The 60,948-nt window shown below is 34.8% G+C and overlaps 3 protein-coding genes across 4 annotated transcripts; 1 reads left to right on the top strand and 2 right to left on the bottom strand.

Annotated features, from left to right (window-relative positions):
• Window positions 1–8,185: 8,185 nt before the first annotated feature.
• Window positions 8,186–12,870, bottom strand: LOC123530433 (periostin-like). Its single transcript, XM_053521508.1, has 6 exons — window positions 12,093–12,870; window positions 11,522–11,745; window positions 10,735–10,924; window positions 10,048–10,149; window positions 9,386–9,493; window positions 8,186–8,965 (listed from the first exon to the last, which is right to left on the bottom strand). Exons 1-6 carry the CDS (start codon window positions 12,241–12,243, stop codon window positions 8,865–8,867), a joined length of 876 nt encoding a protein of 291 aa, XP_053377483.1. The 5' UTR covers window positions 12,244–12,870; the 3' UTR covers window positions 8,186–8,864.
• Window positions 12,871–13,003: 133 nt separating this feature from the next.
• Window positions 13,004–29,641, bottom strand: LOC123528970 (uncharacterized). Its single transcript, XM_045309088.2, has 6 exons — window positions 29,502–29,641; window positions 17,267–17,431; window positions 16,424–16,563; window positions 14,430–14,607; window positions 13,733–13,786; window positions 13,004–13,483 (listed from the first exon to the last, which is right to left on the bottom strand). Exons 2-6 carry the CDS (start codon window positions 17,427–17,429, stop codon window positions 13,419–13,421), a joined length of 600 nt encoding a protein of 199 aa, XP_045165023.1. The 5' UTR covers window positions 17,430–17,431; window positions 29,502–29,641; the 3' UTR covers window positions 13,004–13,418.
• A 25-nt stretch (window positions 29,642–29,666) lies between these two features.
• Window positions 29,667–37,333, top strand: LOC123530615 (complement C1q tumor necrosis factor-related protein 4-like). Of its 2 annotated transcripts, none has more exons than XM_053521509.1 (5): window positions 29,667–29,809; window positions 33,057–33,201; window positions 34,261–34,364; window positions 35,237–35,456; window positions 37,141–37,333. In XM_053521509.1, exons 1-5 carry the CDS (start codon window positions 29,777–29,779, stop codon window positions 37,236–37,238), a joined length of 600 nt encoding a protein of 199 aa, XP_053377484.1. In that variant the 5' UTR covers window positions 29,667–29,776; the 3' UTR covers window positions 37,239–37,333. The 2 variants fall into 2 exon arrangements, with proteins under 2 accessions (XP_053377484.1, XP_045167330.1); XM_045311395.2 differs by lacking the exon at window positions 29,667–29,809 and adding an exon at window positions 32,262–32,410.
• The last annotated feature ends 23,615 nt before the right edge of the window (window positions 37,334–60,948 follow it).

The raw sequence follows: 60,948 nt of genomic DNA, 5'->3' as shown, positions 1-60,948 counted from the left end.
TGACATACTAAGTATACAAATACAGATATTTTACAACTTATTTCCAGTATGGCCTTCAACTGATATACATTCACACATACACACAGTCATACAGTCAATTTATAATTTAACATTTATACAAAAATACACATATCAGAATTACTTAAATTTTCTCGACAAACACGTCTCAAATTAAAGAAGTCTTAAATAAACGTAATGTAACAATAACTATGTTTTAAAAGAATTACCATGCGTCACAATGATTATACATGACAATTAAGATACATACAAAAAAGAAAGTCTGTCCTATAAGATAATAAATAGTTCCAGATTTGAATAATAAGATAGTATGACTATTATTATTATTGGAATAGAATACAGTAACATCAGTTCAAGAAAATTCTTGTAATTTCAAGTAATTAATTGCTAAAAACTATTGTAACAAGAGAAAATTCTTTAAATTAAGCTTGAAAGTAGTTATATTACTATTATGAAGTTTAATGTAAGAAGGAAGTAAATTCCATATGTGTGCAGCTTTGTAGCTAAATTTTTGTTTCCGGTAGTTCGTTTTAGGTTTAACAATAGAAAGATCCATGTTTTCGATTGAGCGCAGACTGTAATGATCATTATGAACAAAATGTAGTAAATCTGACATGTATATAGGACAATCTCCTCTTTTACTTTTGTACACTAATAATGAAATATGGTATTTGCACCTGTTCTCAAAAGATAGAAGTTTTGAATTTCTTAATACTTCATCAAAGTTGCTACACTTTGATTTTGTAATTATTTTTATAGCGCGTCTCTGCAAAGATGTAATTTTATCAGTGTCCGATTTGTGACAAAGTCCCCAGACATTGCAACAATACTCCATGGTTGACAAAATATATGCATTGTAATACAATAGTTTCATCTCATCTGTTAAGAAAAATGCAATTCTTCTAAGTAGAGTAATTTTTGAGTTTAGTTTATTGGCCACGGTACTAACGTGGGATTGCCAAGACAGAGTTTCATCGATATATACACCTAGAACTTTCTGACACTTCACATTTTCAATGACCGAACCGTCTAAAATTAACTGAAGTTTTTTAGTATGTTTTATTTTGACTCTAGTGCTCAATACCATACATTTTGTTTTTGAAGGATGAAGTGACATGTTATTTATTTTACACCAATTATGGACACTATTTAGGCTATACTGAAGTTCAGACTGAATTTTTGTAATACTGTCGGCGGATTTATGTAGGGTGGAGTCATCGGCATATAGATTAATGTTGGTAGTATTTGAAATTAACGCCATGTCATTGATATATATCAGGAAAAGAAGGGGACCTAGTATGGATCCTTGCGGGACACCTGATTGTACTGTCATTCTTTTGGAATGCAGCTTCTTTACTTCTAGAGTCTGTGTTCGATTAGCTAAATAAGATTTAAATATATCCAATGTTCTGTCTGTAAAATGGTAAAGTTTCAGTTTATAAATCAGTATTTCATGATCCACCATATCAAAAGCTTTCCTTAAGTCAAGAAAGATAGCCCCTACATACTTCCCATTGTCAATGTCTTTTAGCCACGTTTCTATTGAATATGTTAAAGCAGTCTGACAGGAGTGGTTAGGTCTGAATCCTAATTGATTTTTGTATATTATATCTGTTCGTTTAAAGAAGTCCTGTAACTGTGTAGCAATGTGACGTTCGAATATTTTAGATATTGTATTAAGTACGGAAATAGGTCTATAGTTTCCTGGGTCTTGTTTGTTAATAGCTTTGGAACTTGAGGTTTGGTGCACCGTCAACCGGTTTAAACTCTCCAATGGTTTTCTTGCCACTGAGAGTTCAAAAGCAGTGCCAAACTCACTCTTATTTTTTTGTCTGTTATGTCTTCGTTTCCTTATTTGATTTACTTTGGATATCTGTGCACAAATACAACTGATTCCCATTGGTCAGAAGAGCAGTCCGATTCATGCAAAATGATTATTTTGTATGTTCTCATGATAAAAGTATAGCCAACAATCATTTAAAATTACAATGTTTCAAAAATGCCCCTATGGACCATGAAATTACTACAATTCACCGGAGTCAGCTTTTGACTCACTTATAATATTTTTAAACATATTTCATTGCTCACTCAATATTTACCAGAATAAATAACAATTATATAAACAAAAATAAATAAGCAATGGACCGGGCCACAAGTTCTTACAACATCAGAATACGATCCTCCCTAACAGTGCGAGACTTTATATTTTCTTCTTTAAATTCATATTTATAAGTAAGTGCATTTACTATTTGAATCTTCCAGTCTGTTTTATGTATTTTTAACCTGTAAGAACATAAATTTGTTCTCTTCATCTGTATATCCACAACTATCGAAGAGCAAAACGTCTACATTAAGCGAGTAAAAATACGAGTATCGCGAACTTACAGCGCCGTAGCCACACTGAGGCAAACCGAGGCAGTTGCCTCGGTCAGAATTTGAGGAGCAAAAAAAAAAAAGAGTGAAAAGTAGGCCTTTCACACTGATGAAAATTTCAGTTATAAAAGTTCATAAAAGTATATTAATATCACGAGAATATAACATAATATAATCTGCCTCATGACATCATTGAGGCAAGGTGAGTAGAAATCCTAACAGCCATATTGATAGCCTTGTCCATGCCCTCTCCCCAAAGTTTGCTGAGAAGTGAGCTACTCATCAAAGTCGAACCCAATTATTTATTATTATTATCAAATTTAAATCCAAAAACGCACCAGAGGCCACTATTTCATACTGAATTTTCAAAATATTTCAGGGGAAAAGCCCCCTGAAAACGAGGGTGAACCCTCTCCCGTACCTTAAAAATGAGACCAAAAAAGGCACCAGAGGCCACCATTTTATACCTGTATTTCATTTCTTCCATGGGGAGAGCCCCCTGACCCCACTAACTTGAGAGGATTCTCCTACAGTACCTCACATTTAGACCAAACAATGCACCATAGGCCACCATTTCGTATCTGTATTTCAAAATTTTCCAGGAAGAGAACCCACTGACCACCACTAGAATGAAAGGGAACCCCCTCCCATACCTTAAAATTCAGACCAAAAATGCACCAGAGGCTACCATTTGATTTTCATACCTTTATTTTAAAATTTTCTAGTAGGAAACCACTTGACACCGACCCCAACACGGACACAGTCCCCACTCCTTGGTTATAAACTAATAAACTACTAGTATACTGAAAAATAGCATGTTGTATGTCTTTACTGGTGGTTTTCTGATTTTATTGCCTTTCAATTACAAAAATGATTGTATCCGAGACCATATTAGAATAGGTTAAATCCTCAATTAGCCTTGTTATAAATATATTTTTTCTTAAAATATTAACGTAGCTGTGAAATATAGGGCTAAAAGGACGATTTCACTGTGATATAAAACAGTTTGAGAGTGCTTTAGAACACACCAGAGACGTTCTGGGGAAAATCCGGGGGACATGCCCCCGGATCCCCCTAGATTGCCTCGGTTAAAATTTGTGTCTGGCTACGGCACTGACTTAGTAAATTCTCTTAATTTGAAAATAAAAACAGTTGAAGAAAAAAATTTTCTGCGTTCTCCTTTTGATGGTCACATTCCCACAAAGGATCGTTACGAAGACGATTACGAAAAATTTCGCCATTTAGGTTACTACAATAATTACGCATGCATGCATGATATACTGAAACTTGTCTGTCACATATACAATGGAATTTAGAAATGGTATGTGCTTTAAATTTTGTCTTCATTTAGTTCTAAAAATATTAAATTGATTCTAAGTTTCTTATGTCTGGTTCAAGACTATTTCAAAGAGAAGCTGCTGATGGAATACTAGTAAAAGATTAATTGTATGCCTGAGTACAACGAATTAATGTTATATAGTGTAATGGTATATAGTCGTTGCTAGTACAAAAAGGATGGGGATAGAGAAACTGTTGCAGGAAAAACATCTGCTATAATCTGGCAAGTTTCCTTGTCTTGCTTTAGAAACAGTTACAAGTTCTTGAAACGTACATTGTATTTTTGTGACACCCACCCTATTTCATTCATTAGCCGTTCCCTTGAGACTTATCCAATTAAGCCTGTAACAATACGTGCTGCTTCGTACTGAATATTTTCTAAAGCTTGTTTCTCGTCACATCCATCCCATACAACAGATTTTAATTAATTTTGAATTTTAATGATTTCATTGATCAAAAGGCCTTCGAAGCGGATGACATGCTATCAATTATATGATCGTGCCATTTTTCATCAGACCTAAATGTTATTCTTAAGTGTTTTCGACTTTCGACTAAGACAAGACTAACATTATTGAATGTTAATGCGGGTTTACGTTCTGATCCTAATGTAAAAATACTAATTCTGTTTTAGTAGGATTAAATTGCTGAGACCAGTCACTAATTTTCTGCAGATCGGTATTTAAGATGTGTTGCATGAATTTTATGTCTGAAGGAACTATTATCAGCGGAAGAACGAGGTTATTTCAAAAATAAAGGTCAAGGACCAAGCCTTGGGAAACACCGACAGACAGGGCTTTTAGATCAGAGAAAGACGATCCGATAAACACTTTTTGATTACGATTAATAAGGTAACTTTTGGTCGACTGCAAAAGATTCCAATTGATTCAGTTTTGCTTTAGTTGAAAATAAGACCCTCATGCCGTACTCGATCGAAAACCTTTGATCTGCACAGAAAAGCACACATGTAGGTATTTCATCGTCGTAAGGCAGACATATTTGGTGGTAAATATGTGACAATTGATACAAAGTAGAGTGACCTTGTAAGAAACCTGACTGCTTCGAATATATTAAATCGTTTGAATACAGATGGTTGTAGAAATGTTTGAGCATGACTCTCCTACACAACACATCTGATCAGTTAAATAAGCCTGTAATTGAAAGGAGTATATATAGTTCTATTGTCCTTTTGATATAGCGACATGACTGTAGCTGATTTCCATATGTACGGATATTGACATTCAGTAAATGAGGTGAACCAGTGAGCTGACGAAATGAATAAAACCTTAATTGAAATGCCGAGGATTGTCTACAGTTAAACTTGCTCAGTTAGGACTTTAGGTCAAAATATTAGCACTATACTATTGATTGATTGATTTATTTCGGCAAAGGAAAACATATAATGGTTTACAAACATTCTTATAATGTTAAAATTCAAACATATTGAAATATTAAATAAATAAATAAATAAATAAAAATGGATAAATAAATAAATATTAAATAACACAAAATTAAACCATGATATGCATCCAATACCAAGGATAACACAAAAAAGCGCCAGCGCTTGTTTCCATTGTGATCCTTTGGCACTGGTGGCATGACATAGAGAGGCACTATTTAAATTTAACACATATTACAAACATTATTAATATATCACAGAATAATTCTAAATAGAAATATCACAGGTGACATCAATTATTATGAAAATAATATCCTATCGTACAGAAACATATCTCAGGAAAATATATCATCACAGTAATTACTATTTATTTATTTATTATACCCTATATGTATGGGAAATTGAACACTGTAAGCACATCATGGATAGATGGTTAGGAATAAAGATGTTGGTAAAATATTTAGAAATAGTTTTACCTTAGCCGAAGACAACAACAAATTTTAAAAATGTATTACATGTAACTTTAAATTTAAAAATTCAGAAGATATTTAAAAACTGTTCATTAAATGTTTTTTGGAGGCATCCTTAAAAACTGCTAATTTTGTAATGTTTGTGATTTCAGAAGGTAGCCCATTCCATAGTTTGGCTCCTAAAAAACAAAATGATTTTGATCCCGAACCCTTTACCTTAGGAAGACCATAACGCCATTTATTCCTGAAACGGGTATTATATCTATGTAAAGAATCTTGAGCAACAAAATAATCATTCATATACCCAGGGGCCATATTGTTTCTGACTTTAAAAACATGACACAACATCAAATAATTAACCCTTTTATCAACTGGTAACCAATTAAGTCTATTAAAATGTTCAGAACTAATATGGTATCTGGGATCAAGATCAAGTACCAACCGAGCTATTTTATTTTGAGTAACTTGTAATTTATTTTTCAAATTCTGAGTCAAACTGTTGTACCAAACTGAGCTAGCGTAATCAAAGTGACATTGAACCAATGACATAACAAGTAACTTTTTAGTATATTGAGTAAGAAATTCTTTTTTACGATAGAGAAACTTTAATCTAGCATTGGCTTTCTTGATAACAGAATCTGCCATAATACCAAATGATAAATGTTGGTCTGTGGTAACACCAAGATATTTTACAGATTTTGTAGATTCAATTCTAGTGCCATTACAAGAAATATTCAGGGATTACTTTGACCTTAGGTTTTGTTTGGAGCCAAAGACAATGGACTCAGTTTTACCTAAGTGTAACGACAATTTATTATCAATGAGCCATTGACTTACTGATTGTAATTCATCCGTCAAAACCTGTTCAACATAGGAAAAACATTTATGTGAAACTAAAATTGCAGAATCATCAGCATAGAGTAATAACTTGTGTTTAACCACTGCAGACATGTCATTTACATAAATTAAAAAGAGCAAAGGCCCAAGTATTGAACCTTGGGGTACACCACAGGTAATTTCTGCATTAGAAGAATATGTACCAGATACATCTACAAGCTGCTTTCTGACTGAAAGATAGTAGGTGAATCACCTTAAAATGTCATTACCAAGATCAGTTGCTTTTAGTTTCATTAAAAGAATTGAGTGGTCCACTATATCAAAAGCCTTCTGAAGATCTAGCAATAACATACCAACAATATTACCTTTATCATTTTCATTTCTGATAAAATCAGTCAAATGGATAAGACATGTTTCAGTGGAAAAGCCACTTCTGAAACCAGATTGAAATTTATACATTAAATCATGGTCCTTAAAATAAGACTCAACTTGATCATAGACAACCTTTTCAAGGATTTTAGAAACTACATTTAAAATAGAAACAGGTCTGTAATTACCAACTGATAATTTATCATTCTTTTTAAAAAGGGGAACAACTCTAGCAGTCTTAAGATCATCTGGCACAACACCCTGAATTAGAGACAAATTTATAATATGAGTTAGAGGACCAACAATGATAGATGCACCATCTTTAATAAAGCGAGAAGGTATGCCATCTAAACCGGTGGCTTTGTTCGCACCCATAGAACTTAAATATTTAAGAACCTTACCCTCAGAAGCAAGAGAAAAAAACATAGAAATTGTTAACAAAACTGCGACCATACTTGTGTACAGATTTGGGAAGTTTTTCGACAAGTTTACTAGCTACAGTTGTAAAAAAAATTATTGAATGATTCAGCAATGGGTTTCTTTTCAAAGCAAATATTGTCATTGATTTTTAAACATATGTTAGAACTTGAACCCCCAGATCCTTTCTTAGAAGGTAACCCCAGACTTTTAAGTTTTCCATAATGATTTAGAATCATTTTTGTTCTGTTCAGTACTATTAGTAAAATAATCCCTCTTAGCATTGTGAATTAAAAATTGAACTTTATTTCTTAAATACTTAAAAGAGTTAAAATTTTCATCACATTTATCATGCTTAAATTTGTGAAATGCTTTGTTTCTATCATTTATAGCTTGTAAAATATCAGAATTAAGCCATGGTTGTGATCTTTGTTTAAGTCTAGTCTGCTTCACAGGAGCAATATTATCAATTACAGATAAAAACAACTGTTTAAACATATTCCAAGCATCATTCACATTGTCACTTAAAAATATAGGATTCCAATCAACTGATAAAAGACTAGCATGAAAATTGTCTTTGTTATAATTTTTCAAAGATCTTAAAAATACATCATCATGAGAACCAATATATGATTTTGTCTGTTTTCTAGTACAATATACCATGCTGTGGTCACTAAAAGTAGTGTGAATAACACCTGATTGAGAAATCTTTTCACAGTCTGAAACAAGAATTAAATCTAAGGTTGTTGAGCTGGTAGAACAAACTCTAGTTGGTTCGTTAATCAACTGATTAAAATGAAACATATTAATAAAATGTTTAAAATTCTGCAAAAGAGGATGAGATCTAGATGTTGAGCATAAAATATCTGTGTTTAAATCACCAAGTAGAAATGTTTCATACTTTAAAAAGTCACTACAAGAAGAGCACACAGAGTCTAAAATGGAATAAAAGTTCTGTTGAGTAGGGGGTCTGTATAAAACACTAAATAATATTGGCTTAGATTTTGGTAACAACAGTTCGATCCAAGTAGCCTCTAAATCTTCATGTTCAAGGTCAGTTCTATTGTTATACGACAAATCCTTGTGAATATATATACAGACACCACCGCCATGACGATTCCGATCCCTACGTTGAATACAATAATTTGGTATGGAAACTTCAGAATCTGGAACTGAACTGTCAAGCCAGGTTTCAGAAACACCAATACATGCAGCTCTGGTTTGTTTGGCTAATAGTTGGACTTCATGGAGTTAAGGTATTAAACTTCGAACATTTATGTGGATGAAATGTAAACCTCTCTTATGGAATACTTTGAAGTCATCATGTGTGGTGGAAAAATCTGACTCTGCTGAGGGTCCAGGACATGGATGTATGTCACCACATAATAATAAACAGATGGGTATAAAATCGTTCCTACGCTTTGTTGTGCACTAGGAAGGTTCATTCTTTTTATATACAGTTGAAATGACATTAACAAAAGCGTTGTACTGGTCGAATTATTGTTGTCTCAAGAACTCGTGGCCAGTTTTCGCCGTAAAACAGTACAAGAGATACAAATATTTTAAGTGTTTATTACAAAATAACATAATTTATCAAATATATTTGTACAACAGTTAAACAGAAAATAAAACTATGTGTTCTATGTTTATTTTGGTGGCAGTAATACTGTGTCAATTTCATGTATCACACCGTTGCTGGTTGGAATATCTGCCGTTACAACTTTTGCATTATCAACCGTCACGCCATCTGTTAGAAAAGATAAAACCAAGTCTTAATAAGTTTATAATTGTATGTTTCACGTATATAAAATATAAATGAGATTAAAATTACTTTGAAAAAGTAGCAAAAATTAACAATCTTACTTAATTAGTTCACACCAGTATAAAATAAATCATCTGTAGTTTTTGCGGAATGTAATTAACTAGGCTTCAAGTTTAAAGCTCAATAAATTTCATATCTCACAAATGTTGGCGAAATTTTACATATTTCGCCAGTAGTATTTAAAACAATGATTTTAATCATTTAAAACTTGCAGAAACTGCGATTCAATTCTGCTGTGAATCGGAATTCACCTGTGGCATCTACGTTAACCTCCAACAACATTAGTTAAAAGAATCAGTTCATGTTATGGCTACCTCAAAAACAAGAATATTTGAGACGGCTTACCTGCAGTTACTGCAATTGTAACTGATTTTCCCTCCAAGGTCTGAACTGATCCCGACGATAAACCAGCACTGTAGTCACATGCGACAACCACGTGGTACTTCAATACAGCTTAAACATAAAAAACTTTCCGATAATAAACTTCTTCAATGTAGACTAATGTTATTAGATAATGTTTCGTAACGGAAACATTTCGCTACTTTAGAAGGGTAGTATTATTTTTCCTCGATTACGTACACATGTACACTTAATATTATTATAAAAATGTTTAGCAAGAATAAAATTGAAAATTATGCTATCATCAATTATTATTATTATTATTATTATTATTAATATTACATGTATTATGAATGTATTAACGCGACAAACCACATTATAATGATGTCACAAATGACGATGCACCCAACAAAAAATTTGCCATTGTGACGTCTCTTAACCGCTTGTACGTGCATGGAGATTGAAAGTATTTATAGAAAATAAACACTAAATCATGATGAACGAAAACTTATATAACTATACTATTTGACTTTGTAGGCCCAGTAGCTCTTTAATTCGACCAGTACAAAAATGTTTGCATGCTCTAAAACATCATATATTACAGTACCGTAAGTAAAGAAAATTTTAATCCATGGTCTAAATTGCATGTAAGTATTAATTAAACTCACCGACAAGAGCAGTTTGGTTACTAAGGAGATCACTAAGAGCACCTGGTGGAAGTTTGTCAAAGGCAGCATTGTTTGGCGCAAATAGAGTGAATGGACCACTTCCTAGAAAACGACACAAAAAGAAAGCTTTTCAAGGAAATGAAATGAATTTTAATGTAATGTTTTAATGAATCGATATGCGCGGATTACTTTTGATACAATGACTTGTGTATCATAGACAATAAGCATATATTAATTATGTTAATTTATGTAAATTACATGTTGTTTTTATGTTTGTTAAGAAGCTTGAAAGATGACAACGGTAAAATGTATGTTTTGATTAGTTTTCACCACAACAGACATGTTTATTGAATTTTCATAATTAAGACTATCTTATTTACATGTACGTGCCCGTCAACAACTGCATACCGTGGATTTGATCAGAATACTCTAAACATCGACATGAATTTTCAGTATTGTGTTAGGTCTCATAAGGCGACTTTCCAGTTTCAACGGTGACCCCGTGCACCCACTGAACCATTATTTCAGACACAGACAGACACCTTGGTTCAAATATCGGCATTTTACAAGCCATTAGATGGCTTATTCAATATCCACAGCTTAGTTCCAAAGCCAAAGCGGCGAGCTAAGAGTTATGTGTTAGAGTTAAGAAGGTTGCCAACAGTAGTAATAACAAAAACTACGGACCAGCCAATGGGCCAGCCAGTTGTCCCTGAGCTACAGCATAAAGAAGTGTGCTGAGGTTTGGTGTTGCTGCTACTGTTTTTGGGATATCTTCACTCGGCAATGGGAACATAACTTTGTCAATCACGTGAATAACACCATTTGTAGCATTTTGATCCACCATCACGACTTCAGCTCCATCTACTGTCACAACCTAGAAATATATGAACATGATACATAGTGAATGAAGAATCTCATATACAGCTCAGACTACACAAACCGGTGTGTCCTAATTGGTCCAAGTTGACATTAAAACAATGGAGAAATTTCAAAATAAATGAAATCAAATTCTGCTAGATACAACTATGATAAACATTTTTATGCATCGTGCATTATCTTATTGCACCATTTTACTACCCGGACAAAAACAACTTTGACTTTACGAAACCATTTAGTAGCGTTTCAATGCATGGCACACAAAATACAAATTAATGAAAAGTCAAAGAATCTAGTACTGACTTTACCTTTCCATTACACTCGATTAAACCGAGTTTGCTATTATTTTGCTTGGTTGCATTCTTAATTGCTTTCAAAGGATCTTATTATAGACAACAGCAATTTTTAAGTGCCGTGTGGCGGCCGTAAAAAGTCTAGCCGTATTTTGATTCAGTGTTGTTGTTCAATGTTGCATATTTTCTGGTGCTTTGGGATCATGGAGTCCATTCAATATCCGTGTATATCTTGGAGTAATGTAATAATATGTTAAATAATAATGATACTATGTAACAAAAAAAACAAAAACGTTACGCACTTGCTTCGACTCTTTCTGGTAGATGTTCACTCTTATACTTAATGTAGAATCCAGTGACTGAACCATCATGTTGTTAGACAGTTGGCTTGAGTATGCTTTACCACTAGCGACATGAAACTCCAGCACTTTCTTCAGAAGGTCTTTGTCTTTAGTCAACTTATCTTTAACTGCAGCGGGAAGAGCTTCAAATGCTGCATTGGTTGGTCCAAAAACTGTAAACGGTCCTGTAAACAAAGAAATTCCATTAAAACTAAAGGTTACTGAACTATTACTAACAATTTGCGCATACCTATTAGATGCTAATTTCATGCTTTTTAGTCATTAGAATTGTTTCAGGCACATGTTCTTTTGAATTAAAGGCTTTTACGTATAAACTTTCAACTGTTAAAGCTATACACGGATCTGAAGATGTTCTCATGGTGACTGAACTACAAAAGTACCATTAGGCCTACATGATTTCCACAGCTGGTTCTATTGACAACACTAATTATGCTGGCTTAAATTAACACCTGAAGAAGAACAATATAAATCATTTGAAACATGAAAGCGAACATGTAATCGCAAAACTTACCATTCCCTTTTAAAGCACTCTCTAAACCGGCTGCCTTCACATACGAAACTAATGTTGTGGCGCCTAGTTCTTCCGCAAGCTCGACGATATTTTTGCTTTGGGCAAGACAATCCGCCGCATAAAGTACGAAAATAACAAGCGCAAATTTCATTTTGTTCAAGGTACCGCTTAACGATCGAATGAGAGAGACACTCTGTTGTTTGCTTTTATACGCAACTCGTTAATAAGTCACGTTTCCAAGTTTCCGATACTGGACGTTTTAGATTTTGGATAAAGGAATAGCCTTCATTTTAGAGTTATGCAAGTGTATCGTAAGAACCTATAATCATGTAAGGCTGTAACGTGACCAGATGCGATTTATCTGTACTAGTAGACACGTGTTAGGACAACAGACCATATTAACAGTGTTTATAGAGATAAAAATATTTCTTATTTGCTGATAGCAATCACAAACAAAATGAAATAAAATGAAATAGAATATTATGTTGATGTATTTCAACACGCACACCTCTTGTTGAAACTGTGCTTGAGCTTATACAGCAAGAATAATCTTATAATGAGACCAAGGACAATCCTAAGTAAATACTACACAAGGCCATGCGGAAATACGACAACCAAACCATTTGACTCAATTGAACACGGTGGACCATTTTCACATAATATTCCTATCTTTCACTCCTATCTTTCATATAATTGGCTTTGTAATTGAATGATTTTAACCTAAAATCTTATATTTCACGTTGTTTCCATAGTTTTGTTATTCTATTTTTTTTCTTTTAGATTTGTCCGCCTTGATTAAATTTTTAACTGAGCAGCGGTGGGGTGAGGGTGATTTAATCTTACTGTAGAAGGAATGTCACTTCTTAGCTCATTGGGCATTCCTTTTAAGAAACATGACTACAAACTCGGCATCGAAAAAAAACACAATTTTATTTACTTTCCCTTTTGAAACAGAAGATATTAATATTACTTTGTTTGCGAAAATTCATCCTGGCTTAAACAATAGACAGACACGTTAGAACCATAAATAGATACAGTCTGAAAGAAAAAAACAAAAAATCGCGTATTTCTGGAATGTAAGTAAACTTGCAATATTTTGATAACTTTGTGACAATAAAACTCTTTATTATTAAAACAGAATTCTACATAAGCTGGTATAAGGGGGAGTAGTTTAGAGAAGGAATGATAAGTACAAACTGACATTTTGTTGTTGTTATTTTCTCTCTGCTATGAAGACAGTAATTTGAAACCGAAGATTTAACTCCCCCTTTATCGTCTTTGTTAAAATCATTGTAATTTTAGATAGATGCAAGAGGTGTTTGTATATTATGGTGATGTTACTACTGTGTTGCCATTCTTCGAAATTGAGCTCAGTTCTGCCGCCATTTGTACTGAAACCATAAAAAGTATAGTGTGAAGTTATATTGGGGCAGATCACGGCTAATACTCAAATAGAAAAGTAAGAAAAATGTCAGTTTGATAAAATGTAAAAAGCCATTTTAAAGAATAAAAAAAATGAACATACATGACCTATAACCTTTAGATAATACTGTCTATCATCCTTTTTGACCAACAAAATGAATAGACTTATAGTACAGATCTGATATTTCATTAGAAAAAATGTATTTGAACACAATTACCTGTGAAAACTATTGGCCCTCCTTGGAACTCATCTATGTCTATGAATCCATCCTCTAGAAGCAGAGAAAATGTAATGAATAAATTGTGATAAGTAAGTTACCATCTAAATACAGAATTACATTGCGTTGAGTCCGAAGGGTTAAGCACACCTTAAACAGTCCAGTATATTTTTACTCGGATGGTGACTAGATAATCACAAAAGTTTACATTTGCATGTTTGCTTTTTTTTCTTCCTTTCACATTGAATTACTAATATTTCATACATTGCTGAATTAATCTCTAACGTCACAAGGGCAACTATATGGCTTATGGTAGCCAGTACTGTTTTGTGACCTCTGGAGCGTTTTGCCTTGGGAGTTATAATTTGTTTTTGAACTTAGCCACTTTAACTGTACGTAGGTACACCAAAGTAAACACAGTTGAACTGTAAAGATATTTGCAGAAAAAAACCGTTTAGATGTTAAAAAGCATTAAACCGACTATAGCAATGATGACGAAAAATAAGAAATATCTTTTAGACTGTATACATGGTTCTTTGTTTCACTTGCATATTACATACAGATAAATACCACATAACAGGAAAACTTAAATATGAGTGACTTTCAAACATCACGTCCAAACAGATATGATTATGCAACTGGGTTGGCCTACAAGTAATAACTTTATGCAATAAAAGTATTATTCTGGCAAACTCACTGTTGAAGTCTGAAAAGTGAAGTAGGTCCCTGGCTTCATCAGCTGGAATGCCCTCAGCTCTGGCGAACTCTTCAACTGAGATCTTTTTATCTTGGTTTTTGTCATACATAGCAAAATCGTACTCACTGGGCACAACTTCGTAGCGTGTATTACCGATGAATGGATTGTCAACCCATGTCTTGAAAAGAAACCATACAGGCTGTCAGTCCGTCAGTTACTTAGTCAGTGAAACATTATCATTTTTAAATTATTATATTTTAAATACGTAAACCACATTATAAGCATATCTTAAATGTGAAAAAAAATGATGCAACAAAAAAAATAGAATTTTAAGCAATAAAATTTGACTATATTATACTGGCATATCTTTGTTGATGTAAATGAGATATCTGTTATATCTTTGCACCATAAACCTTTTTATTTCTTAAAGACTCCTCTTTAAACCTTATGTCATTTAGGAGTTTCGTGACAACAGCGGAATCACAGTATTTATTCATGTCAAACAACATAAGTTTTCCCTTTGCATTTAGACTGTGTTGACTGCAAGTCAATTTGACATGTTTGTTGACATTTCGATCGTTCATCAAAGGAACAAAATAGACTTTTATCGAATTTATCCCAATCATTCTTTTCATCTCTACATCTTAAGATATCGTCTATAACAAAAATCGTTGTTCATCTACTGGCATGGCAGACCTGTTTCAGACACTTTGTCTCATAAGGGAACAGAACAGAAGTAATATGTTGTATTCGCACATACAACACACAAATCTATATAATAAGGCTGGTCAAATTTTATCTCGTGTATAAACGTAGAACGCAGCAAATCAAAACAAAAGCAGACATTCTTTTAGATTACTGAGACCATAAATATCTAAAATGAAATGCCATCAGGGACAAACGCTTTAGATACTACAGACAATAGTACGTACGCTGTTATATTTTCAAAAATAGGTAAAACTATACAGTTTATATTGAAATATGTTGCGGATTAATAATATTTCCATAGAGGTATTGTTCAAAACATGTACGTAATTAAGTTAATTCAGTATAGTATAAAGTTAATTGAATAGTCATATATGCATAAATATTCAGTGTAGAGAAGAAAATAGTCTTGGCTGGTAGTTTGTCCTTTATAGCTGAGGATCACCATCACTGCCTTCAACAATGTTAGAGGGGACCTTGACCTAGTACGTCAGCGTAATAGTCTCAATTATAGGTCTGCACTTAATGGTTCAAGAACGTTTACCATTGCTTTGCCGATTGTGATAGAAGCCATAGTTCTGTTGAGGAACTCGTGCTAAATAGATTAGTCAGAGCATGAAGTAACTTACAGCCTGGTCAACATTTCCTTTAAACAAAACTAAGAAATTTTATTTATCACACCGTTTGGGATGAACATTCTTTAACTTCCTAAATATTCATTGTATCATAAGTGTGAGCTTTTCAAACCTATTATTCTTTGTTATTAATTAACGTTGTAGGTTATTAGGTGACGTCATAGGTTGATGTAATTACCAATGTATAGTCGTACGGTTAATGATAAGTATTTAAACAAAGTTGGACGCTTCCCAATAAATTAGTTTTAGTTATCTCTATGCTGTTGAATTATTTCTGACGGTTAGGACAAACATATATATTTAATTGCTAACTTACCTGTTTACGCAGTGATCTTATATTCAAGCCTTGTAAACTGTTGCTATTTCTAAATAATGGCTGATATTTTGCGTCTGACTTATGGCCCCTGTCATAATCTATATCTACGACCCAGTGATTAATATATTAAAAGATCGTCGTTTATTAAAATGATCAAGTGGTAAGTACACGGATATTAAAACTGTATATATATCTTTGCGTCACATAGATATTTGTGCAGTACATTTATAAACACGATAATTTGTCCATTATTTTTTTAAAAGGTAATATGCTTTGAAACACAAATAAGGAGGTACATATAAAATATTTTACAGATTTCCATATCATTTCAAGTTTACCTTTTCTTTACACACATTTCCACACTTGTAATGACAGTCTGTAAAGTTTCTTTCCGAACCTTCTACTTTCTGACACCATTTTGGGCATAGGATCTCACACACATTCAGAGTACCCGGTGCAGGTTCTGGTGTGGTACTTGCTGAAGAATATAAAATCAAAACAATTATGTCATTGATAAGTTTCAGATCGTTCCCCTGTCCTCGGGTCTCCTCTTGCTGAAAATATAGAGACAGTCCAGTCATTACAAGATAATCATACACAGAAAAAATAGCAGAACCTCTAGAAATCGAGACTTTGGCCTGAATATCCAGTTACTTTGTAAATCTATTAAAGTTTTGTTAAGAATGTGTTTGCAGAATAAAGGCAGTCACCCTTTATTGTCATATACGTGTCGCGTCGCAATGTATAAGAACAATACAATTATAACACCTGAAATTTAGCTCGATTTGAAAGTACAACGGGCTTAATAAGCGGAGTTCTGTATTACAAAGTATTGATGTTATCCATGATCCCAATGGACCAGAAAATATAACAATAGTGAGTCCATTTACGTAGGGACATTTTACAGATACCACACGGGATACACAAGACTGCTGTTCTGATAGTTGAATTGTCCGAGAAAAAAAGTGCTTGTTTCCATGAGATAAAAAGGAAGAGCACAGTGGTGATTCTGGTCGGGTTCAAAGTCACGGCATCGCCGTTACCAGACCGACACCCTAAAACGCACTCTCTAAAGCAAACACATAAGATGCGTACTTTTTACTGACTAGACAGCCAAAGCAGCGAGAAAACTATTAGCAATTTAACATTTAACACAATGCAAAAGTAATAAGTTTTCATACCTGTATCGCTAGCAGCTTGTTGCGCTTTTATTTCATTGACAATCCCGTTTACACTGTCTAAAAGTGTTGTAGGTTGCTGGCCATTGCTTGTGCCAATGCTTGCTCCATATACATGAGCTGATATGGCAATGGTCAATATAACTGTGAGGCTTCTTTCCAACATATCTGTAACGTGCAACAACATTTCATCACAAATTATATGCATACATTTTATATCGTGTAGAAACAACTAGAGGCCTGCTTATGACCATAAGGTCCATTTATTCGTTACATTAAGCATTTTGCACACCATCTGCATGCACTTTTTAACTTTGACCACTTTTTTCTAACACAACATTTAAGTTCCTTATCATCAAATGTTTTATACTATTTTTCTCCAGTTTTTCAATCTTTATAGACGGTTATCCCAACTTTAGTCGTACCGTACATGTGCTTTTTGACCGTTATAGTTAATTTGCCTTGTCATTTGATATCAAAATTAAGACACATGATTGTTAGAATAAAGTGAAAGAATTTCCAGGCATTATGAAACGACCAGATCATAAGTGATATATCTAGTTATCTATTATTTATCTACTGGTGAAAGTATTGACAAAAAAAAAAAAAAAAAAAAAAAAAAAACAATAATGTTTTCTGAATATTTTGCATTTTCGCAAGAACATTTAATTTTTAACCGCATATAATTAAAACAACCCTTAAATTCACAAAAAAGCAATTATTTTATATTAACAATGGAAAATGTCCACTGTTTATACATCAAAGAGTAAATGTCATAAAATGATCGATGAAGTTCAGAATTGCATAAAGATGTTAACATAAGATTGATCATCTGAAATAAATTTTAATTGAAATAATTGTAGTTTGATCTTATACATTCTAATTCGGAGATTCTGAGTGTGTCTGACTGTATGGTTATTGATCTGTTGATATGCCTGTGTGGCATAATAACAAACAGAAAAGAAGGCAATAGATCTATATACTTTTACGAATGAAACTTTAGAAATATGTTTTAGAAAGTATACAAACGTATATGACTTTTTAAAATTATTTTCAATCTGTAACACCAAGAACACAAAAGTTTTATTGTATTTTATAGCTGTTAAAATTTTATTCAAGTGTGCGACCTTTTGGATCTATCACCATGTCAGAATAAATTGTAATAATAAGTCTATATTCCATAATAGGACTCTGGACTGTCTTGATTAAGTTAATTAACGGGACAGTGTATTTAAATAAAGTGGTGAGTTTAATTACATTCCATCGATATTAAACTTTAACACTGACTGGGTAGTACAGTTAGAGCGGTTGTAACACCGTCCGACTACGAAACCAGGGATAGTGAGTTCGAGCCCACGTTCTTCCAAATAAAAAAAAAACTAACGTTGGGATAAGAGTCTCATGTATGGTTGCTTTACGTCAGGCACGCTACAGAACAAGGGAATCGTCTGGAATTAGAGCGTTTTCTGTATCTTGTACTATCCTCCCATTAAAATTACTAACAATCATCTGAAAGACTGGTTAACTTACAATCAACAAAAATCATTTGTTTTGAATGAATGATGATGGAAGAATATGTGTCTACCAGGTATGGAGCTGCAGGAATGAGTGCACGAATAAAGAAGAAAGCAGGCTGAGACGGAGGACAATATCGGGAAACATGAAGAAATACAAAAAAGAGGTAACAGCATTTAGTGGAAGAGTGACGCTGAATAATAGATGAGGACAGGCGGCGGCATGACGATGGTCACGCGGAGAAAAAAAGCACCCGTATGTCCAGGTACAGACTGAAAAGAATCGATGAGGTCATGGACAGTCAGATTGAGATCAGCCATGACAGGATAGCTAGGAAATAAAAGGATAAAATACCGCTATTACGATAAGAGTCAAAGCAGATATACTGGCAGTTGCTACAATTGAGGACATGGAGATTGGTTTAAACAGATATGAGAGCAAAGGCTCATATAGGAAAGGTGCATGATCGAGGGCAAGGAAGGTACCATGATTGCAGAAGGGGGGGTGAGGATTGTGATGTAGTGACGAAAAGGGATGCGCAGGCTGGTCTGGATTCATGCTGGTCGCAAATGCACTATGTTAATTTTCTCATTGTGCGGTTCGAATGACAATCGTATGCCTCTCATCAAAAGAACTTTCATTTCGTCGTTCAATATGCATCCGATGACTCATTATTTCAAGAATAATTTTGCAAATCAGAAATGTTCGCATTTCACCTACCTTGCTCCTTCGTTTGCATATTACATTGTTTAAACTAAATATTACACAACATTTACTGAGAGTTAAAGTACAATACTTTCTTTTGAGTTGATCTCTTGAAAGAGATCGCGTTGATTTTTGCTCAAAAAATTATTCATGAATTCTTTTATCAGCACATATAACCTTAGTGTTGTATGACTGGTGTGCACATTGGGAAGGAGTTTCATATCTTGATAATTATAATATTCATTTAACTTCCAAATCGGAGAGCATTCCTGTAGATATTGAATTATTATATATCATTATAATTAATGTCAGGTTTTACATCGATTTTATACGATGATTTGTGATATAGTTCGTGTAAGAATTGAACAATAATTGTTTATTATTCATCTCTTACAGCTCCTCCTGGAATGGCAATGAGTCTGTTAGTGCTTTTTAAATGGAATATAGTCTACCATAAGTAAGCCTGAGGAACCGTTGCTTCATTTCTAATGTAGACGGAATTTATAAAAAAGTATTTTTATCAAAAGAAATGCCGTTATAGTTACAAAATGATATACTACTTTTAAATCTCAGACAGCTCAGATCGTTGTATGCTGCTTTCTCCTTGATTTGAGCCTCTTAAATCTTTTAGGGTTGTGCATATTTTTGCAAACCTGTTCAATTAAATATTTTTTGTTTGTTACAAAAATACTTGCATTTAACAATGGGCAATAAGAATTAAAATTTTATCATCTTTTATATGTACTTTTTTGCACGAGACTGAAGGATGTCAAACTCCACATCATTTTAAAACTTTCTCATCGATTCGAGCCCTTTGTTTGGAAGGTCATTAAGTGTTAATGTTTGCATATTCTATTTCCATAAAGCAAATTTCCATCAAGATTGACTTCTTGTTCACTCGTTACAACAGTCGAAATATGCTCAGGTTGATTTTAATTTGGTCTCACAATATTACCCACTATGTAATTTCCTTTAGAAATAAGCAATTTTTGATGCAAAATATTAAAACAGGTATTTACTCAATTTTTCAGTGGTTTCATGACAAATATTTTCCAAGGCATTTTAAAATGTAAATGACAAAAGTTTCTGATGGAAGAACATGCTACACGAGCATGAATTTTACTAAAACACAAGGGCTCGAATCGATGAGAAAGCTCAAATCGACGAGAAACAGGCATATATTGATTTATATGCGAAGTGAAATCAACTCGTCCGCAAAAATAAGTGATTAACTGTTGCTGTTTTTGGTCGAGGTTTTTTTATATGTAACACGCATGTTTTAGTTTTATTATATGTAACACGTGTGTTTTAGTTTTAAATACTTAAATTCGTAAACCACTTTTTTAAAATTCTATCTAATTTATGTAAAAACAATTTTAGCATATATTTGTTCTTCCAAAAATGTATACAATGTACATTAAAATTTAAACACACTTAAGTGTTTTTATTGATCACACAGGTTACACTTTTATGGTAAATAATTAGAGCACATTTTAACGTGTCAAGTCATTTGAGCCTTGCCATGAGAAAACCAACATAGTGGGTGTGCGACCAGCATGGATCCAGACCAGCCTGCGCATCCGCGCAGTCTGGTCAGGATCCATGCTGTTCGCTTTTAAAGCCTATTGGAATAGGAGAAACTGTTAGCGAACAGCATGGATCCTGACCAGACTGCGCGGATGCGCAGGCTGGTCTGGATCCATGCTGGTCGCAAACCCACTATGTTGATTTTCTCATGGCACGGCTCATTTTATTTGACAATTTTATAGTTACGATACAGATTTATAATATGAAAAACCAGCAACAAAAGCATTTCTTTTGTGAGCAGAAATAGTTTTATACATAAATTAGTATCTTCAGTATTTGAATGATGAAGCAATTTGACACATGTATATTCTGAAAATATATTTCTTCCCTGAAATGGTAGTCATTATAAATGTGTTTATTTTCTCCTTATTATAGAAGTTGAGCCTGCATGAACTTCATTTAATTCGATGGTCTCTGTTAAGTTAAAGTTCAAAGCTTGTGTTCCAATGTTTTGCCTCATGAAGTTCAACTGTAAACGTGTAAATCAGGGGCTAGGAGAAGCTAGGCCGAAGAACGATAACATACTTTTTTGCCTTTATTATTACAAGCATTTCATAAACATGATTCTAAAGGGGTGATCAATCTGGACACTTTTTACTATACCTTCATTGAAGCGAAACTTGAAAATTTTAAAGACACATGAGCATAAATATGTATTCTTGCTGTAAAATATTCGGAAATGTCAGTTATTGTTATTATTATCATACCAGATTTATATAGCACCCTTTTCATGATAAACACGTTCCTTTCGCTTTACATAATAGCACAAACGCAGCTAAACAGGGCACAAAATTCATCCTTTACTAGTACAGACAGAGAGTGATCTGGCCAGAGGGACAGAGTGAAATAAAGCCCCCAGAACACAGAGAGAGAAATTCTCTTTAGATAAGGGTTGCACGGTCAACTTAGTCTAGCTCTTTGCGAATAGGCAGTATGGTTCTTTAACGTGTCCGGTGTATAGCACTGATACACGCAAAACCGTCTTTCCTGGGAAGAACCAGTAAGGCCTCTTAGTTAGGTGGGAGACACTCATGAGCATCTCAGAAATTTCTAGTGCATGGACCGGGATTCGAACCCGGTTTTTATCAATCACTTAACTTTCTCCAGGTACATATTGTCATATTTATTGAAAGCACTCGAGTATCAGTACACTGACAACTTGATTCGACCATGCTCAGTTAATACAGGAGCTCGGCAATTGTTATCAAAACAATTGTGAGCAGTGACACATTTTCTAGTGATTTTTTTTCCTGTGTATTTGTTCTTAAATTGGATACCAGCATGAAAAAAGATATTTGTTATAAGCTAACTATGACACTGTATGCATTTATTCAGTTTGTAGACACTTTTGTTAGACTTTTGTACGATGTCTTGGAGACACCTGGGTCCTATTGTGAAAATTTCAGTTGTTTTTATACTCCCAATATAATATCACATTATAGTGGTATCTTTAAAATGTGTCAGCTGAAAATTGTAATTCCATAATAAGTTTTCACAATAGGACCCAGGTGTGCCGCAGGTGGAAACGATATTGCCTTGGGTATTTCTTTATTTCTATAATACAAGGTTGTAAACCTTATTCGACTAGAATAGACAAAAGGCTAAATTTGTGGTAAGTCCCACCTTTTAACTGATTTAAGTCATTACTGAATACTTATATAGCTATCTGTCAAACAGCCCCACTGACGATGATTGGAATGGTGCCAAAATCAACTTTGTGTGTCAAACAGCACTCTTGTGTGTCAAGCAGCACCCTTGATGATGGTTGCAAATGTCAAACAGCACTCTTGATGACGACTGCATTGGTATCAAACAGCATCCTTGGCGATGACTGCAATGGTGTCAAAAGCACCTTTGTGTGTCAAGCAGCACTCTTGGGTGTCAAACAGTACCCATGTCGATGATTGCAAGTGTCAAACAGCAACTTTGGCAATTGTTGCATTGGTGTCAAAGAGCATCCTTGATGGTTGCAATGCTGTCAAACAGCAAATTTTAAGATTGTTGCAAGTGTCAAACATCAACTTCGGCAATGGTTGCACTTGGGTTGTGTCAGAAAGCATCCTACAAGATGCTTGTAAAGGTACCAAACGGCACCCTTGACGATGGTTGCAAGTGTCAAACAGCAACTTTTGTAATAGTTGCATTGGTGCCGAGGAGCACATTTGACGATGGTTGCAAAGGTATCAAACAGCACCCTTGACGATGGTTTTCGTGACAGTGAACCATTCTGTGTAGCTTTTATTCAATACATAATTTTTACTACAGCAATATTTGTATTGCTTTATATATACCTTTCTACACTATAGAATATGCTCAAACACTCGACAAATTATGTTCCTACACCATATTAATCATATTCATACATTTTCTTGATTATGTTCCTAGAGTCTATAAATTATTTCGAAGACGAAAGTATCTTTAAAGGACTGGAATGTCTTTATGTCTTTAAACTGTTTACGGAATAACTCTAGGCATGAGGAAATAGAAAAATATACCACATATAATATATCGTGCAAGTGGAAAACCAAAGGTCGTCCAACACGACATAAACGCATAAATGTTGCAGGCTCGGTTTGATTGAGCCTGTTCATGGACGGTAGTGGAAGTGCAAGCTGCCGTCCACGCCCTCTAGCCCCGGGTTGAGCAGAACTCAACATTTATACATGTTATAAGTACCAGAATGTAATTTAGAGACATCCGCGACGGTGCACATGGCACCTTCAAAGATGCACAGAGTGCAATTCCATGAAAAGCGGCGTATGGTCCCCAGATAAAATAATGGCTGTGCCTTAAGCGAGAAAACAATGGACAGAACTAAACATACTTGGAAAAATTTACAGAGAGGATCGTTGCATATCACAGAAACTGCCAAAAGAAAAATTCAAAAAGCAAGCACCATATCCAAGGGGTGGTTAAACAATACCCAAAGCTGGAGTATTGGAACCACCCTGCCCGAAATGATCAAGTTGAAAAATTAAACAATACACTAAAACAGCATAAATGTCGTGCTGAACGAAACGTAAATTTAGATCTCCTGGAATGAGACGCACAAATCTAAAGTCAATGTCTGTTGCAGACCTTGATTTAATTATTTCAAAATCTTGTAGGCACTCAATGCTTTTTTGTCTCACATATTTATCTGTTCAGTCTCTGAAAAACTACACGAGGAAGCGGACAAGTATGTTATTCAAACAGATCCTTGTTACACTATATCATATCTTATTTAAAGTTATACACAACACATTCTCCGTCCACATATTGACACTCATTCTGACCATGACAGACATTTCCTTAAGATATGTTTTATGAATAAAGGTATTGACTTCATCGATGTACCTAGTATATTTCGGGATAAACGATTTATTGATTCTGTGCCTAAATATTTCAGGAACTCTGAAGTTCCGATTATCTGTTTTAAATATAAACTCCTGTAAGAAATATATTAAATTACTATAAAATTGTTTCAGACCTAGATGTACATACAAATACTCCGACTTCCTGTAAATGTAAAAAAAACCTCTAAATTTTGCAATTCATATGCATGCCATGTAATCACTGGTAATTTTGATATCATCAAAGACAAATGTATTCGTAATTTCTTTTTAAAGGGCCTAAATACAGAATTCCTTCAAATATTTACTTTGATGCATGTTATGGTCAGATTGCAGAATCCATCGAAACTTTTTGTGTTAAATGGTGCTGACATGAAAATGCTGACCCCAATGCATTGTCGTCTTGGAAACGTAATAGCTTAAACATTGTCGATTCCTGTATTCAGTTTTATAATACAAATGAGCGTCTACTTCCACCTAAACTAAAGTTTACTTTAAGACATCTTAAAAGGAAATCCAAGAATTTCATTCTAAGTATGTTTTAGTTCCAGCAGACAAGGCGGCTAACAATATTATCATCATTTGGCGCCTACATTATATTAATGTTTTACGAAACGAAGTAAATAGTACTAAAGCTTATATACTTCTGTTGAACAAAATTTGATCACTGATCACATCACTGAAGTCTTTAATTTGAAAGTTCGTATAGATGACCAGCAAATTAAATTTCCAACCATGTACTGGATTCCATAATTACATAAAAATATATAAAGCTCGTTTTACCGCTAATTCAAGCTTTTGTAACACTACAAATATTTCCATGTTATTTACATCATGCCTTACTGCTGTAAAAACCCACGTGTAAAGAAATTGTGACAAAGTATACGAAAACTGGTAAAAGCATATTTTGGTCTGTACAAATTCTGGCGAAATCCTGGATAAATTTAGAATTAATAATTACAAGGTGTCTCCTGTCAGTACATACGATTTTTCTACTTTGTATACCACTTTACCAAATAAATTTATAAATGAAAAACTAACTGCCCTAACTCAAAAGACTTTTGCCAGGGAAAATGCTACTTTTCTCGCTTGCAATTTCGACAAGGCATTTTTTACAAGTTGCATTATGAAAAATTATACTATGTGGATCTGTGACCAAGTTTGTAAAGCCCTTTCCTTTTTATTGAACAATATTTTCGTCAGGTTTTTGAATGCAGATTGGTATTCCCATGGGAGGAAATTGTGCATTCCTTGTCGCAGATGTTTTTATAATTTCATGTTGTGCCTTTCTCCAGATACACAGGCAGACATTATTTCTGCATTTGATAAAACATCACGCTATCTAGATGATATGGTATTATATGGATAATCCGTTTTTTGCTCAGTTGGAGGATACTATTTATCTCCGGGAACTGCAGTTATATAGATACTATTGCTTCATTTCTATATTTACATCTATATTTACATCTCTCTATTTACGACAATTTTATACATACCAAAATTTATGACAAGAGGGATGATTTTAATTTTAGTATTGTAAATTTCCGCCATTTAGATGGGGATTTCCCCAGGCAACATCTTATGGGATATATATTTCTCAGTTAATTCGGTTTGCAAGAGCGTGTAGTCATATTGAGGATTTCAATTAACGTAATCAATGTATTACAAATAAGCTTCTTCAACAGGGCTACCATTATTAAAACTTACGTACATACTTTGCTAAATTTTAATACTAGTATCGTAATTCAGAATTGGTTATAAAATACAACAGCAATTTAAAGACACTTCTTTGACAAGGTATATCAAAACCCGTTTTTACGGAGATGTAGTTTACAAACCTCGTGTTTGGGTCATGGCAGTTTTCCGATTGTATTTAGTGAAGTTATTAAGAGGTTATGACCCAACTGTTTTGAGACACACAGCATGTTTGGTGTTTAGCCATTTTTCAGTTGGACGCTATGCTTTCCTCTTGGATTGTGTCTGACGGAACAGATTGAAGACTCTATGATGGGCAGTTCTTGAATTCCATCGATATCGGGATTGAGCTTTTTTGATTTCTGTCTTTTGGCTTCTTTCGTCGGGCCCTTAAGGGTGTTTCCCTCGTTGCTCTGTCTTTGCAAAGGCAATGAGTACATGCGTTTTAGGTTCTTAAGGATTGCATTTATATATATATATATATAATATATATATATATATGAGCATTTTTAATGTTTTACATAACATGCCTTCTGTGCGTATTTTAGAGTTTCACCTGACGGGGATAACTTTTATTTACACTGTCCGTTGACTTTGGAACACGATGGGGAGGGGGCGGGGGGAGGGAAGAGTGAGGTTATATGCACCGTTAACCGGTCTAAGCTCCCCAGTGGTGGTTTTACCACTGACCATTCCAAGGCGGTGCCCCAGTGTGTTCCTTTTTTTGTTCATTTTGTCCTTGTGCGTTTACTTTGTGTGTGCGTGTGTGCGTGCGTGCGTGTGTGTGTTAGTCTTGTGCGCATCCGCATGCTGGTTTACGTTTGGGGAGTCTGCGTTTTTAGAACGTGGCTTTCCCTGTTGGATAGTCATCCTTGTCTGTATTCTGTAATTATGTGAAGGCAATCAGACTCAGGTTTCACGATTACAATTTTAACTGTATTAAGATTGTAACTTTCTGTACTTTGGTATTCCGAACGCTTATGGAAAAAATGAACATCCGAGAATGAAATACCAACCGCTTTGTTACCGTTTAGTTTACTCAAAACAAGTTGACAAAACATTTTAGTATATTAGAACTAGCTTCGAGAAACAAATGTCGTATAAAAGTAGTTTGAATATCATGAAAATATTTAATGAAACAGAGCGATTCCTAAAAGAATGTAAGAGCGAATAAAAAAGAACCTAAACATACGACAACAAAGGGTAATATTTAATATAACATTCACAATAAATATCATATCAATATATGTAGGGCTGATATTTTGAGCGGGCATCAACAGTTAATTATTAGGCATGTGAATGTCTTCATTGGTATCATTTTTAACATCTTTGGTATAAATATTCTTTTTTACTGATTATTTCAATAAATTATTTATCCCGTTATGTCGATTTCCAATGTTAAACCCTTTTATATTATGTTTTAGGTATGAAAAAAATACATATCGCATTTTTGAGAGGGTAATATAAAGTGTTCACTCTTCGGATTATGAATGTCAACCTCGACTAAAGCTTCGGTCGATATTCATATAAATATGTAGGTTCCTACTGTTTATAGATAACTTACTGACCTAATGAATAAAGTTATTGCTTTTACTCCGCTGTACTTCGTTACTGCAAACTTAATTTCATTACAAGGTCAATAAATATTCCATAAACTATATTAATGAAGAGCTAAAGTTACACATGACGTCCATGTGACGATAACAACTTGACCCCTGCATTATTTTGTCCTGATATGGCTTAGCTATAAGAATTATTTATATTACATTTTCTGTTCAAACTTGTAACACACAGCCAAATGTCAAGTGTATTTGGGCTGGATTCTGCCATTTCGTTATTTTGTATCTTAGTGTCTTTGGAGCGAAGTCTCTATGACCCGAAAGTTGGAAAAATGCTATTTTGTAAGAACGCAGTATAACGAAACTTTATTGACGGACACACGGACAATTCGTTTGCTTCCGTGTTCACGGGTATAAATTAACCACACGAAGGCACTTCAAGTCTACAGTCGTGTCGACCTTTCGTGTCCTGAACACACAGAGACGATAAATCCGTCAGGTTATCGTCCTTTCTTGTCTTCCGATCAACATGCGTAAAATGATTATAGTTTACATGTTACGAATCTTGGCATAATAACTTGTAAATGTCTCCAAACGAAAGATTTAAATATTACAAGGAAAAAAATATGTCGGTAATATTCAATGCTTGAGAGATAAATCATTGTAAACGGCTTCGATATAATGTTTTGCGAGCGGGGGTGGGAGGGGGAGGGGGGGGGGGGGGGGAAGCCTAGACAAAAATTAAGTCATGTTATCTGACATATTGATAAAAGTACAAGATGATGCTGCTATTGGAAATTTCTTCTAAAAACGATTTAAGGTCAGAAGTTTCAGCTATCAAAGATTTTAACTCTCCCAGTGGATCCTCAACATATGTTCTTGTCTCAGGTATTTAGTTACACTACACTTTTACAAAGGCTTATTCTGGAGAATTCATGAAAGATACTGCAAGATAAAGGAGGCGCTCCAATTCGAGAAGCTTCCTCTGGTTCTTAAGCCTTCATTACTGGAACTGTTGCTTAAAGTCTCGTCTGAAATAATCTCATATTTTAGTTGGAGCAGCGGGTATAAAACTAATTACCACTGGTTAAATAGCTCGGCAGCACCTTACAACTCTTCCATAGAGCAGCAGTCTAAAGAAATGACTGTTTAATAGCAAAGAAATGCTTTAAATTGCAGACTTGATATTACTCATTCCTTAATTCCGTAGTTTTAGAAAAAAACTGCTATTAAACAGTCATTTCGTTTTGACTAGTCATAGACATGCATGTTAATATTAATAATCCACGCGTTGGTCAAAATACTATTAAAAGGAATTATTTTTCACACAAATATTGCTAACAAAATAAATGAAAGCATACGAAAAATATGACAACTGAGATCTTTAACAATACTAACTTTCAAAATATGATACATGATGTATTATATCGACAGTGAACAGCTACAGCAGCCGTTTCCGTGATGTCCGCACACTTTTTTAGTTTCTGTCAGTGTTTTATTGATTAACTAGTAATAGCTTAGCACGGTCTTTACGGAAGACCAATGTTTCTTCAGTTATAGAATATAAGAAATAGGTACAAAACTGCTAAAATAAATAACTCATCCTATTTGCCGTGCTCTCCTTGTCTTTTTTAAATACATTTTCCTAAGATGAGCCTAAAATCGGACCATTCCTTTCAAAAACTTTCCGCTACGGAAAGGATAAAGGATACTTTATTTTAACTGCAGTTAACAAATAAAAGTTTTTGTCAACTTCAATAAATTATAAAAGAAATAGTAAAACTTAAATGTTCTATACGGCAAATAAAAGAAAAAGATGACAGATAGAAGAAAGTTTTAATTTACCGTTGTGTGATATATCCAATTAGAGGAATGAAAATAGAGTGATGAACTGATCTTTCTTATTTCCGTGTTGATGAATAGGTTTGAAATATATTTCATGATTCAGTGATTATAAATGAATTAAATATTCATATTGAACAACAATTGCATGCATATAACGTCTTCAACGTGACAAAGCGTTAACGCACGTTTTAACGTAGTGATTTATGCATATCTTTACCGCACTGAAACACTGATTTGATAAATTATATTAAATTGAATGTCAACTACATTAGCTAATGATTCTGGATGAACGTCACTGTCGTAAAAAGGTAAATTTGTTTAATTTTAGTGCTTTTCGTTCACTTATGAGGTCAAATGATGCAGATGAGGCTAATTATTCACTGTATCTGGTTTTATGGTTTAATTTTAGAATAATAAGTGCTTTATGTAAATATGTACATTTAACTGTACTTGGTTAAACAGTAAACAAGTTTTTTCACAAAACAGAGGGGCAGTTCTTGTTGATCGGGGATTTTGTGTCATTAACTTTATTTTATTAAAATGATATGCTGTTTGGAAAACAAGAAGTCCTAGAAATTTGATTATTTGTTCTTTCTTTAGTTTACATGTTTTTTAGACAAACGGTCACAATACACTTACATTTTCTGGATGCAAACCTGAATTTGAAACCGTTGCTGTAGGTGTTCCAAAGGGCGCTGTCTTGGGTCCTATTTTGTTTTTGATTTATGTGAATGATTTACCTTTTATTATAGAACATACTACTGCAGATTTATTTGCAGATGATTTAATTCTTCTACTTCACATGTGTCAATATATAATGTCGCCATGTCACTGAACAATGAACTTTCCAATGTTTATTTGTATCAGAAGTAAATTTAAGTGGATATTTGAGATACTCAGAAGCTATGCCATATATAGTTTTATACATGAGAACTGTTGTTTTTTTTGTTGTTTTTTTTTTAGTTTACTAACGCTTTCGGGAAAGGTCATCCAGTTTAGTTCTAAATACAATGTAACAATGTAGTTTCAAAAGGTAAGGATAGATTTGATTTCTCGGAAGTACAGAGCACCAGAAACACACGCCACACAGCCACAGAGCCACGCAATTGCAAAATAGGCCCACAACAAAAAGCTGTAACGGAAAAATATTATAGACGGGTTGCTTCAAAATTCCAAGAAGTACATTTTAATTTTATGCAAAATATAGAAAAAGAGGAGGAAGGGGTGGGGGGGGGGGGGGGGGGGTAAGGGGAAAGTGGAACTAGGATGGATATTCAAAAGGGAATGCTACGTTCCTTAATCACGATTAATAAACAGACAAGTAAGATATAACAACACACAACACTGTAGGGCACCGCACTAGAAAAAGACGCACAAGCAAACACACGCACACACATAAGCAGGAATAAACAATCGGGCACCGCCTAAGAATTCCGGCAAAATCTTTATCAAGAATAGCTCTAGCAGCCCTCTTTTGAAAACAAATTAATTCATCTTCTAAGACAATTCCACAATTTCCCAAAATTACACAACAGTAGTCAAAATAGGTAAAACGTATGTGTTATAAAAACGATTACACATTTCTAAAGACAGAAAGCGTTTTAAGCGTGACAATAGGTACAAAAGGGAACTGCATTTTTAAGAGCAAGATCATTATGAATATTTCAAGTAGGTGTGCAGTCAATGTTAACACCAAGTAATTTTTCATGAGAACTGTTAGTAATTTCCTCGCCTGATAAACTTACAGCAGTCAAGGATTCTGGAGTACCATTTATATTGTGCCTGGTAGATATATACACAACTTTGGTTTTGCCACATCGATATACATTTTATTTAGTTTTGCTTATTGGTAATTCTGCTCTTTGTAACATGCTTTTTGTGACATATTTTGTGTAATGAACGTATTGTTAAGGGCCTCATGGAAGAATGGCTTGTTCAAATGTGTTCCCTCGTTAAATAAAATCTTTATTATTATTATTATTATTATCATTATTATTATTATTGCTGACCCCTACCAAACCCCCATATATGATGCGAGTGAGATACTAACATTGGATTTAGTATGTAAGCTTTCAAAAGGCAAGATTTCAAATAATTCACTGATACATTAACAAGAGTTCTTTAATCCCTCATCCAGTCAAGGCATTGGTCTTACTATAACAAACATCAAGGCCAAGTTTCATTGTTATAAACATACCTAAACTATTCTTTTTGCATTTCATGATGTCACGGCCAAGAGAGAGGCCCCCCTAACCAGTTTTTCATCTTTTTTTCTTTTTATTTCTCGCGGCCATAACTCGTCGCCTACCCTAAAAAAGTGGATAACTGAGTGGCATAAAAACAGTTATTCACTTTCTGTTTTGAGGTAGCGACATGTTCCCCCTACGCGTCTGTAGGTTTAAAAATACTTACAAAAAAGTTAAAACTGAGGTAAGATGAAGCATGTTAAAGTCGGGATCAAGAAAAGTACATATGGAATTTAAAAGCTAAAGCTTTATGATTATGATATCTTACAATTTCTAAAGTTAATATGTCGACATTAAAACTTATCTCGTTTCGTTCTAAATATGGTAGATGTAATTATTTTCTTATCTTGCATATATTAATGAGGGACTATAAAAGTTCACTGACAAACGTTTCAAATAAAGTTGTTGTTTTGATATTCTGTTGTTATCCTTACTACAAACATATTTTGTAAGTTATACAAGGAAGTCATGGCATTGTTCTCCATGTTCAGTTATATTAAAACTATCAAAACCATGTATGCACAATAACAAGAGTACTTATTGAAACTCCCCTATTCATATTCAGGGTCAGATAGATAACGTCGAGCATTTTTGTGATATCATCCTTGCTAATATTTCATAATGGAAAAAACTGTATTGTTTTTTCTTTGCGTCGTGAGATATGTAAGTACTTTGATATATCATTAACATTAGCGTATTGTTCAGTGTATGAGGGATTTATCATAATTTACTTACTTTTTTCCTACTTTAATGTCCTGAGTAACATCATTTTTTTTGTCATGGTAAAATCTACTTCGAAACACTAGTAGACTACCTTCTGAAAATGTATTTGTTCTAGAAATGTATGCTGCAGACTAAAATAGGTTTCTCCTCCTCCCTTTATATTAGAGTTTATACCGGTATATAGTTTTTAATGAATTCCAATGATATTGTCAACAAATTATATCCATTAATATCATTCCATCCTTTTGATAAGCCTTTAAATCAGAATTTACAAAGTTATCAAATCGACCTGTTAAAACAGCAATGTCTGTATTATGCCATATAGTAAAGACGACAATTTTCAGGCCAGCATTAACCCATTTACATCAGAATTATTTTTTCACTATTTCGCTATTAGGACTATTTTCACTATCTCGCTATTAGGACATTTTCTCACTATTTCGCTATTGTGACTATTTTTTCACTATTTCGCTATTAGGACTATTTTCACTATCTCTCTATTAGGACATTTTCTCACTATTTCGCTATTGTGGCTATTTTTTGACTATTTCGCTATTAGGACATTGTTTCACTATTTCGCTTACAGGTTTATTCTCAAGACTTACCTGTAGATATATCAACATCTCTGTTATCGCTGGTAGCAGAAGAGAGCAATCTTAGAGCACGGCTGCAGGATGAAGCAGACCTACTGGAGAAAGAACTTGCTACCTTGACTACCATTCGACAGAACGGTGAAATTGTTTACCATCTTATTTACACCTCATTATCTTCTTCAAAGTATTTAATTTAACCGCTAAATTTAAATAATGTGAATTTTAATCGTAATGCATTAAACTACATGTAGTAATTATATATGATAGAGAATTACGTCTGCTGATAGGATGCAGATGTGAAATGCAATTCAAGGGGCATTCTTTGGGTTTCAATTTAGGGATAATACAGGTTTTTTTTTGTGTATTAACGTCTGCAGAAGCCCGTGGGAGGTTTTTATGAAAGAAACAAGACGCAGATACCTGATGTCAATCTGCGCAGAAATACATATACGTCCCTGGGAAAGCATTTCAAAAAGAAAAATCGGGTATTAACAGCACGTGAATTGTCTTGTTTGCACACGATTTTTCTCCAGTGAGAAAAGTAGTTTTTATGCAAGAATGACAGTTGTTGTCAATCGTTGTAAAGAAGAAAATAAATAATTTTAAAACCACATATGTCAAGGGTAAACAATTCATTGAAATATGTTTATCTTTATGAAATGCACTTGATTTAATACAATCTATAAGAAGATCACTTGGAAGCATAGACTGCAGCCATGCAAAACGATTTCAGGAATCTGTTTCTTAGAGATGAGTAAACATTCAACACATCGCACGCACACACCTTACCAGCCGTCATCGCCATAAAACACACCGAGTAACAATACGGATAGATTTTGAACGACCGACACGGGCTCTTATTTACAGCTGTCGTTTGATAGCTTATCAAATGTTTTAGGATATTCTACATCATCTTCATCTACATCTACAGTGTACTGCCCAACAATTAATGCTGATTATGTCTGGAAGGCACTTGTTTTGGACAGACCATTTAAAGATGAGCAAGCTCGTTTTGATTAAACGTGCAGTGCACCATGCACACACTGTACTGCAGCTTTATTTCCGTGACATATAGTTAAGTTTTAATATTGTAGACACGTTTGCAAACATCAAAACAACTTTTTCTTAGTTTGAAGGACAAAGATAAACTTATCGTTGATGAATTGTCTGAAGTTTTGAATATCGATTATTTTTCAGCGACTTGCGGTTGCCCGGCAACAGCTGCACCCATTGCGTTTTCTGTCACCCTGAAAAATAACATTGCAACATTGGGGAAAGAGCAAGCCATTGTCTATGATGAGGTATGTGACAATTTTTGAATTCACATTGTACCGTGTTGATAGGTGTAACCGTAATGCGAGTGACGATGCTTGAATTCACATTGTACCGTGATGATAGGTAAACCCGTAAGGAAGGTGACGATGTCTGAATTCACATTGTACCGTGCGAGGTCTGAATTCGCATTACACCGTGATGACAGGTGTAACAATGAGGTAGGTGGCGACGTCTGAATTAACATCGTACCTTGATGATAGGTGTAACCATGAGGTAAATGACGATGTCTGTATTCACATAGTAACGGGATGAAAGGTGTAAACATGAGGTAAATGACGATATCCGAATTAAGATTGTACCGTGATGATAGGTGTAGCCGTAAAGTAAGACGATGTCTGACTTAACATTGTACAGCGATTATAGGTTTACCATGTTTTCCAGCTTCTTCTATCACACTTTCTTATATATTACGCAACAACCTGTATTGTACCAGTCTGCGCTTCATCGGTTTTGCTGTTTTGAGATTTATAGCTTTGTTTACCTGATATGCGTGATAAGGAAAGATATAACTTACGTAAGTAACATTGTCTGAATAGTTTTGTGATTCTAGGGTCTAACAGTAATTATTTGTCATTACATTCCTGCATGACATGATTTCTTTTTTAGCATTAGCTAGTGGAAACGTAATGACACTTGTCAATTTCCGCATTATTACGTCTTCTCGTCACGTGATTCGTAAATGTATCTCAGCACGTAAATGACTAAAGCCGTAGAATGCCGAGATCGCATAGGAAATACGTAATCTGCCGATAGTCACTAGTCTACTAAATGACAATCTAACATGTATGAGACCAGATCTACCTTAATCCATTTTTTATGTACTTACTTTCATTTCAAGATCAACCTAAATATCGGCAACTCCTTTGATGCACGGCATGGGATATTCACAGCTCCAGTTGACGGCCCTTACGAATTCACGTTTGCTACTCTGGTTCCCGGCGGAAAACATACGGGCATGGAAATAGTGAAGAACGGAGAGTCAGTGGCAAAGACGGAGTCAGGAGATAGTAGTTACTACACCATGGGAACCAACGTTGTTGCTCTTGACCTTAAAGCAGGTAAAATTAGTTACTCTATATATTCAAGTCTAACAGTGCTATGATTGTTGTTTACAAGGGATGTTACACAGGAGAGAATAGGTGTGACAACAAGGAGAACACGTGCCGCTAACAGATATATTTGTAAATGGGGGTTCCGCCTCGAAAAGTAAAGGTATAATGTTTTCGTAATACATAAAAACACGTATCAACATAAATGTAAGGGAAGAAATAACGCTTGCATTTTCGTGTTATCCCGAGAGAGTGGATAGTACCCGAGCCCGGTAGGACGATGGTAACTAAATAAACATTTAACTCCTGTTCTAACATAAAAACGGCAAATAAAGCAATAAATACATTGTCCGTCGGCGCCATGAAAGAAGTCGTATATCATTAAATTTGCTTTAAACTTTAAGTTAATTATCTGCGAAGGAGAAGACTTCTATAAGACTTGCCTTCAATTATTATCCTTTCCTGAGTTATTTTATATTCAATTTATGATTATGTGTCAGTGTATATGTCTACTGTTTGGGAAATAAATATGTATAAGTACCTAAACAAAACTGACATTTCCTCGCTCCCATCTCATGAACATTTGATAACAATATATTAATTTTGTTTTTAATATATCTTAAGTATTTCCTGTCTTGGAGAGTCAGTTCCTTAGAGTTCCTATAGTATTCAGTATTGGGCAAAACCTCACATAAAACACACCTTACCACACTGTTTCATCGACTGTTCATCCAAACATTTAGTAAATTGAACTCTCCTCAATACTCATTCATAGTATTTTACACACTTAATGCTTGAATAGCGTGATTATTTCATGATACAAAAGCAATAGACTCGCTCAGGATACGATAGTACCCTTGTCCTACATGGTTCGGGCACCAACTAATCAGATGTTAGAACATTAAAAACATACGATATCCCTACAATGAAAGTCATTTTGTGTGATTTGTGATGTGGTCTAACTGACGAGCTTATTACAAAACTTCGCATCAGTTTAAATCCAATGCTAGTGAAACAGACTGCTTTTCAGTTACAGCAAGGTATTACAGAATACATGCATGCGACCAAGTTTTCCAGTCTTGATTTAAATGAAAAATGTCTAGAAAAAAGTCCACCAATCCAATATCGTGTTGAAGTTGTTTTGAATTGAATTAACCACAAGAATTTATACATTCTAACCAAAATGTATACATAATCTATAATGCATTTTATTGTATTATAAATATTTAAATTACTTTTAAAATCGTAAAATTACTGATGCAGACGTTGTTTTGTTTATAATTTTTCTGTTCATTAAACATTTCAATCTATATTGAAGTTTTTTGATGAGACAGAACGTTTCGTTTCCTGATGCAAATTTATTTACACACTATTTATAAACGACAAAAATTCACGTATACAGTGAGATTTAGCGTACTTTGTCATAAAATTCCCTTCGATTTGGAAAAAACTTTAATTTGAATCAATAAAACATCCTATTTCTAAGCATTATTTGTCATGGACTCAACATTTTTTGTGGTCTCAGAAATTAGCGACAGCACTATATGATAAATATTTTCTTTTGTTAGTATTTAACGATGGCGAAAATCTAATGTTGTGTCTGGCCACAGAATCTCTACAGCGTTACAGAAATCCGTGTTATAGCGGTCGCCTCCTCTGATAACGGGTTGTTGCAACACGTTTGTTATTTCAGGTGACGAGGTTTGGGTACGTCATATAGATCAGAGTGATAGTAATATTATCAACGGACAATCGCATACCTCCTTCAGTGGATACCTTATAGAGGGATAGAATTGGACATGATTGAGGATACATTTTGTGTATACACTGTAGTAATGAATAAAACTTTCGACAACTTAAAACCAAATATGGTACTTAAAAGTAAACAGAGTTGTCTTCGTTACTTTTTTTTTGTTGGGTTTAACGTCGCACCGACACAATTTAAGGTCATATGGCGACTAGTCTTCGTTATATCTTTTTGTTTTTTGTAATTAGGAAATTACACTCTGCCATCAGCGCCGATTTGTAAGTGTTTTGTGTTGCTTCGTGTGATACAGGAACTAATCCATTTCTTTAAAATGTAAAGACTTTTCATCTACATTTTGTTTTCGTTTAAAGTTATGACCAGCATTAAAAAAAAACAAATCCCTAAAAGAATAACAAAAGCATATAGATAATGTTTTTCAGCTGGTCTCAGTAATAACAAAAACTACATACTAGTACTACTTCCGAAAAGATATCGCGTCTTTGTCCGAAGGCGGCTGTTCAACATAATATTTACAAGAATATCTTTTCCACCTTTAGGACTGACGGGCGGAAGTCAGCATTAATAATGGTGCTATCAGCTCTGTTCTTCCTCGTTACAAATTTTATTTTCACAAAGGAGATTCTCTTACGTTCTGCCATGAGGTAGAACTTGCGCAAAGGACTTTCGGAAATCGGCACCTGTGAATACTGATGTCAAAGAAGCTTGGAATTTACCCTTCAAGATTTCCTACTGTTCGGTAAAAATCTGTTGCTTTTGGAAGGTTTTTTTTTTGTCGGAGATGAGAGTTATATGACCTTCTAAATTTCTTGGGTTTTTAGAAGCATAGTATAACGGACCATAATCTTTGATGAATTAGAATATGTTTCTGTTATCAGACTTGTAGGATTCTTAGAGACATTTCATATTAAAGCAATTACCTGATATACTTTTTGTATATTGTCAAAGTATCAGACGCATCAAGGGGCATACGGAGTAAATTATGCCAGATTTTTCTTCAGTTTTGTAGCATCATTAATATCCGTTCCAAAACTTTTTAGTCTATCAAAAGCAGTTGTTCTTGACAATCCTCAGTTTGACTTCAGCATTGATGGTGACTGCTTGTAAACAACAGACTAACATGCTAAAAATTTTACTGACCGAGTTTCAAACGTCTTTGTTCAAATGGTACGTCATGTATACTGTTTTGAGAGGCTGGTTTTTCTTATTGAGATGCAGGGTCCATGATGTGGCTTTGAAGTTCCCGTGGACAGACTGGATTCTCTTGCCTTCGTACTGGTCTGATAAGACAGAAAATACGGCATGTTGTAGAAAACCTGGTCATACCTATGTACGTATTCAGAAGATTATTTCTGTTTTAGAAAAAAAGAGGTTGAATGTAGTTTCATTGGGTAAGATTTAACATTAATCTTGCACCAAATTTTAGAATTGATGAAATATAATGACAGTAAAAGCAATGTTGTTTAGTAATTTGGGTCTCGGAATATTTACAAGAAAATATAAGGGAAATTTTCCTGGTAGCACAGATCAATTGCAAACACAGCCATAGAGCCATACATCGCAAAGTAGGTCCGCAACAAAAAAAAACGGTGACGAAAAAATATATATAAAATCTGTAAAAAGATCATTTGGAAGCAAAGAGTGCAACCAAGAAAAATAATAGCAGACTCGGTTTGATTGAGTCTGTTCATGAGAGGTAATGAATGTTGAATGGATTCCATGATCCCAAAGGTCCAGAAAATATAACAACACTGAATCCAGTACGTGGAGACTTTTTACAGCCGCCACACGACACTTAAAAATTGTTGTTGTGATAGTTAATAAAGTCTGTAAAGAGATCCTTTGGAAGCAAAGAATGCAACCAAGAAGAATAATAGCAGACTCGGTTTGACTGAGGCTGCCCATGAGAGGTAATGAAATGTGCACTACCTCTCGGGCCCCCTAACACCGGCTTAAGCGGAACTCTATTACACATATGATGTTCAATGGACTCCATGATCCCAAAGGACCAGAAAATATCGTCGCCTGATTCTTATAGTGCTCTATCTCCATTTTGAAAAAAATGAGATTTTTACATCATTTTGTTTGTCTCGCCGAGCTCTAAAGTTCTGGAGCAAGAAAACGTAACTTTTGACGTAATAGAGGGAGATCCTGAGCATTACTTTGCTCTTTGTCCTCTGTTCGAATGTAACAGTTACGATTAAAGTACTCTATCTCCAGGACTTAAAGCACTGTAATGTTTAAAATTATTCTGACCAATCATACACATAAACTAACATCATGTGATCATCATTAGACTTTGTAAAGGAGTGTTCTATCTCCAGGTAACTTAATCCAGAATTGCTCTAACTCCATTTTAACCATTAGAATGCACAGTTACATAGTGATCACAACAAAATATGGCGGATAGGCAGTTTGAAATATACTTAGAATGCCTATCTACACGACATGCATAGGCGAGATTGCTTACATAGATTAATTATTTTATCATTTTAATACTTATACAAACACATAGCTTTGTCAAGCTATAGGCAAGAAAATACATGCAAGATTTTTCAATAAACCTGTAGTGATGTGGATTTCGGATAGAAGCTATTTTCATCATTCTGAAGCTGTATCTTGAGAAATACCACTGAATATTATAGATACGCAGTTGCGTAGTGAAAATTGGCAAGCATACACAATTAAATTTGCTAATCTCTTTCGTTGCAATAAGAAGTCTATATCATGCAACGGAAGTTGCTTCATCATTGCTTACTTCATATTCTGTTTAACAATTTAGGTACAGTTTTGCAATTTATTTCGTTATCTAGAGCGCTCTATCTAGAGATAGACCCTAATATTTTCATTGATAGAAATATATTAAATAAAGTCTAGAAATTGATTTCCAAGTCCTTGAAATTAATAAAAATGATTTCACAAATGTGCAATATATGATAGTTTGGCTAATATCAATAACAGAAATTTTAATATTTAATTCAAATCTGTGATCCGCAAAGAATGTTAACTCTTGCCTTGGGCTAGTACTTTAAAGCAGAGATATTTATTAGTTTACTTCCCTTGCAATTACACAATAGAGTAGAAAACGAAAACGGTTTAAAACACAATATTATATATTTTTGCACAACAAAATCGTTTAGGATTTATTAATATGTGTTTGATTTACCCCTGAACCACTGGTTCCTATGATTTTGTCAATTTACTTATGGTAAAAAATAACTTTTAACAAGCCGATAATAAAATGAAATACCAGTAAGTATATTATAGTGCAGATAATACAGTTTTGTTTGTATCAAAATGTCACAATAGAAGCACTTTTGTAATACAGAACACCTGGTAGGATTAGTAAAGGTGCAATTATATTGATCTCTTTTTCCTGTGCCTACTCTATCCTACTATTTGATTACTTATTTTGTAATAATCCTGAACATGTGAAATATTACAATCGTACGCCGTCTATGCTAACGGTTTAAAAAGACAAACTTCTATAATAGAACTATAACACAATAACAAAAATTGAAAAGAAATTGGTGGCTTTCAAGCCTAAAAGAAATTTTGAATAGGATATATATAATACTGCAAACGTAATTTTCATGCATAATGGTTATTAAGTTATTTTCAGACGCCATAGAATATCTGATATAGGCCCCTATCTTATAATTGTACTTAAGTGTATACAATTATCAATTATTCCATGGTCACATTATTGAAGAAAATAAAATCAAATAGAAATCAAATAATTATACTCAATTATTGCCCGGGTATGACACCGGTACAAGTCATCCGAGGTTAGAGACTAATTCAGATAGTTCGTGACATCCAGTTCACAGTGAGATATATATCTTCTTTCTTTATTATTGGTAATTACATAATTTTCAATGGCCTAATAGGTAACTAAATTATATGTATTATATTTCAGAAGACCTTAAACAAGATTCTTAAAATCTATCAGATCAAGATTTCAGTGTAATACAATGTGCTTGGTTTTAGATGTCGTTGAGATATATCAGCCATCACGCTATGTTTTCAACATTTGTTTTATGAATCAGTATGTTAGTACAATGTCTGCCCAGTGCTAATGTTCAACCCTTGTATAAAACTTCTTAAAAGGACTATTAGGCTATAGCCTAATATATGTTATTTCAATGTATATTTCAACACTGGGACGTGGAAATATGTTCCTTACACCCGATAGTTTCTATAATCATGTTTGCTATAACCACTTTGTTTTACATTGAAGGGACATTTTAAATTGTTCCTTATAACCAAAAATTTATCGAAAATTCATTATAACTGTGCTCGTTATATTTGAAGTTAACTGTATACATTAATTTTGCTAGCGTAAAATACGAGATCACAAACATAATTTTGCGTTTTGTGCTTCTCCATCAGGTGATAAGCGAACTGTTTGATCACGACGGCGAAACACGAAATCATGACGGCAAAGCACGAGATCACAAGCGCAAAATCTCGAAATTTTCTTAATTTCGCACTTCGCCATCGTGATCTCTCGCTTCGCCACCGTTATTTCGCTCTTCACGCTTCGCTAACATGCGCAGGTGATACGCGAATGGCGAAGCACGAAATTGTTCAAATCTCCCATTTCGCCGTCGTGGCCTCGCGCTTCTCATATTCATAGAGAAAGCAGAGCGTGAAATCACGAACATTGCTTAATTTCGCACTTTGCAATCATGATCTTGCGCTTCGCCGTCGTCATTTCGCGTGTCACGCTTCTCCATCATGGACAGGCGATACGTGAAGCGCGGAATCACGATGGCAAAGCTTGCGATATGGCAAATTTCCTGTTAACAACTATCGCATATATATATATATATATATATATATATATATATATATATATATATATATATATATATATATATATATATATATATACTTATAGACATATCCCTTGAATGATATATCCAGTCATAATAATATTTTGAAAATGTGTTACCACGAACCATCTGTTTTGAATAAATATTTGCACACATGTAGGCCTACATGACCCACAGTTTACATGTGCAATATAACACGAACATCTAGTAAAACAATACATTTAGTTTAAACATAGTTTATTTCAAACAAAATTGCAATATTTACAATTCATGATACATGGTACATAAGATAATGCCTGAAAAAGGATCAGAGCCGAAAGCAACAGCTTATAAAGGTCTTCTCCTACAGAAACATATTGTTGTAGGTACAGTACGGCAGTGTTTATGATCTTGTCTGAAATATTATCTTTAAGCAATATAATAAATCTTAGCTCTTAGTCAATGAACTATATATAAGAACAATATCAATAAAGGGGTACAAAAGTGAAACAAGCACCCATGGCTAGTGAGTGTATAAGTTTAAAGTGAGATAAGCAGTGAAAGAAAGAGAATGCATTAGAGTATAAAGATTCATTCGGATTGTAAAATGGTGGCAGCCAGTTATATTACATAATCAAGTGCTCATGAAAATCTTCTACTTTCCATGATGTAGTTTTGAACTGCTTGAAATATCTGGAAGTTAATATCATCGCTGAGATTCCTGGTCTCATTCAGTAAGGTGTGAAGTGTTACAGTACAAAAATGGAAACATTTCTCAGAAGACGGACTTGATGTCTCTTAAGGTGACATTAAATGAAATGAGGTACTCTCCGTATGCCACATTGACAAAGAGGTGATGGATGAAGTTTTTTCTAAACATGCTGTAAAGATGATGAGTACGAGCGAGCTTTGATGGACTTCCCATTTCCTTCGCCTACGTAGAAGTATTAGGAACTTTCGATTCGTTCAGTTTAAGCTGCGTCTTGAAGAGGCAGGACGGTGAATTTGTCCCTCTCTCGGAAGTTCATTCCAATCTCTCAGGCCGGCAAAAAAATCTTTATAAAGGGATGTCCTTGTGTGGAATGACTGATCATCGGCATTGCTAGGTTATATCGAAAAGTTTTCAAACGTGGACTAAGGATGAGAGGTAATCAGGGTTAGCCGTTTCATTTTGTACAGTAGAGTTGTTATGGTTTGTCTTCGGCTCCAGGGAGTAAGATTCTCTGTGAGTTCATTGAGAGACAATTGTTGTCCAGAAGATGCGGGCAGCTTCTGCTGAATTTTGTCAAGTTCGGTTTCTATACTGCGTACAGTTGATATAACCATCAGCATTATTAGAGGTCTAATAAAGATATGTATATCCTTCTAATGATCTTTCTGTCAAGCATGAAACTTTAGTTTACGCATGTGTATTTTTTCCAGGCCGCTCTTTAATGAGTTTATATGAGAATGTCAGGAACGTCATCGAAAGATGACTCCAAGATGTTTGTGTACAGTTACTGAAAATAGAGATTATGCATAACAAGTGGTGGTTAAGGGTTTGGATAACTTACGTGAGATGGTCATAGTTTCGATTTGAAGATAAGGTAACTACATGTATGGCGGCCATTTGATATCTATCATGTCGGATTGGAGTATTTCTGCAGCGAGACAGGGTGATCAACATTATATGCAAAGCTCGTATCGTAGCAAAAAGATGAACATTTGAACCCAATTCGTAACGTATATTGTAACACTAAAAATAAAAGGGGGCCAAGAATAGACCCTTGGGGAACTCCTGCGTTCACATTAGACCAGTTTGACTGGTTACCCGGTAAGACAACAGACTGGCGTCTGTTGAAGAGATAATCAGAAAACCAATTCAGTAGCCGACCATCCAATCCAGCATATTTTAACTTGAAGAGTAGACCTTTGTGCCATACTTTGTCAAAAGCTTTGCTTATATCAAAAAATACAGTTCGTACTTCTAGCCCATCATCGAGAGCTTTACAGAAGGTATTGTACAAGTATGTGAGCTGATTCACTGTTTAATCTCCTGGTGTGAAACCAGATTGTAAAGACGAAAGAAAGTTATTATCACGTAGGAAATTGAAAAGATACTGAAATATAATGCGTTCAAATACCTTTTCTATGCAACAAAGCAACGATATCGGTCGATAGTTGTTGGGTAAAGACGGGTCGCCTTTTTTGAATATAGCACAGACGTTAGCGTCTTTCCAAGTTTTAGGTACCTTGCTGCATTGTAGTGAAGAATTAAACAGGGAGCAAAGAGGAAATTTAAGCACAGGTGCAGTTTCGCGCAATATACGGTTGCTAATTCCATCGGGTCCGGCAGCCTTGTTGATATTAAGGGACTACGTCTTGAGGGATAATAATAATAGAGTCAAGTTTGTTTCTTGGTTCTGGATAGTAAAAGTTAGGAAGGTCCTTATTGGAATCGTCAATCGAAGCCTGGTTGCAGAAGAAGTCATTCAATAGATCAGTTTTAGACTTAGAGTCAAAGACTAGTTCATGAGTGGCTGGGTTTATAAGGGGAGGAACAGTTTGTTTGTCAGATGGAGAAATGAAGTATTTAATAAGTTTCCACCAATCTTTAGCAGGAGTAGAATCAGATTTAAGCGAATCAGCCATTTTTAGGAAGTGATTTTGTTTAGCAGTGCGGATAAGTGATACTATTTCATTACGTATTGTTCTGAATTTATTCCAATGAACAGGGTTTTGAGAATGCTTAGCTCTGCGGTAGTACTTCTTACGTTTCAGAATTTGCTTTTTTATTTGTGTTGTGATCCATGGTTTATCATTAGGTTTAACATATATAATTCTTGATGGTATGCACTCCTTTGAAAGTTCAAGTATTTTGTTTGTAACAAGTGAAGTATAAGTGTCAATATCATCATTCTTTAGTTGGTCCCAGTTTATGTCGCTGATTTTACGTCTGAGTGAGGTGTAGTCTCCCCGGTCGTATAGCCAAACAAACCGTTTAAAGGACTTGACATGAGGTTTAGAGAAGTTAAATAGTGAATAAATAGGACAATGGAACCGTTGGTTTTGATCTAGAACTGGTTCTCCAACACCAGAGGTAATAACTTTGTGGCTACATGAAACAAGAAAGAGGTCCAGTATAGAAGAAGAGGACTCAGTAAAATGAGTTGGTTCGACAATGAGTTGCTCTAGGTTATACTGCTGACAAATAGAATGGAGTTTTCGATGCATGTGTGGATTTGATTCATTAAAGTTAAAGTCGCCAGTGACAATGATGTCGGATATGCCTGTATCTACTGCCAACCCGAGCGAGTCTTCGATTAGATTTGTATGATATATGTCTGCGTTTGGAGGACGATAAAATACAGCGAACAAGATATGTTTAGAATGAGAAGGAATCAGTTCGATCCAGATACACTCCAAGCCCCTGGGTTCGAGATCTAGCCTCTTTTTGTAGTGCAATGTTTACTTCAAGTAAACAATTACACCACCGTAGCCATTTTCAGTTCTATCTTTCCTCTCTGGAGTGTGAAAGTTTTGAAGTACAATATCATTATCAGAGATATTTTGATTTAACCATGTTTCTGTGAAGGCAAGAACATCAAACATACCAAACTCAGCTTCTAGAACATCAAACTTGTTCAGTAGACTTTGAACATTGTATTGTAAAACTGAGAAGCACCTAGTGCTTGTTATAATTTCTGATAGTGTGTTAGACATGGAGGAAACTATAGAAGAAGAGCTGTTAGAGGTTGTTAGCAGTGGGCCTGGATTCGGATGAACATCGCCATCTGCAGCTAAAAGGAGACACAGCCAAGATGTGCACAACAACCCTGTGAACACAAGAATAACATGTCTAGTAAAAGATAGATTTTGAGTAAATTTAAGTTCAGAGAGCATTCGCTTAGCCGGGTATTTAATGTTGTGTTTTGCTCGGAACTTTAACTGAGTGATCAGAGAATATGTGTGTATTATGTTCTGTGAGGTATGTTGGTGGAGTACTGTGAGTATAATAATGTATAGGAAAACAGAGAGTTTCAGTGAGCGGGAATACGTTTGCACAACCGCGGGGAAAACATTGTTAGGCATTATGTTATTCCTGACAAGAACAGCAAGAACAGATTGACAACGATCATGCAAGCGCATATGAAAGTAACCAGTGTCAAGCGCCCACCATATAAACTTGTCCGAATGTAAAGTGTAGTCAGAAAAAAATAGAGAAGTAGATAGTGTACTTGTTTAGAATAACAGAAAAGTACAATAAGAGAAAAAATAGAATCCATACTGATATTATGTAAGCAAAATATATATAATTAGAAATATGATATAAACTGATACGTCGGTTACATGTTCAAATTACTCATATATTTACCAGGCAAAAAAAATGACTGTAAAATGAATAAAGGTACACGGCACTGAATTAGTTTATAGTAAAATGTTCGACAAATGTAGTATACGCTATTTCGTACGTAATTGTGATTTTAGAGGTCATTCATTAGTAATATACATGTATGAAATTACTTTAGCTAATAGGTGATGAATAGGAGGAGTCAGCAATGTGCATAGAATAGAAGAGAGGTTACTCGTAATAATTGTGATTTTAGAGATCATTCAAAAATTAATATACATGTATGAAATTAATGACAGAATTGAAGATACTCATCGCTTGTCTTACACGCACACGCATGTAATATAACCATGTACACATGCACACATATAATCATACCCGCCTGTACATCAAAAATATATATATACATTTACACTTACTCATATACACGTACATACGTGTACAACATACATGTACATACAAATACATGCATATGCACCCATACAAACTCATATACACTCTACCATATATGAAATTAATGCTATGTACACTATGGCTTTAAGCAGGAAAACATCTAAATATTCTGATGATACAATTCGTATTCAGTTTATCTCAGCAGGAAGTCAATATTAATTGAATGTGGAACTGACCATTGAAATCTGGACACATCGGAGGTGAATTAAATGTTATGAAAACAAATTTACAGTTTACCCGATTTTAAGACACAAGTACGACAATATCATGAATGTCTTAACTACTATAAAAAATATAATGATTTTAAATATTTTTAGCTGTTGTAGTAATCAAGCGTACATTCAATACAAATTCATGCAGTGAAAAAAATAAACTTCAAAAATGGACCAATGAGAATAATTTAGTCAATAACCTTGTATGTACTACTGAGTGGCTACCGGTACCGAACATATTTACAATTAGTTTGGTATCTATAGTTGAAAGTACACGTTCACACAATGTGACATCGAGACAATTAGTATATTATATGGTATACCTACGTTAAGATGCATGTTTAGGATTTTGATCAGGTATTTGTTTATAAATAACACATAGAAAAGAGATTTGAATATGAACAATACATTTTATATAAAAGAAATGTATTGTTCATATAAAAGAAATGAGAAAGGATAAATTATTCTTGCAATATTTATGCTTCAAATATACGCTAAAATTTGCACCATTTGCCGTTCTCACATTAAAAAAATAATCAAGGGGAGGATACCCCGACCCCCACATCACCTCTGCGTACTATGTAAAATGTCTCAGCTACGCGCCTGATATAACAGCGATATTTGCAAACATGTTTCCGTGAAGCAAATTTGTGTTATTGTCTATTAAAAGCAGTAGAAATAAAACCAAAACAGTACATATTTTACTTTACAAAGTTACAATAAGGCACCAACTAATTTTGTTGTTGATCACTTTTTTAGTATAGGACAACAAGAACTGGCAGTACAATATCCCTACTACCAGATGCAAAAATCCTATCGTTAAACTTGCAACCCTTGTCACCAGAGAAAATTAAATGTACTTAAAAAACAAAGACTAATATCAAACAGGGAATGCAATGGTGAAATTCAAACGGATGCTAAATGGAAGTACGTACATGAAGAAACTGTGAGGAACATAAATAACGATTGTGTTTGTGAGAGAGAATAGATGTTTCTTAGAATTTCAAGTAATCAATACTTATTACAAATGGTTGGTGTGAATCAAAACCAATGCCACAAAACTATTAAAGTATCACATGATGTAACTGTACCGAATATGAAACATATGTGCTGTGACTGCAAATGATTAATTGTAAAATTAATGCTATGAATTCTTGTTATGATACTCAGTATTAAGTTGAAATGTATGCCACCAGTTTTGAGTACGACATGCAGAAACTAAAATGAATATATACAATAAGATTAGTATGAAAGGTATGACCGGGACATATTATTTGCGATGTAATATCTTTGAGCCTTGATTTAATTGTCAGAATTATGTGAAAAGTTAACAAGAGGCCTAAATGGGCCTAAATCCTTCAACTGAAGAAAACCTTAACAATCTGACTTTGCTTCTAACTAGGGTTGGTGAAAATCTTTTAAGCTGGTCATTATTTTTTATCATGATCATTTTGCTGTCACGCACCAAAACACATAACCATAGGAAGAAATCATTTTAAGTTATTTCTTTTTCAACTCTAGTGGTCCCTAAAAGGGCCAAAGTGTCCCTATTTGACTATAAGACATAACATGGTAAAGGACCTTACAATGATGCTCCAGACAAGGTTTTATGAAGACCCATTCAGGAGTTAGAGAGGAATTTAGTAAAAGATATCTCTATTTTTAACTCTTGTTAAAGGACCTAATAAATGTTTGATAAAGATCCATCAAGCGGTTGAGAAGTATTCATTTAAGGGCATTTGTAGCTTTAGGTTTAGTGGCCCTTTAGAAGGCCAAGTGCCCCCATCCCTACCCACAATTAAAAAGAAATGGAGGGACCTTATAATGATGCTACGGACAGAGAATGATGACAATCCATTGAATGATTCATTAGAAGTAGTCATTAAAGGTAGTTTTAATTTTAGCCCTAGAAAGAGCAAACAGCCTCCGCTTGAATAAAATTGAAAGAGAGCCCTCCAATGATGCCACTGGCCATCTCTGATGAAGATCCGTCAAGCGGTTTCATGACAAGAAAGTATTTCTATTTGTAGCTCAGTTGCCCCTAAAGGGACAAAGTGCCCTTAATCAAACAATTTGAGAAAGGACCTTATACTGATCTCTAGACCAAGTTTGGTGAATATCCATCAAGTGGTTCATGAGAAGTCGTTTAAAGGTATTTTTATTTTGAAATCTAACAGCCCCTGAAAGGGACCAAATGCCCCCAACAGAACAATTTTGGTGAAGATTCTTATAATGATGCTACAAATCAATTTTGAAGAAGATCCATCGAGTGGTTCATGAGAAGAAATCATTTAAAGACATTTCTAATTTTAGCTCTGGTAACCCCTCAAAGGGGCAATCGTCCCCATTTGAACAAATTTGGGAGAGGATATTAAAATGATGCTACAGACTATGTTTGATGAAGATCCACCAAGAGGTTCATGAGAAGTTCTTTAAATGTTTTTTCCTATTTTTTTCTGCTCTGGCGGCCCTTAAAGGGGTCAAGATTAACCATTTGATCAAACTTGATAGAGATCTATCTGAAAATTCTACTGACCAAGTTTTGGTATAAATGTAACCAGTAGTTTCAGAGGAGAAGAATTTTAAGTACATTGTTGACGCAGGAAGACGGACGATGGACGCCGTACAATCCACCTATACTAATAGCTAAAAAGAGACATGAATAACACATTGTGTTACATGCAGAAATTGAACATAATATAAAAAATGTTGTTTTGTGAAAGAATACAGTTATTACTGAGAATATTTAATTGCAAAGACAATGTTATTAGGTATTGTTATAATGCTTAGTATTATGTCAAACTTAATGCCAACCGATAACAAAACATGGACAATCTTACTCAGTGTAATGAAAAGCTAGTTGTATTTGGCAAATACATGTAGAATAGTTACGACTAAAAACGATTTTAGATCTGTTTTTCATTGTTGATAATAACTATTGCGGTCAATGAGTAATTAAACTTTAATTTTTTTTGTTGTTGTTTAACACAATACTACGATAGGGTTTTACGAATATCCATCTGCAAATAATTTCGACCAATATGCCTAGTTTAATAGTCAATTATGTCTGTAGCGTAGTAGTTTAGTTAACTCTGAACAATTTGGACAGCATGGTAAAAAACTGGCAAATCAGTCCAAATCTTCTGATTTTTGAACACCTGCCCCTCACCACTGTTTGAAACCTCGCTTTTTCATGTGAGGAAGCAATCTAGCTGACACGAAGGAAGTCATATACCCAGGTATCCGCCCGTGCCAAAAATAATGCACCTAGAGTCCTCCTCTACAGTGACAATAAAGTTGCAATATGGCCTATAATATTGTGTCAGTTTGACGATATTAAAACCAAAACCAATCCTCCTTTAAATAATTTCAAAATGAGTACAACGACTGTAATTACTGTTTAAGAGCTCTTGCCCTATTTTCCATATACAATTGTAATAAATATTATCTTGCTCTATGTCCAATTTTGTAAATTTACAGTGCTCTATGTCCCGATAGAGCAATACACCTTTTACATTTTTTTTTTCAAATTTGCTCTATCTCCAAAGTGAAAAATGTATAATTGCAGAAAAGTAAAAACGAAAGGTATTTGAAAGCATTTACAATCTGAAAGAACTAAACGCAAGGAACAAGTTGATATATTTATCATCTTTTTCGCCCAGACATAAAGAAACTAGACGAGAGTTAAACTTTGGAAGCGATTTTCGCCACGTTTAAAAAATGGTAGATAGAGCATCGTTCCACTCACGCGACGATATAACAACACTGAATCCAAGTACGGGGAGAATATAACAGACGAATTGCTTCAAAAACAAATACCTTTTAATTAATTTTGAAATACAAAAATGGGTAAGGGGTAGATAAAAAGGTAGGGGTGTTGGAGAAAAAAGGACGCATGCACACACGCACGCACGCACACACACACATACACACACAGACCAAAAGCGCGTAAATGCAAAAGAACGATGGGGGAAGGAGGAAAGAATCGCCAACAACAAACTATCTTACTCTCAGCTATGAAAAACTATGCACTTTTATGTAATAACATTTTTCTCGTCTGGTAAGGATGTGTTTCTTAAAGGAGAACGTTTTCGCATATATGAAAATTCTGAATTTTATGTTGGAAGTTTGTGTACAGGATTTATTCTAGGGGGTAATGGGTATTTATTGGCATTTGACATCGACAATGATGTGTGGGTAAGAGGTTTTTAAGAAATACATAATGACAGATTTTATTAACTATCACAACAGCAATCTTTAAGTGCCGTGTGGCGGCTGTAAAAAGTCTCCACGTGCTTGGATTCAGTGCTGTTATATTTTCTGGTCCTTTGGGATCATGGAGTTCATTCATTATTTGTGCAGTAGAGTTCCACTTAAGCCGGTGCTAGGGCACGTGAGGTGTTGCACATTTCATTACCTCTCATGAACAGACTCAATCAAACCGAGTCTGCTATTGTTCTGCTTGGTTGCATTCCATGCATCCAAAGGATCTTTTTACAGATTTTATTTGTTTGTAACTGTTTATGGTTCCTGTGCCGATACAGAGAAGACTGTTTTTATTCAAACAATCTTTAAAAGAAGAAGAAATGTTAAATTACAAACGCTGTAGTGGAAATACATGCTCCCGTCCACGCCCTCTAGCCTCGGGTTGAGCAGAAATCAACATTTACACATGATACAAGTACAACAAGAGCTCCGCCAAGCGGGGCAATATACGCCCAAAGGGTTATAGCAGAGGAGGATGGGAGCAAAATTTAAAGAACTGTCGAAGCCCAAGGACAGGAACAACAAAGGGAAGAAATTCCACAAAAAATCATTACCGGGTAAAGATATGTCAAAATACATATAAAAAATGGAAGTACCATCCATGTTGTACCACAGAAAAGTGGTCTCGGGTTTTCCCTACGGCCAATAATAAAAAAGTTACAAAACTAGCTATTTATAGTAACATAAAATGGAAGTAATTTAAAAAAAAAAACATTATACATTATTGTTAGTGAACAAAAAAGGGATCTGTCAAATAAAAACAAGAGCACCGCAATGTAGAGCGAGCAATATATACACGAAACAAAGTTCAAGAGTTACAGAGCGGTCACGAAACTGATATGACCTTTGACCCCAAGTGTGACCTTGACATTGAAGCAAGCCATCCAAAACATGCGCTCTGCACAAAAATGATCTTGTATGTTTATATAAATGCAATCCTTAAGAACCTAAAACGCATGTACTAAATGCCTTTGCAGGAGACAGAACAAGGGAAACACCCTTAAGGGCCCGACGAAACAGGCCAGACGACAGAAATCAAAACTGTGCAGCCCTTTACTATGGTGGTGCCTGGCTCAAAATTTTGATGTCGCCATAAACTGCCCCGGACTGTTCCTGTGGGACGGCGTTCAACTTTCTGATGCTGATATAATCTTGTAAAGAACTAGTCGAGTTAATATGCGTATTTCTTGATGACGTTAATGAAAAAATCATTTTTGACTAGGAACCTTGCTGCATTTAAATAGATGGAACAAATTAATTTAATAGTATGTGTACGTAAATTAAGTTAAGTCGCTCAGTGTATTTCAGACATGGCGTATGACAGGCTGATTAAAGGTTTAAAATATGTTTATGTCAATCAAATATTAAAGAAATTTTCGCTGATTTAAAATTTCGACTGCTGTAGGGAAATGCGGCCATATAGGTTTCAGACATTGCTTGAAGAAAACGAGATTTATGGTCCTTTGTACTTGTATATATTACATAGGTAGTGTTTTATTCCATTTTCTGTGCAACAAGAATCAAGTTTCAGATATGGATTGAAGGCTTTTAATAAAACATGGTATTAATGGTAGCTGTTACTGGAAAATGCGGCTGTGCAAGTTTCAGAGAAACAGATTCAGGATAACAGGCGTTTTGCTAGACTTACACAGTCTGTTGAGATTAAACATTTGCCATTTTATTTTATTTTTTTTTTAAATATATATCAACTTTTCTGTGGCTCCCTTTTACTGTGGCTTATCTCAACAGAGAGACAGAGGCTAGAGATATTGTAAATTTTATCAGAAAGTGGTATCAGAGAGGATTTTATGGCCAAGTGCTTTACATTTAATGACTCTAACGACTGATGCCAGTCTAGCGTTTGGCCCTTAGTACTTACATTGTATACTATTATATGGTATTTCTATGTACCTTCAATAGCATTTTAGGATCCATTTTCGCTATAGGATATTGTGACAAGGCTTAATACATATATAGCTTCTTGGAAACTGGTGCTCGGGATGCGTTCTGATCACTGGTGGTCAAGGTCAAGGTCACTATTACTAAAGGAAAGAAATTGTTTTTGCTCAGTAACTTAATTAATGGAAGGGTATTGGGATCAAACTTGAAATTAATGAAGTTTGCATGAAGGCCATTGTTTAGATGTATTTTGGATTGCTTTGGTATTGTTACTAAAATAGAAAAATGGTTTAATAACTTCAGTTAGGACTGAGTTAAGCAGATAAAACCTGGTAAATAGGTACCATTCACACGGGCCAATGATTTTTTTTTTCATTTTGGATAGTCCGAGTCAAGATCAATGTTACTAAATATAGAAATATGGATTTTGATCAATAATATAGTACAGAACAAGAAACTTTCAAAGAGATTGACATTCAGCTATATCTAAGTGTTTTTATAGGCAGATAAAGGCGAAACTTTTAATCCGGTTGGCCGTTTGGCGGGGGGGGGGGGGGGGGGGATACCACTTGTTAGTGTAGTTGCGAATTCCTATTAAGAGTTTATCCGATTAAAGTTAGTGGACCGATATTTAACCCCTGTGACCCCTTTGAAATTTATGGTTTGATCTATATTTTGAGGGGTCACACTGCCGATTCGGTTCACTGGTTAGGGCAGGTTGCTCTGTAAATATTAATTTGTAACTCCAAAGGCATGCCCTCATCTGTGAAAGCTAAAACAAATGGAATAGCCAGTATCATATATATACTTTTTCACATGCAGCGTACAGTAACATTAACTCAGTACATCATAACGTTTCTCCAAATTGATACCGTCACCCTGCCCTAATCAGTGAATCGAATCGGCAGTGAGACCCCTCAAATTGTAGATCAGACCATAAATTTCAAAGACATATCTTCAATGGTAGAGAGGGGCAAACAAAAAAGACACATCAGCCTGATATTAAAACATGCTTGTAATGCGATTTCTATATTAGCTGCGTTGAGTCGTATACAAATGCGTTTTGTGAAAAGCTGATAAAAGATTAACAAGTGTAATATAGCTTTCATGCGCAACCTACAGTAACATTTGCTCTGTAAATATTAGTTTGTAACTCCAAAGTCATGCCCTCCTCTGTGAAAGCTGAAAGAGATGGAACAGCCAGTATCGTATACATACGTTTTTTTCAAATGCAGCGTATAGTAACATTAGCTCTGTAAATCACAACTTTTCTCCAAATTGATACCGTCACCCTGCCCTAACCAGTGAACCGAATCGGCAGTGTAACCCCTCAAAATATAGATCGGACCATAAATTTCAAAATATATCTTCAATGGAAGAGAGTGGCAAACACAAAAGTCACAGAAGCCCGATATCAAAACATGCTTGTAATGCGATTTCTGTATTAGCTGCGTTGAGTCGTATACGGATGCGTTTTGTGAATAGCTGATAAAAGATTAACAAGTGAAATATAGCTTTCATACGCAACCTACAGTAACATTTGCTCTGTAAATATTAATTTGTAACTCCAAAGTCATGCCCTCATCTGTGAAAGCTGAAACAAATTGAACAGCCAGTAGCATATATATATTTTTTCAAGTGCAGCCTATAGTAACATTAGCTCTGTAAATCTTAAAGTTTCTCCAAATTGATACCGTCACCATGTGCTAACCAGTGAAGCGAATCGGCAGTGTTACCACTCATAATATCGATCAGACCATAAATTTCAAAGACATATCTTCAATGGTAGAGAGGGCTAAACACAAAAGTCGCAGCAGCCCAGTATTTAAACATGCTTGTAATGCGATTTCTATATTAGCTGCGTTGAATCGTATACGGATGCGTTTTGTGAAAAGCTGATAAAAGATTACCAAGTGGAATAAAGCTTCCATACGCAACCTACAGTAACATTTGCTCTGTAAATGTTAATTTGTAACTCCAAAGTCAAGTCCTCATCTGTGAAAGCTGAAACAAATGGAATAGCCGGTATCATATATATACTTTTTCAAATGCAGCGTATAGTAACATTAGCTCTGTAAATCATAACTTTTCTCCAAATTGATACCGTCACCCTGCCCTAACCAGTGAACCGAATGGGCAGTGTAACCCCTCAAAATATAGATCGGACCATAAATTTCAAAATATATCTTCAATGGAAGAGAGTGGCAAACACAAAAGTCACAGAAGCCCGACATTAAAACATGCTTGTAATGCGATTTCTGTATTAGCTGCGTTGAGTAGTATACGGGTGCGTTTTGTGAAAAGCTGATAAAAGATTAACAAGTGTAATATAGCTTTCATGCGCAACCTACAGTAACATTTGCTCTGTAAATATTAATTTGTAACTCCAAAGTCATGCCCTCAACTGTGAAAGCTGAAACAAATTGAACAGCCAGTAGCATATATATATATATATATTCAAATGCAGCCTATAGTAACATTAGCTCTGTAAATCTTAAAGTTTCTCCAAATTGATACCGTCACCCTGTACTAACCAGTGAAGCGAATCGGCAGTGTTACCCCTCAAAATGTAGATCAGAATATAAATTTCAAAGACATATCTTCAATGGTAGAGAGAGGCAAACACAAAAGTCGCAGCATCCCGATATTAAAACATGATTGTAATGCGATTTCTATATTAGCTGCGTTGAGTCGTATACGGGTGCGTTTTGTGAAAAGCTGATAAAAGATTAACAAGTGTAATATAGCTTTCATGCGCAACCTACAGTAACATTTGCTCTGTAAATATTAGTTTGTAACTCCAAAGTCATGCCCTCCTCTGTGAAAGCTGAAAGAGATGGAACAGCCAGTATCGTATACATACATTTTCAAATGCAGCGTATAGAAACATTAGCTCTGTAAATCTTAAATTTTCTCCAAATTGATACCGTCACCCTGTACTAACCAGTGAACCGAATCGGCAGTGTGACCCCTCAAAATGTAGATCAGAACATAAGTTTCAAAGGCATATCTTCAGTGGTAGAGAGGGGCAAACACAAAAGTCACAGCAGCCCGACATTAAAACATTATTGTAATGCGATTTCAAATTGATACCGTCACCCTGTGCTAACCAGTGAACAGAATCGACAGTGTGACCCCTCAAATTGTTGATCAGAACATAAATTTCAAAGACATATCATCAATGGTAGACAGTAGCAAACACAAAAGTCCCAGCAGCCCGATATTAAAATATACGATTTCTATATTAGCTGCGTTGAATCGTATACGGATGCGTTTTGTGAATAGCTGATAATTGATTAACAAGTGTAATATAGTTTTCATACGCAACCTTAAGTAACAATTGCTCTGTAAATATTAATTTGAAACTCCAAAGTCATGCCCTCATCTGTGAAAGCTGAAAGAAATGGAAAAGTCAGTATCATATATATACTTTTCCAAATGCAGCGTATAGTAACATTAAAGGTCCATTACTAAGGGAAAGTGAGTTGGAAAATTTTTTCATAGCCAGTGCATAGACTTCTGCAAGACACTAAATAATGAAGATTGGCAGGTCAAAATTTACAAAAGGTCTTTGGAACTCAAAGAAATGTATGTGTATTATGTTGAAATTTCAATGAATCGACAGAATGACCCCCCCCCCCCAGGTCTTTTTAACTTTCTTTATGCTTCATAGAAAAATAATTGTACATATACTGCGATTTATTTCGAATTTTTACATACCAACTTTCATTTTCCAATAAAATGAAATAGTTTCTGTGCTTTTTAAAAGAAATTAAAATGTTCACTTTCCTTAGTATTGGACCTTTAACTCTGTAAATCTTAATCTTTTTCCAAACTGATACCGTCACCCTGTGCTAACCAGTGAACCGAATCGACAGTGTGACCCCTCAAATTGTTGATTAAAACATAAATTTCAAAGACATATCTTCAGTGGTAGAGAGTGGCAAACACAAACGTCGCAGCATCCCGATATTAAAACATGATTGTAATGCGATTTCTATATTAGCTGCGTTGAGTCGTATACGGATGCGTTTTGTGAATAGCTGATAAAAGATTAACAAGTGTAAAATAGATTTCATACGCAACCTTCAGTAGCAATTGCTCTGTAAATATTAATTTGTAACTCCAAAGTCATGCCCTCATCTGTGAAAGCTGAAACAAATGGAATAGCCAGTATCATCTATATACTTTTTCAAATGCAGCGTATAGTAACATTAGCTCTGTAAATCATAACTTTTCTCCAAATTGATACCGTCACCCTGCCCTAACCAGTGAACCGAATCGGCAGAGCGACCCCTCAAAATATCGATAAGACCATAAATTTCAAAGACATATCTTCAATGGTAGAGAGGGCTAAACACAAAAGTCGCAGCAGCCCGGCATTTAAACATGCTTGTAATGCGATTTCTATATTAGCTGCGTTGAATCTGCGTTGAATCGTATACGGATGCGTTTTGTGAAAAGCTGATAAAAGATTACCAAGCGTAATATAGCTTCCATACGCAACCTACAGTAACATTTGCTCTGTAAATATTAATTTGTAACTCCAAAGTCATGCCCTCCTCTGTGAAAGCTGAAAGAGATGGAACAGCCAGTATCGTATACATACGTTTTTTTCAAATGCAGCGTATAGTAACATTAGCTCTGTAAATCATAACTTTTCTCCAAATTGATACCGTCACCCTGCCCTAACCAGTGAACCGAATCGGCAGTGTAACCCCTCAAAATATAGATCGGACCATAAATTTCAAAATATATCTTCAGTGGAAGAGAGTGGCAAACACAAAAGTCACAGCAGCCCGACATTAAAACATGCTTGTAATGCGATTTCTGTATTAGCTGCGTTGAGTAGTATACGGGTGCGTTTTGTGAAAAGCTGATAAAAGATAAACAAGTGTAATATAGCTTTCATACGCAACCTACAGTAACATTTGCTCTGTAAATATTAATTTGTAACTCCAAAGTCATGCCCTCATCTGTGAAAGCTGAAACAAATTGAACAGCCAGTAGCATATATATATTTTTTCAAATGCAGCGTATAGTAACATTAGGTCTGTAAATCTTAAAGTTTCTCCAAATTGATACCGTCACCATGTGCTAACCAGTGAACCGAATCGGCAGTGTGACCCCTCAAAATGTAGATCAGAATATAAATTTCAAAGACAAATCTTCAATGGTAGAGAGGGGCAAACACAAAAGTCGCAGAATCCCGATATTAAAACATGATTGTAATGCGATTTCTATATTAGCTGCGTTGAGTCGTATACAAATGCGTTTTGTGAAAAGCTGATAAAAGATTAACAAGTGTAATATAGCTTTCATGCGCAACCTACAGTAACATTTGCTCTGTAAATATTAGTTTGTAACTCCAAAGTCATGCCCTCCTCTGTGAAAGCTGAAAGAGATGGAACAGCCAGTATCGTATACATACGTTTTTTTCAAATGCAGCGTATAGAAACATTAGCTCTGTAAATCTTAAGTTTTCTCCAAATTGATACCGTCACCCTGTACTAACCAGTGAAGCGAATCGGCAGTGTGACCCCTCAAAATGTAGATCAGAACATAAGTTTCAAAGGCATATCTTCAGTGGTAGAGAGGGGCAAACACAAAAGTCACAGCATCCCGATATTAAAACATGATTGTAATGCGATTTCAAATTGATACCGTCACCCTGTGCTAACCAGTGAACCGAATCGACAGTATGACCCCTCAAATTGTTGATTACAACATAAATTTCAAAGACATATCTTCAGTGGTAGAGAGTGGCAAACACAAACGTTGCAGCATCCCGATATTAAAACATATGCTTGTAATGCGATTTTTATATTAGCTGCGTTGAGTCGTATACGGATGCGTTTTATGAATAGCTGATAAAAGATTAACAAATGTAATATAGTTTTCATACGCAACCTTCAGTAACAATTGCTCTTTTAATATTAATTTGTATCTCCAAAGTCATGCCCTCATCTGTGAAAGCTGAAACAAATGTAATAGCCAGTATCATCTATATACTTTTTCAAATGCAGCGTATAGTAACATTAGCTCTGTAAATCATAACTTTTCTCCAAATTGATACCGTCACCCTGCCCTAACCAGTGAACCGAATCGACAGTGTGACCCCTCAAAACATAGATCAGACCATAAATTTCAAAGACATATCTTCAACGGTAGAGAGGGCCAAACACAAAAGTCGCAGCAGCCCGGTATTTAAACATGCTTGTAATGCGATTTCTATATTAGCTGCGTTGAGTCGTATACGGATGCGTTTTGTGAAAAGCTGATAAAAGATTACCAAGTGTAATAAAGCTTCCATACGCAACCTACAGTAACATTTGCTCTGTAAATGTTAATTTGTAACTCCAAAGTCAAGTCCTCATCTGTGAAAGCTGAAAGAAATGGAATAGCCGGTATCATATATATACTTTTTCAAATGCAGTGTATAGTAACATTAGCTCTGTAAATCATAACTTTTCTCCAAATTGATACCTTCACCCTGCCCTAACCAGTGAACGAAATCGCCAGTGTGACCCCTCAAAATATAGATCGGACCATATCACTTGTAAGATATTGTACATGATACAACCTATCGTGTTGGTTTCTTTCACAATTTCAAAGACATATCTTCAATGGAAGAGAGTGGCAAACACAAAAGTCACAGCAGCCCGATATTAAAACATGCTTGTAATGCGATTTCTGTATTAGCTGCGTTGAGTCGTATACGGATGCGTTTTGTGAAAAGCTGATAAAAGATTAACAAGTGTAATATAGCTTTCATGCGCAACCTACAGTAACATTTGCTCTGTAAATATTAGTTTGTAACTCCAAAGTCATGCCCTCCTCTGTGAAAGCTGAAAGAGATGGAACAGCCAGTATCGTATACATACGTTTTTTTCAAATGCAGCGTATAGTAACATTAGCTCTGTAAATCTTAAATTTTCTCCAAATTGATACCGTCACCCTGTACTAACCAGTGAAGCGAATCGGCAGTGTTACCCCTCAAAATGTAGATCAGAATATAAATTTCAAATACATATCTTCAATGGTAGAGAGGGGCAAACACAAAAGTCTCAGCATCCCGATATTAAAACATGATTGTAATGCGATTTCTATATTAGCTGCGTTGAGTCGTATACGGATGCGTTTTGTGAAAAGCTGATAAAAGATTGCCCGTGTCGGTTTCGAAGTCAGTTGCTGAATTTGTCTCTGTTCACACTGTGACATATATAGTTCTAACCTTTATCTCCATAATTCTTCATTATTATTATTTAATATTTTGATATCTTAGTACATGATTTTCACTCTATCAGTCTGTAGTTATTTCATTAAAGATATCACTTATAAATATTATACATATACAATATTTATATTCTGTGTTGTTATATATATATCATCATTAAACATTAACCTCTTTTGCTACTCTTGACCATACCTTATTGGCATCTTGGCATGAATTACCAGGAGTATCATTTATTTACCAGAGAACTGTTTCACATTTAGTGACCTTCAAGAATCTGAGAAAAGTTTGGGTGAAAACGGGGTCAGCCCATGCACTTGAGCCCATCCCATCCCACGAGCCCATCCCTGGTTTTCCAGGATCCCCATAAATTGAACATCAGCTTGATTAAACTGAACATTCACTAAAAGTTCAATTGAACAATGGAGGTCAGCTAAGGATAGTAAGGACACAATCTATAATAACAATTCCCAAAGAAGATTAGACCCGCCCGCTTAGCTCAGTAGGGAGAGCGTTGGTCTACGG

This window comes from Mercenaria mercenaria, chromosome 13 (assembly GCF_021730395.1).
Source record: "Mercenaria mercenaria strain notata chromosome 13, MADL_Memer_1, whole genome shotgun sequence".
Classification (NCBI taxonomy): domain Eukaryota; kingdom Metazoa; phylum Mollusca; class Bivalvia; order Venerida; family Veneridae; genus Mercenaria; species Mercenaria mercenaria.
Note: the sequence above shows the minus strand (reverse complement) of the source record. Positions and strands in the feature narration are given on the sequence as shown.

Excerpts from the sequence above, each read along its gene's own strand:
- LOC123530433 (XM_053521508.1), bottom strand. The coding sequence starts at position 12,243 with ATGAAATTTGCGCTTGTTATTTTCGTACTTTATGCGGCGGATTGTCTT. Across the intron at positions 10,150-10,734 it reads ACTGGCTGGCCCATTGGCTG|GAAGTGGTCCATTCACTCTA; the intron begins GTCCGTAGTTTT and ends GTCGTTTTCTAG. Across the intron at positions 9,494-10,047 it reads TAACCAAACTGCTCTTGTCG|CTGTATTGAAGTACCACGTG; the intron begins GTGAGTTTAATT and ends TTTATGTTTAAG.
- LOC123528970 (XM_045309088.2), bottom strand. The coding sequence starts at position 17,429 with ATGTTGGAAAGAAGCCTCACAGTTATATTGACCATTGCCATATCAGCT. Across the intron at positions 16,564-17,266 it reads ACAAGCTGCTAGCGATACAG|CAAGTACCACACCAGAACCT; the intron begins GTATGAAAACTT and ends TATATTCTTCAG. Across the intron at positions 13,787-14,429 it reads TCACTTTTCAGACTTCAACA|AGGATGGATTCATAGACATA; the intron begins GTGAGTTTGCCA and ends CTCTGCTTCTAG.
- LOC123530615 (XM_045311395.2), top strand. The coding sequence starts at position 32,369 with ATGGAAAAAACTGTATTGTTTTTTCTTTGCGTCGTGAGATAT. Across the intron at positions 33,202-34,260 it reads GACTACCATTCGACAGAACG|CGACTTGCGGTTGCCCGGCA; the intron begins GTGAAATTGTTT and ends ATTATTTTTCAG. Across the intron at positions 35,457-37,140 it reads TGCTCTTGACCTTAAAGCAG|GTGACGAGGTTTGGGTACGT; the intron begins GTAAAATTAGTT and ends TTGTTATTTCAG.